Source organism: Pyrus communis, chromosome 5, assembly GCF_963583255.1.
Source record: "Pyrus communis chromosome 5, drPyrComm1.1, whole genome shotgun sequence".
Lineage (NCBI taxonomy): Eukaryota > Viridiplantae > Streptophyta > Magnoliopsida > Rosales > Rosaceae > Pyrus > Pyrus communis.
Genome location: NC_084807.1, coordinates 2,373,732 through 2,434,679, shown reverse-complemented (window position 1 = coordinate 2,434,679; position 60,948 = coordinate 2,373,732). Strand labels below are relative to the sequence as shown.

Genomic DNA, 60,948 nt, shown 5'->3' with positions numbered 1-60,948 from the left:
CACTAATTCACAATCATAATCTATAAACTTACCTGACACTTACCTATGCGTCTGCAGCACTAATCATAAATATATGCAACTATTAATGCATAATTAAAATAGGCAAAGACTACGCATGACATTTAAAACATATAAACATTCCATTTCATTTTCTGGGAAACTATATAGGTTTTACGGCGAGGGGTTAAAACTTTTGATAATGAAATGATTTTGAAAAGCTTTGTTTTTGCCTACTCTCACTTTCTGTTTTGCACCCTCTAGGTTCTAGTTAGAAGCAGCTTTGGTGGTTCACGAGGACTTGACGGTGGTCTGACAGAACATCACAAATGTAGGATCACCTTTGGGTGTTGTGTAATTAGTATTCGTTCTTCTGAACTGCACTTAGGTTTTATGTGCTTTGATTATGTTTATCCCACTTAGTATCACACTAGTGTGTTACTTTAACTAGTTTATTTAGTAGTTTGGTTTTTATTTATTCGTACTTTTATTATTATCTTTTGCTTCCGCACTGTGCACATGGCTACGTCACCCTCACGTGACGGCCAGCACGCCTTGATTCCGGTCGGGGTGTGTCAACAACCAACCGAAAGGGGAAGGGGGGTGGGGGTGATGAGAATAATCCTTGCTTTAGGGCGTGAGCAAAAATGCAATAAAAAATAATAAAGATGCCATCAATATCATAACTAGTGATTCGTTTAACACAAATTTTTCGTGAGATGAACTCTAGATGCTAATAAAGAGCATTAATGGTTATGATTATGGTATTTGTACGGTGATACGATAACTACATAGCCATCACATGCTTTTTGTATTTAAAAATTAAGGAGTTTCGAACAAAAAGAAAACATAGGATTTCAGATAGGTGCATTCCACCACATTATGCTTCATGTTGTTTTTTTCTTTATATCAATTTAATCCATAATAAAAAAAAATATAAAATATAAAAGAAAATGTAGCAATCAAAATTTTAAACCATATAAGATTCCTGTTAGATTTCCGCACATGACCTCCAAAATCTCAAGACCAGCCCTGGAATGGAGTAGCAGTATCTGTAATCCCGAGGTCCCCATCTACCCGAATAATGAAGATCGAAGGTGGTTTAGTGGGGGTAGGTCTGCAGTGTGTGATGGCAATCATGTTTTATTTCTGTGGAGATATGGAGATGAAAGATGGAAGGGGGCAATCATGTTTTATTTTTATTTTTTGTTTCTTTTGTAGAATATTTATAATAAAAATCTAACTTAGATACATAATTTTTTATTCCTTTCGGCACCCATTTAACATAACGTGGGTCTCATTGTGCTGCCACACAAGCACATTAACAGTGAACATAACGGAAGGATCACTGCTCTATAGTTTGACAAGTTGAAGGACTATATCTAATTAGTGCAGGGGCATGCCTATAATACTTTTCCAAATATGGGATACATGGATTCCAGAGGATGTTTTTGAAATGAAGCCACAGTGGTATCTTCTCTGGCCAAAGAATATAATGGTTCTTCTGTTTGTAGTTGGAAATAATACTCAGTATAAGTGAGTGATTCGTCGTCGTTTTGTAGTAGCATAGACGCCTTTGGGCAACACAATGGTATCTCCACAGGAATTGTAATCTTGCTTTTCTTGGTTTACAGTATACCTTAATTACATGCAATTATGCAAATGCAGTTTGGTTCAGAATATACTTAGATGTAGTTTCAAGAAAAATTCTTGGAATTAACTGATGATATGGTGCAACTTTGGCCTGCTAAATTTATTTCATTTGGTTCCTCATGCTATAAGTTAACAGAGACCTTAAAAAGCAAACAAATGGATGTATGTAATTGGTAGAAAAAATCAATGTTTGAGATTGAAATTGATACGAAAAAAACTTCGGATATTAAAAAACTGCAAATTGGAATACTTCATGCCAATGGAAAAAGTAAAATGAATCGGTTTGAAAATAAATGAATTGCTAGTTGTAGAATATTACTCTCATCAACCCATGCCACTTGTTGCGTTTATGTTGCATCAGATCCCTAAGCTTCCACAACCACAAGCTACAATCAATTCAAGAAAGCCAATGGCAATGCAAATGTGATGCAACATAAACTACTATAAAATTACAATTTTAACTCTCTAATTAAAATTAAATAAAAAATTACGGGCAATTCAATGATTACATGAATACGAATTTTACTGTTTTTTACGTGAACCTCAACAATAACAGCCCTATTTTATTTTTTTTTTTAAATCGAATTTAAATTAAAAAAATTGGCAACTGAAGTGATTGGGCTGGGGATTTGGTGGGTATTTGGGGGCGATGAGAAGTGGGGATGAACGAATGGGGAGGGGAGCGTAGGGTGGAGGGGGTGTATAGGGGAGGGGAGGGAAAGGTTGGGGAGGTGGCTTGGGCTTCCATGTTGTTTTTCTTTGAAGTTTACAGTTAAAATTATTTTTAAATTCAGACATCCGTTGGAACCATGGCGCCACCGGTGGCGGTTCGGTGGCTCGCGAGTGTTTGGTACAATGTGAACGTGGAAAGATGCAGAAGAGAGAGAAGCAAGGGTCATTGTGCCCCTGCTCTCCTTTTCTTTTCTCTTTTTTCATTTTTTTTTTGTTTTTTTATTGTCATCCCTACTCATGAGTTAAAATTTTCTCCGACACATTTTTTAAGAATCGACGTATCTTGTCTGTAAGTTCAATAAAAAACAACAGATATTGGGATTAATATTCGACGTATTGATTGATATTTCTACAAATTTTATATCGATTTCACTAGTATCAATATTTTAAATCTTAATAATACTTCATGGTTTTATAACCATTAGATGCAAATTTTTGTTTTTCAAACAAATATTTAACGGTAAAATTACAACTATGAAGAATAATCCAAATTATAAAAAAATTACGAGAGCACACATAATCTTCATACCCAAAAACAAAACCAAAGAATAAAAAAATACTCATAAGAGTCCAAATTTCCAATTTATCTGCCCAGCAGCGACAGTGCAGTGCTTCCGCCGCTCCACGGATCCAGGCGCCGCGTTTCCACCCTCCTCTCCTCTTCTCTCCTGTGCTCTCTAACTGTAAGTCCTCCTCCTCCTCCTCCTTCTTCTACTTCTTCAGATTTCAATACTCCACCGAACCGCTGACCTCACCACCCCCTACTTCTCTTCTTCTCGCCATCTAATTTCAATTTTATTTTTTTGAATCTTAATTTTGGGATTTAAGAATTAGGGATTCAGTTAAATTTCTAAATTAATCGGATTAATGGATTCAATTATTGTCTTATTTCTGTGCTGTGGCTTTGTGATTATCATCAAGTGGACCTTTTGTTTTCAATTGATCTTTGTATGATTTATTATTTTGAATGGACATTGTGTTGTTGTACTTGATTGTATAGCTGAAGATGTAGAAATACACAGAGAGGTTTTGAATCTGGGTTGGGGCACTGTGAAATGCTTGGAAAATGCTGGATTTCTTCTGGATTTATGCGTTTCAGTTGACCTGGTTTCATTTTAACCTGCACAGCTCGGTTCAATCTAATGGATCCTATTAGCCCCTTATCTCTTCCCCTTATTAAAACCCGCTCGTCATAGAATTTTTGTTCTTTTTAGTGGCCAATGGGTTTTCTCACCAGTGGAAAATGTAGACCCAAATGGGAGAATGAAAGAACCCGGAAGAAAATTCTTTGGATTTTCAATTTAGAGCTTTTTGGGAGTTTTTAGGCCAAACTAGGATTTGTCTTCAACTTCAGATTCGGGAAAGTTTCGCTTTGGAATATGATCTGTCCTTCCAAATTCTTTTTTGTCAACGTCCTTCCGATCTTCTTCGGGTTCTTAAGATTCTGCATATCTGTTTTTTATTTTTTTGTTTTTGTTTTTTTGGGGTTTGAGGATTTTGATTTTGGAACCTAAAGTTGGTTTTCTTCACATTATTCTTGTTTTTTTTCATTGATTAAACACATTAAGTTTGTGTAGATATCTGACTCTGTATTTTTTCACTCTTAACAATTTTTTAGATATGTTTTAGAATCTGCAACTAAATTGTATTGGGTCCAGAATTGCTTCAACTGCGAGGCAGTTTAGCCTTCAGTTTCCACGTTTGATTACCCTATCTCTTATTTAAGGAAATTCACGTTTTTATAGTAGAACTTGCTTGTAGATAAGAAAACAAAGAGTCTTAACCAAATAAATAAAAAAACAAAGAGTCCAATCACTAATTAAACGTAGCATTACAATATGTTAGAGTTGGGAATTAACATAGAATAAATGGCGGCAATACATAAGTAAACCAAAGCACTAAAGTATATGTATTGCCCATTTTGCTGGGGTTTGTTTCCTTGGCTGTAAACAAATACATTTCTCAGTGCAAAGGCTGTTGATTCATTGATGTTTTCTTTATATACAAAAATCGGTCACTGAATAATAAAAGAATCCCTTGGGTGTGAATCCGTGCATATATTATGGAACTAGTAGAAGTGGCAGTTTCTATAAATTTGGAAAATGCCATAAAAAATGAAGTTGAAATTTCGACTAACAAGTAGTCGATCGCCTAGCTTCACTTTCTTGGAACATGGAAGCCCTTGTACAGTAAACGCTTTTGGTTTTTTATGTATGCTATGTTGTTTGTTTCTGAGCTGCTGCTTTCTTCTTATAACCCACTTTTTCCTCCTGCAGATTACATCAACATATCTAAGCATTGATTTGTGATACTATTGAAGTTGCTGCTTTCCTCTTCTGAACCACTTTTATAAGAAATGTGAGCTGTTAAAAGTCAGCTCACTTAAAGATAGCAGCAGACATAATAGCTACAGTTGATAACATTGACAAAGTTGACTCTTTTAATGAAAATATGAAAAGCTTCTGAAGGCAATTTTGGCAATGTAAAGTACTTGTTAATGTCACAAAAGGTGAGGTATGGGGACGATGAAATTTCCAAAGCGTTATTTAGTCGTCATATTGACCTTCATCTGCACATCTGTTTGCTATATAGAACGTGTTGGGTTTTCAATTGCATACACTTTTGCTGCTGATGCTGTTGGGGTGAATCAAGCAAGTAAAGGCACAATTCTTTCTACATTCTATTATGGATATGCTTGTTCACAAGTGCCTGGAGGCTGGGCAGCCCAGAAAATTGGAGGAAGGAAGGTCCTTCTCCTTTCCTTTGTATTATGGTCAGCGACTTGTGCATTGGTTCCTTTGGACCCCAATCGAGTCTTTGTCATGGTGGTTGCTCGGTTGCTTGTTGGTGTTGCACAAGGTTTTATATTCCCCTCAATTCACACAGTTTTAGCACAGTGGGTTCCACCGCATGAAAGATCCAGATCGGTTTCTCTTACAACTTCTGGTATGTACCTAGGTGCAGCTGCAGGAATGCTTTTTCTTCCAAGCCTTGTAAAGTATAGAGGTCCGCAGGCTGTCTTTCTTGTCGAGGCAGCACTAGGTGCCATGTGGTCTTTGCTTTGGTTCAAGTATGCCAGTGACCCACCTCGCTCAGAACATCCAAAAGCCACAGCTGCTGGTTTTGGGGAATCAGCGTTGCCAATCAACGGAAGTGAAAAGCTGAAACTAGAGAATGGAGGAAGTTCCATCAGAAGTGCGAAAATCCCATGGAAGAAAATTTTACTCAGTTTGCCAGTTTGGGCAATCGTGGTTAATAATTTCACATTCCACTACGCCTTATATGTGTTAATGAACTGGCTGCCGACATACTTTGAATTGGGGCTCCAGCTTAGCCTTCAGGAAATGGGTTCTTCTAAGATGTTGCCGTATCTCAACATGTTTGTTTTCTCAAATATAGGTGGGGTGGTTGCTGATCACTTGGTCACAAAGAGAATCTTGTCTGTGACCAGAACGCGGAAGCTCTTGAACACCATAGGGTTCATAGTTGCTTCTCTTGCACTGATGGCAATTCCCATTTTCAGAACATCTGGTGGAGCTGTCCTCTGCTCTTCTGTGGCTCTGGGTTTCTTGGCGCTTGGGAGAGCTGGTTTCGCAGTGAATCACATGGATATTGCCCCGAGATATGCAGGCATTGTGATGGGAGTTTCTAACACTGCTGGTACGTTAGCTGGCATTATTGGAGTTGATCTGACCGGCAAACTTCTTGAAGCCGCTAGAAGTGTTGATTCGAGTCTCTCAAGTCCAGAGAGCTGGAGATTGGTGTTCTTCATCCCGGGTTTGCTCTGCATTTTTAGTTCTTTAGTATTTTTGCTGTTCTCAACTGGGGAGAGAATTTTTGACTGACGAGGTAGGGTTTTTTCCATGCAAACCTCCTGCTAGTAGCTCATCGATTGATGTGCACGCGGATTCTTGATATATATAATTGTTCGTAGTTCGGTGATCATTCCTGACAAGGTACTGTAGCATATGATTGTTGCCTTGGGACGGCGTATGAACTTACGAAAAAAGATCGGTAGCAAAGCGATAGCTGGTCATACGTGGAGATAGATTACAATGAGTTCAACTGTTAAGCTCACTGATTGCTTCCACCATATAATTTATTTCGTGTGTATGAAGGTTAGGTGAAATTAATAAGCCCATATACAATATGAAATGGTCAGTCTACTCTAGGGTAGAGTACATGTCTTCAAAATATTACATTCTCTCTGTTTTTTCAAGGTATTTGCTGAATTTGATTTCATCTCCATACCACAACGACGTTTCATTCGGTTAATGGAAATGTTGCTTCTTTGTGGAATGTCCACGTTTCATTTTGGTGTTGTTATTGGCACTTCAAATATGTCATCATGCACATTTTTTATAAATTTGGAGTGCAGGATGACTTTTTGAAGTGCCGGGTGACGTTTTGATTCCAAAATCAATTAGCAATAAGGTGAGAGGCTCATCGTCATAAGTTCGAGTATTTTACATTCTCCAACTAAAGTGAGATGTTCTTTTGCATCTTATACCTAGACCCCCACCGTTAGGTACGTGAAATATAGTCTTTAGTTGCATCTTAATAAAATCTATGCAGCATTCAATGCTACGTGTGTTTTAGTTATTAGATTTGATTTTCACAACTGTTAGATCTTTCATATTAATCTCACATTCATTTTTGGTATTACTTAGTGCTACGTACCGTTGAAGATCAGTGGTATCAGAAATTGCTAAGGATGCTACTATGTATATTTATTGGTTTGAATAAATTTTGGGGATGATCGTATTCGCGGAATCAAAATTCAATGTACAACCACACCACAATACAAACCATATTTGACCCCAATAATAAACCGAAATTAAAGATATATAGTGCTCTAAAATTTATAAGGTTTGGCAAAATCTACCTATATATCTGTACCATCTCTCACAATTTCCCAACAACTCACTCTTTCCCAAGACAAAGAGACTTTTTTTTCAACCTCTTAAGAACGGAGCCAATAACTTAAATATTTTGGTGCTTCAAGAAGCAACCTCTCGACAGTCATCGTGGCCACCAGGGTGGGGGGAGGGGGAGGGGTAGGGGGAGGGGTTTGATTTGGAATAGACGTGTTTTGACTAATAGTGCTTTCATTAGAAGCACGTTGGAAAGTTTACGCAGCATGAAATTTTTATTAAAAATTCCAATGCTGCTTTCTAAAAAAGCATCTAACATGTGATTCTCCATAGAACATTTTTTAACTTTTGCTACTCAACGTAGTCAAAAAGTGTAGTTGTTAGAAAACACTTTTATAGCTCTTCTTAAATCACTCCCCACCAAGTCCAAAGCTCTAATAAAAGCAGTTTTAAAAATACGCTTATGAACGAAAAAAATGACTCCTGCAAAAGCAATCTCAAACGAACACAAAAAGACCAAACCCAGGGCACTTTGCAATAGTTGGAAAGTTAAACTGGGAGCATATATCAAGAGATGAAGATACATGAAAATTTCATAAGCTGTTAAGAAATAACTATGACAAAGCTCATCCCAACATATCAGGACCACTCTTCTCAATTCTTTCTGCTCGGAGGCAGCTGTGCCAGTTTCTCAAGACCGCCGCCCCTTCAGATTCGTAGAGAGCGAAATCTGAACTGGGAAACAGCTTTCCCATGTAGGAATGCATACAGAAACCTGGGCAGCAGACTCGTATAGTTGTATGTATACATATTTTCTCGCACATGTATACCCCTTCCTATGTATTTACGAAAAAGAAAAGGAATTTAATGTCTTCTGGGCTAAAAAAGTTTAATTCACCTCAGGACCGAGCTCCATGTTCTCTCGATTGCATTCAGGAGCTTGGGAAACCTGCCCCTTTTTGCCATTGCTATCAGGAGTCTGGGAAACCTGCGCATTTTCGCTATTGCTTTCCTAAGAAGTTTGGGAAAGCTGCAAGTTTTTGGAATGCCTACGCTCCCTCTTGGCCTGTTTTTCCCTGCAAGCCAAGCAAACAGTTGATGCATCAACAACCAGTTCATAAAAAATGGGATTGGCAGGGAGGGGAACTGTCCATATCAGAACATTATTATTAACAATGTAAAACATGTATGTCTGCGTACTTTAGAGCCGGAGAAGAGCGGTATTTGTCTATTGGCTCTTTAGCACTGCAGACGGACTGTTGTTCACCAGATGGAGTCCCATCCCAGGTTCCCAAATCTGTAAAATACTTGGAAAAAAAATATTACATCGAAATAACTCAAAAACTGGAAATCAACTCATTGTGTTTAGAACAGTTGAAACTAACCTTGAAGCAATATATCTTCACCAAAATCACCTTTCAGTTTCCAAAAGCAATGTCCATCAGCATCGACAAGATAAGGCTGTATTCTAACAGCCTCACATATTCCATCGCCTATAAAATAAGTCAAAACAATTTTGGCACAAGCATGTTTAACCATATTTTCATGAAGAACCAAAACATGGAAAGCATTTCAACCAAATGGAAAAACATCTCAAGTGTTAAGTATTAACAATAGTTTTAACATCAATTACAGAAAGCGAAAAGGGTAATTGAAGGGATAAAGATGTTAGAAATGGGACCTCACTTTCCGGTACATGGCCATAGCATCGACCACCTCCGTGTGAGCTTGAGCAGCCTTACGTCAGAGTAATGAAACAATGGAGTCCGAGTCTGAAATTCGGACAGCACTGCCATTATCTGCAGTGGTTCTCTTAGCCATCTCCTCCAGCGACTTTGCTTGGAGATCTCTCTCCTGCACATAAATGATCGATTTAGTTAAAAACAGAACTCCATGTTGGCTCCGAAAGATGCTTGCCTCAAAGATTTCCTTCTTGTCATATGACCTTATTCTTTGCTAGAGCAAACCTTTTACGTTGGACAACTCTTTTATTTTGCTCCTCAATCCATCCCTTCAGCGTCCTGGACAAGGGACTGAAAAGAACTCATCACTCGTAACGGAGTAAGCAGACAACTACAAATTTATAATTTGCATACTATGTATCTTCTACTTACTTTGCATTAAGAGCCCCATCACAGAGGAAATTCAAAAGCCTAAGATTTTGGGAGAAACTTAAGGCAGCATATCCATCCCCGCCTCCACTAAAACACTCAGAAGGCAACTCCTTCATAACGGGGTCAACCATAGAGACCCTGGATGCAGAGATCAGGTTCTCCAAATCTTGGAACCATGAGCAGTTGGTGCTTGTTTGCTATAGAGATCTAAGAGAAAATAAAGTTGGCGTAAACCATATGAATTATTTTCACCATTACAGCTTACTAAAGTACTTTATGCATAACCATTATACACTAGGCAGAGTTCTTACTCCTGTATGAAGAAGAGCATATAGCTATGAAATCGAACAATGGAGTACTGTCCAGGCCATCCACTTCGTCCACTTCCTCGACGAGATAGTTCTCGAAGAACGGATTCAGCTTGGGACTTTTCAATTTAAAAACACTAGAGTTAAAGGAAACAAGAAAAAAAAAAAAAAAGAGATTTCAAGTGACTTGGAAGTTCAGGAATGTTTTTAGCACAGAAAAGCGGTGCATAAAATCAATTAAAACAAGATTAGAGAAACATTTAATCAAATATATAATAGAACAAAAGTAAGAATTACCTCGCTAAATGTTTCACAGAACTTCAAAAACTGGAGAGCATTTTCCACATCCTCAGCAGCTAATGGTGCCCTGAGGTAGGGGAAGCTCAAGATCTATCTCTCTGTTCTCAACGCGGCATTCCTTGACCCTGCGACACCCTCTTACAGCCTTGCCCTTGCCCTTGCCCTTGCCCTTGCCCTTGGCATCATTCTCATTCACAGCAGCACCACCATCTCTGCTGCATTACAAGTTTCCATCAACTTGTCCTGCTTTGCTACATCCGAGTACTTCACATCTTCTGATCAAGGACGGTCTCCTTCTCTCGTTTGCTACGTGAACCAACACACATTGCCTGCAAAAACTCAAGACCAGAAGCCCTCTTAAACAGAACTAAAACCAACCAACAACAATATCAATATGAATTCACAAAGAAAAATCTATAATCAACAGCACCACCATCTCTGCTGCCAAAATCAACCTCTTGAGTCTCAATCCTCCACTTTAAGATGCTTTCTGACTTCCTTGGCATCGACATTTTTATTTCTCATAGCAGCAGCACCATCTCTGCTGCCATTACAAATTTCCATCAACTCTTCCTGCTTTGTTTTCTTAGTTTCCTGCTCATCAGATTTTGGAGATGCATCCAAGTTCATATCATTGCTTCCATCAAGTGATTTCTTATTCCCTCGTTTTCTTGGTGAACCAACACTGGTTCACACTGGTTTCCTAAAAAAAAATGGAGGGCATCTTAAATGTCACTAAAACCTTGTTTGAAGCCATACGTTTTTGTGGCGAACCATCCTTGCTTTCAACATCCATCTCCCTTGTTTCTTCGGCTCATAACATCCCCAATGGCAGAGAAAAATGCTGTAATCTCTCAGTTCCTTTGGATCACTTCCAGAGAATAAGATGCTCATAGGCTGTGACAATAGGCACAATTTCAGATAAAAATAAAAGTGCAGGATCTTTTTTCTTTAAGGAGAGTATGAGGACATTGCAACAAAAATCCATGGAAGGTTTGTGGACAATTAATGTAGTGAAAGAAGACAGAGCTTTACCTTCAGATCAATGTGTTCTCCCACTTCATTTCCACATTAAGTTGTGAAAATCCTGTTTCTTCTCATATCCGTTTTGATAGGATGCCAACACAAGTGCTTTCCTTTTTCATACCCCAGCTCAACATATCTGAATGCTCCTAAATTCAATTATGGTGAAATTATAAACGATTGATTGATCTTTAGTAACCAAGCAAATGGATCTTAAAATGAAACCTAATTCGTTCAGCTTCTTAAATAATTCCAACCAATAAATAGATTGAGTTAGCATCAACATATACATGAGCTATTCACTTTATTACGCACACGGTTAACAAGTGGACTTTTTCTTTATATTAATGAATATAATCAACGTCTCTCTGCCTATCTCCGTCTCTCTTTATCACACTTAGAAAGGGAAAAAAGTATGTTTATGAACTTTTCAGAAACAATTCTGAAGAAACAAAAGTGAAATGGATCTCAATTTTTGTTATCTGCAGTGTTCAACATATGAAATATCGTTCCTGTGAAATGTGTAGTGTAGCAACTACCCACCTGCTCTAGTAACGTAATGTACTGACTTCCAACAAGCGCAAGCATGCAGGCAGTGCTCCAAAGAAACCTGGCCTTCATTTTTGTTTTGTGGTCATCGTCACCCATTCTCACTGCAACAGCTGTGTATGTACAAAAGAACATATCTGCACCCACTCGAAGATGGCAGCAACATGAAGAGAAGATGAGAAGGCATGCTGGTTGTATTGAAAATAAAGCAGTAATGAGTAAAACGACATTCCAAGGGTTACCTATCCAATTGAAGGAGAATCATATTCATGCCACACTGCAGGAGAACCATTCATGGACAATTAATTGATGGACGTTAAAATCATTGGCCTTAGATAATCCAATCTTTACAATTCCAGGTTTGCTATCTGGATTAGCAAAGCCGACAAACACGTCAGTGACATAATTCTGCCCTGAAAGCATAGTTGAATTTCACGGTTAACATTTGACTAATACATAAACCTAAAGATAGATGTAACATATTTACAAAAGCCTTTGGAATAATGCCTTCACATTTTACTTGAGATGAAACTACTACAGAATCTGAATCTTGGCTATGGAATGAAAATGGTGCCATGTACGTACCTCACTTTGACCTGAGATCTCAAATGATGACACTGTTGTTCCGTCCTGGCCAGTCGCCTATCTCGATGCAAGGAATGTGAGCTATCTTGCTCCACTCTTCTCCCGTCTTCTGCTGACACCTCTTCCTCAGAGAAGGGCAATTCTGGATGCTCAGGAAAGAGAGCGATGCCGGAAGACCCTCTTTTGGCAGGAATTCGAGACTATCACACGAGCTCAAGTGGAGCTCTTGAAGACAAGTGAGGTGTTGAAGTCCCTCCAAAGATTTCAGACTTTTCATCCGACCGATATGGAGGAGTTCGGGAAGAGTGGTAGGGAGCAGCTGTTCCTTGAGCAACGTCTCCAACACATCCTCGCTTCTCCAGATCTGAAATTTTCGCAGGGAGACAAGTTGTTGCAAACCCCAGTACTCCACTGAAGGCTTCAGTTTCTCACAATCAGAGATTTGAAATGATTGTAGGTTGGGAGGCAAACCCCCTTCTGCAAATGACTCAACATTTGGAAGTTCGGCTATATCCAAATATCGAAGGGCTGTGAGGGTGTGTAATCGGTCGGGCAATAAATTCAAATTCTCGCATCCATGGACTGTAAAATAAGCCAGTTTGGGAGTGGGCAATACCCCGTGGGGAAAAGAGACCAGATTTGGACAACTATAGATACCGAGATAGTTGAGATGAGTGAGATTTTCATCTTCAGCTCCTTCACCAATGGAAAGGGATTCTAGATTTTTAATTCTGCTGATACTAAGAATTGAAAGTTTGGGGAAAACGCCCAGCGGGAAGGACCTCAGTGAATCACAGCTGTCCCACAAATCCAATTGTTGAAGGGATGTCAATTTGGCCATCATCTCATGAGATAGGAATTCTAATCTCCTGCATTTCCTTATAGTAAGTGATGTCAACGAAGTGGGTAGACCATTTCTAGGGAACGACAAGAGCGATGCGCAGTCGTTCAGAGTCAAATCTTGAAGACAATTGCTCAAGTGCGGCCGCAAGCACTCTCTGCGACTAAAAAATTGAATCTCAAGTTGGGCAAGCGAGGAAAGCGACTCCGTCTCCAGTAACGACGAGAGACCAGGGCATCCAACTATCTTCACTTCTTCAAGAGATTGTCGCAAGGACTCCGTGTTAACGATGAGAGACCACGGTATCCATCTCGTTCTGGTAGCCCTTTCATGTAGAACCCCGCAGTCGTCCACATAAAGTTTTCTCAAGCAAGGAAGATGATCGGGCAAGTTTCCCCTCAGCTTCGGACAATTCTGTAAAGTCAGCTCCTCGAGACGAGGAAAGTCTAGAGATTGACCTCTGCCTGGACAAGGTAGCCATTCCTCCCAGTCCCGCATCCCTATGAACTCTAGCTTCTTGAGAGATTGAAATGGCTGAATTAAAGAAGCTCCATTACCCCTGTAGAACTCAACACCAATACTCTTGACAGATTTCATCCCTCCTATATAGAGCTCTTTGAGAGCGGGTAACCGCCCAACTGGTGGCAACCACGAACAAGTACTACAATAAGTGAGACGCATGACTTGTATGTTGGAGAAGGAAGGGTCTCCCAACCAATCCGGAAACCTGGTTCCACCATAAAAGCTGATGGTCAGCTTCGCCAGATTTACGGAAGGTTGTAGGCTTCCAAGTACATGTCTCTCTTTATCATATTCATCCTTACGACCCCATGCCAACTCTACTTCGCTGAGATGTTTCTTATCCTTCAAATTGGCCCCCAAGGCATCCATAGAATTGACTACATTTTGCAAATTCAAGATAGATAATTTTCCTCGAAGGTGCGACAATTGCCCCAATTCTCCAATGCCACTTGACCCAGTAGATTTCCCCAACACAAAAACAGTCAATGTTCTCAAACTTTTTAAACTACCCATTTGTACCGGCATCTCTTTTACACGAGTTCCACCAATATCAAGGTGACGCAAATTTATCAATTTTCTCATGTCTGCAGGCAATTCAACAAGTGAGGAACAACCGAACAACAATAGAGTTTGCAAATTGTAGAGAGTACACACCGTATCTGGTAACCTTTCAATTGCAGTGTAAGAGAAATCAATGTAGCGCAAGTGCAAGTGTTTACCAATGCTATCAGGTATTTGAGTGATATTTTTATATCTTGACAGTGACAACACCCTTAAACATTTTAGTACTGGTAACAAGTCCTCTAGAACCTTAACACTTACATAGTTCTGATCCCACCACTTATTGTATGGTCTTAAAGACATGGGAAATAAGGTGCGCAAACACTTAATTTCGTCCAATGGCTTAAACTTTGCAGCAGTATCAAATCTTCCTCTCATATATGACAAATGCCGAACTCGTTTAGGATCATGTGGCTCTCCCTCATCCAACCTAAAACAAAATTCTCCAGAGACGGACATTGCCAAGTCGTTAATGAGATCATGCATTGTGAAACTTGATTTCCCAGGTAATGATCTTTGAAGTAGTGATCGTGACAATAATTCATCAAAGTATCTCTTGCCAACCTCTTCCAATCCTTCACCACTCTTAGCTTCTGGAATTAAACCCAGTGCCATCCAAAGTTGAATTATATTTTTCTTTTCAAATTCATAGTCCTTTGGGAAAATTGAGAAATAAGCAAAGCATTGTTTCAAATAAGTAGGGAGATAATGATAACTCAATCTTAATGATGGAAGAACACCTTCAGCATGCAATATCTCCCAAAGATTGTTGTTCAATATGTGACTCCATTCCTCGTAATCCACATTACAACCTAAGAGACCCCCAAGTGCTTTTGCAGCTAAAGGAAGACCATTGCACTTGCGTGCAATTTGCTTACCAATTTCTTCCAAGTCTGGATGCGCACCAGGATTTTCATTTCTAAATGCATGTTTTGCGAGTAACAACCAACAATTGTCATCCGACAAATGTTTCAAGTAGTGAATAGGCCCGGTGTGCACCAGGGATGCAACACTTTTGTTTCTCGTTGTTACAATGACCTTACTTCCCCTCGCCCCATAAGTAAAAGGAGCCCATACAAGATCCCAATCACTATAGTTGTCATTCCAAAGGTCGTCCAACACAAATAGGAACTTTTTCCCCCTCACTTGTTCCCTTAGATCAGCTTGAAGCAAGCTATCTGGAAGACTGCAAGGTTTTGAGCTAATTGATTCAATAAGGGTTTTAGTTACCCTCATAGCATCAAAATCTTCGGAAACACATGCCCAAGCAGTAACTTCAAAATGCTCTTTTATTTTTTCATCGTTGTAAAGGACCTGAGCAAGGGTTGTCTTACCAACCCCGCCCATTCCCACTATGGGGATTACTGATACGTGGCTGCTACTCGCATAATCAGATAGCAACATTGTTTTCAACTTGTCTTTATCTCCATCCCTACCACAAGGACTAAATTCATGCTGAACAAAGAATGTTGTGGGAGTTCTTTGAGAAATTTTCCCCTTAACACCCTCTATAAGACCAAGGAGCTTAATTTGTTTTTCGAGGTGTTCTAACCTTTTGAATAACTCTTGTATCCTACCATTCATGCCTTTTGAATAACCTTTTGAATAAAACGGATTACGAGAGGTAGATAGGAATTTCAACACCTTGGTTTTCTTAGTTTGATATTTAGCTTCCACCTTGGAGCGCAAAGCTTCAGCATCGATCTCATCGAGTAGATCCTCCGCATCAAAGACAGCATGTTTGAGCTCGTCGAGCCACCTTCCCACAGCAGGGTTGACAATCTGCTTCTCCTCTGCATCATTGAGCACTGCATGAAGGGTCGACAACGTCAGCTTCAGGTTCTCCACGAGCGAAAGATCAAGCTTTTTCCCCCGAAACAGATCCAAGAACTCGCCGGAACCAATCTTATCGCACATCGTCTGGATGGAAGCAGAGAGAAAAGCCTCTCCAATCAAAGCTCCTGCCATTTTCTTCTTTCTTTCTGGAAACTAGTAATCTGAGAGAAGAGTTTTGTGACGGAAACTGAAGCTTGAACTCTTATGAACTTCACTTTTGTGAGCGGGACGACTAGATATTGTCTTGGTCAATAACTCAGTGGACCAAACACGTCAATAATTGTTTTGTGAGTGGAAAAGTAGAGGGTAAAAAATTGGGTCGGTGGGATGAGGAATCGTTTTCTCTTTCTACTTTGGATAAAGTAATTGTACCGCCGGTGCAACAGACGATTGTCCTGTTTTCAAGCAATACAATATACTTCTAATTGATATTTGTTACGTGGTATCATCAATTTATAAGTTATAAGAGAATTTCTCTCGTTATGAAGTGGTTGCATGATATCGTTTAACTAAAAATTGAAATCCAAATAGTTATTAAACGACCTTAAATTTCTCTCCTTACCAACTAGTTAGGATCTAACATAAAATCTATTATTACTGAACCACAAATAAAAACATTTTGTTACTCACTCAAAATAGGAATAGCATGTTCTATACATGAATTTACATTTACAAAAGAGTACATGTTAAAGTATTACAAGCAGATAATAGATGCCTTACAAACTTCGTTGTCGTACATTTTGTCAGTTTGTCATATTTTAGTCCCAAGGTTAAGAAAATAGGTTTTTTTTTTTTTTTTTTATCTATTTCTCTTTATTCTATTCTACTGTTGTCACCAATAACGTACATGAAGCACTACCATGGCTCAGAGTTGTTACCAAGAATATTTCTAACATATAACGTACTACTCCAACCATCCTCCATCGAAATTAGGTTAAGGCGTATCATCAATTTTTCCACAACATCTTCCAACAACAAAAATAACTCTCCACTCAATATGCAACCTCTATTTAGCCTCTTTAACGAAAATATTCTCAAGTTAATATCTTATCGACGCAATATTGATTGTCGCACATCACCTGGACGGAAGCAGAGAGAAAAGCCTCTCCAATCAAAGCTCCTGCCATTTTTTTCCTTCTTTCTGGAAACTAGTAATCTTAGAGAAGAATTTTGTGATGGAAACTGAAGCTTAAACTCTTATGAACTTCACTTTTGTGATCTGGACGACTAGATATTGTCTTGGTCAATAATTCAGTGGACCACACACGCTCAATAATTATGAGAAAATTCATGGTCGTGCTTTGTTTTGTGAGTGGAAAAGTAGAGGCTAAATTATTGTGTCGGTGGGATGAGGAAACGTTTTTTCTTTCTACTTTGGATAAAAGTGAATCATACCGCCGGTGCAATAGACAATTGTCCTGTTTTCAAAGAATACAGTATACGTTTAATTGATATTTGTCATGTGGTGTTACCGATTTATAAGTTATAAGAGAATATTTCTCATTTGGGAGTGAATGCATGATACCGTTTAACTAAAAACTGAAATCCAAATAGTTACTAAGCGACCTTAAGTTTCTCTCCTAACCGACTGGTGAGGATACATAAAATCTATTATTACAAAACCACAAATAAAGTAACATTTTGTTACTCAATCAAAATAGAAATAGCATGCTATATACATGAATTTACATCTACAAAAGAGTACATGTTAACGTATTACAAGTAGATAATAGATGCCTTACGAACTCCGTTGTCGTACATTTTGCGGATTTGTCATATTTTAGTCCCAAAATTAAGAAAATAGGTTATTTTTATCTATTTCTTTTTATTTTATTCTACTGTTGTCACCAATAATGTACATGAAGCATTACCATGGCTCATAGCTGTTGCCAAGAATATTTCTAACATATGACGGATTGCTCCGACCATCCTCCATCAAAATTAGGTTAAGGCGTATCATCAGTTTTTCCACAACATTTTCCAACAACAAAAATAACTCTCCACTCAATATGCAACCTCTACTTGGCCTCTTCGACGAAAATATTCTCAAGTTAATATCTTATCGACACAGTATTAATTAAAGTATTGACACAATATTAAAGGCATTTTCGTTAAAGATGACTAATAGAAATTGCATTTTGAGAGCAGAGATAATTGGTGTATTTGTGAAAAGTCTAGTAAGCCCAATTTTCCTTTAATGAATTCGGGATGGCAAAAGAATCACCTTTTTTCCGCAATAGAGATGTGGTAGATGTGGGTTAGGCCAATTGGCCAAGTAATGTGTCTGCCTTTTTACAATCCAGTTCGCATTCCTCTCACCATAGACTACAGTAGTTTAAAATATCACATGTCGAAAATGGGAGTGGAGAGTGTTGAACTTGGAATCTTTCAATATATTAGAAAGATAAATGTCACTAAATTAATGACTACTTGGTAAACGAATGCATATCTTTAATCGCACCATACTTTATACAAAGTATACAAACACCTGTTGTCCTTCACAAACTATATCTTCTGCACACTTACGACCTAAAATGTTGGCGCTTTTAAGGATAGGCCTGTACGCCACCAACATATGTTGCTTCAACAGATGCAGATTCTTCAGCTACGACATCATCCCACGAATCCGTGGACAGTATGACAAAGTCTGCCAGTTTTCCGGGCGATAGAGATCCCAAATCACTGTCAAGAAAGCATGCACGAGCTGCTGAAAGAGTGTACCTGTCATGATTGTTAATGTATCAGGTGGAACTATAATACAGCGGCAAGTATGAGAGATGGTACAAAACAACGTTGATCGGTTGGATGACACATTCTTAGTGACTCTGGTCTGGGACACCGATCAAGAAGAAACACGAATAACCTAAATAGCAGTCTTAAGGAAATTGTGTCAACAAATAATGAAATCTAAAGGATCAAATGATTCAGTGTCGCATACCCCTTCAACGCCTCATTCAGAGAAAGTCTTTCAGTGGGAATCCATGCAGTATCCCAACCAGGGGGAATCCTTTTCATTGCTGTCTTAATACCACCTAAAGGATTAATATCCGAGACCTGCAAGAACAGCAACAATCTAAAACTACACAAAGTTTCACACACTAAACATAAAGTGCATCAGAGAGCCTTGTGTATAATTACGTACATGTGAAAAATATATCTGCAAGAGTCATTACACTTACCGGAAAATCAGAACCAAGTGCCAATTGTCCATTGCCAGCCAAGAGTGACTTGAATAAGTAGGATCCCTTGTGAGCCCTGTCTATCCCAAGTTTCTTTGTCGCAGATTCAGCGTCATCTAATAGGTGCTCTGGCTGTGGAGAATTGAAGTTTGAGTTTTAGAATGAAACTTATTCACAGCAACAACGGAGTAACGATAATCACTCGAAGGTTTGAAAACTATTAAGACCAAAGGGGCAAAAAATAGCGATAAAATGAAAGAAGAAAATGGAACTCATCCACTCAAGACCTTTTTTCAAAAAACTATTTTATTAAGTAGATTACTCTTTAAACCAGAAAGTGATTCAAATGTCAATGTGAAATTACAGTAACATGTGATCCCACAGCATACAAAGGATAATAGTGTGATCAAACCTGTACTGAAGCAACAATCCCGAGTTCACCAAATCGGGCCGGTGTCTCAGGTGCTAGATGTTGGGCATGCTCAATCTGAAAGCAATTTTTTCTCCAGTCATGCAAGACATAATAAAATTTTGAAAAGGAAAAAGTTTGCGAAGCATATGCTACATTTGAACAATCAACGTTCAGAGAAAATATTTTTACCCTGAATCTTCGATTCCTTACTCCATTTGTTGAAAACACTGACTCATACATGTTAAGGATCAAATCATTTGCTTTATCACCTATAGCATGAATAGCAACCTGAACACAACGTAAAACAAATTTTAGAAGTACGATTTCATTTACATCTTGTAGAGAGTTGAGACATTTCGAAAGAGATGAGACCACACCTGAAGGCCAACTTTATCTGAAGCCAAGGTCAGGTTGAAGAGACTTTCATTATCCGTCACTTGCAAGCCATAATTATGAGGCTCATCAGCATATGGCTACAGAATTTAAAACAAAACTATCAAGAAGATAATATATTGAATGTGGAAATAAAAAAAGTTGCTTGATATGATGATGCAAGGGTATGAGGTGAATTAGATAAGCTCACTACAACGAATTCCTATCTTCCTAACAACATTTCCCCTGCCTTAACAGCAATAGCATGAGAAAGAAGAATAAATATGAGACAAAGAAAATATATAAAAAATAAATGGAGTGGCCAAAGTCAACGGATTTCAAATTTATATGCTAAATTTACTAAAAGAAGTGCAGATGCAAAAGTACCGAGGTCTTCACCTCATAAAACAGTGCACTATTTGAACCCAGTGAGCCATCAGCAAAAGCTTTAACACCGCCCAAGTAAATCCATTGGCTCAGAGTACGTCCAACTTTGTTAACAAGGTGCTGAAAAGGAAAACAAAACTCTAAGACAGACAATAAACGACACAAAAATTAAAACATTCAGTGAAGTTAATAACTAGGTTGGTTGGATATAAAAAACAAATATTCTAGAAAGTAAGTTGTCCAATGCAAAATTCCCCATAGTGACATCTCCTAGTGGTCAAACAAATGTCAAGAGACTTCATTTCAAGAAAAAGAATAAAAAGAGTAGACATTATTAACTCATATACATTTCGGATAAGAAACAATATGCAGAAACATAAATCTAACCAACAGTGCAATTGCAAAAAATGTTCAAAATAATTACCCTCTATAAATTTGAAGAGGAGCATCGTTCTATAAGGAAAAGGCAGAATATTCATATGACAACATAAAGGAAAAACAGGTGAACAATCATTCTTTAACCCCTGTCAGGTTGAGAATAAATTATTACGTAAGATTAGACCCCAAAGAAGTAACCGATAAGAAGTCATACATGTAACCGTGACCAAGTCTCCAAGGGAAAAAATAAGCAGACCCTGATCACCATCCTCCCTGAAGAATCAGCCCATTGGTAAACATCTGCAAAAAGTAACCAAATGAGAAAACAAGTAAACAAGCATCTGAAGCAGCATGACTAATTAAAATCTTAATATATATGGCCAAAAAAAAAATAGCATGTTGATGTTCCATGGATGTAATAGAGTTGTAAACAGTCGTCTGACTGAACACTAATCATTTTTACAATATCACCTTAAGAACTGCATTAAACTTTTGTTGTCAGTATGTTAATGTTGATAGTGATTCCTTTACATGACCAAAAAGTCATGTGAACTGACTTACTAGAATAATAATGTTTCGACTCAAAGGACGTGCAAATAAACCCTTAAGAAACTTAACAGAAACCTGAAAAATCTTCCCAGGATTGCCTTACTGATGCCCCAGGAAAGTATCTACCAAAATCAACAACTGTTGTTACACCCCTCATCAAGGCATGATTGCTGGCTCTAAGCATAGCTTCCCTCCGCTCCTCTACTGATACCTCTGGAATGGACGGAAGGAGAAGCTTCATTGCTGAATCAATCAACAGTCCAGTAGGTTCTGCAGAACAATGAGCTGGAACATAAGTAACTTATCACTCTAGATGTTACTTATCTAAAGATCTAAGGATACTGAAAATAGATGAAAATGATTTGATTGTGTTAAAAAATTTGAACTTTTGTCGAATAAGTCAAGGATACTATTGGTACAGCAGTATCACAAGTGTCATGTCAACAAATACCCAACGCCCTAAATATTGAAAGAATTGTATGCCGTTTCCCTTGCCTATTGGTATATCCAAGGAATTGCAAAGATTCAGGATGGCCCAACTGAAAGCATCTAAGACATAAAAAAAAGGAAGTTAAATAATACCTCCGCTGGTTGTTTTCATAATAGTTCCACCAATTGGATCTTCTGATGAATTTGTAATGCCAGCTAACTTAAGTGCCACTGAATTAGCCAAGCCCATATGGCCATCCATCCTTGATAGCCAAACCTGTCAACGAGGTATACAAATGACATTAAAACACCTACTATGATAACTATCAAAGCACCAAACTTTTATTTATAAGACTTACAGGATTGTAAGGTGTAATATTGTCAATCCAAGAAGCCGCTGGAAATTCCCCTCCCCAAAAATCATTGTTCCATCCACCACCCAAAATCCAAGAACCTTGTTTTGTGTCTGATTTTTTCATTTTTTATTCTATCAACGATGAGGTTTCGCAAGATTCTAGGCAATTTGAAAAACATTATACTATTTTAAAAAGACAAAAAACAACACAGCATAAAAGGCAGGGAACTGACTTCTCACTGCTTCTTTGACCCTCTTCAGAAATTCCTCTTTTTGACTTATGCCTCGTAGTTCCACGCGCCCCATCTGTTGTCCATTGGCAACATTTCAAATGCACATACAGAAACTTGAATAAGAAGGAAAATAGACAAATAAGAAATCATTTGGTTATTGAACAAAGTTTATATTACAAAAATTATGGGAAAAGCATAGTTGGAAAACACAGTTTGAAGACTCGTGAAGGATAGAAGTTGTTGAAAGAAAGTTCCAGACAATATAGTTTATAGATATGTTTAAACTTTCACATAAATGAACGCACACGCACGCTAACACAGTGGAATATCCAATAAATCAATTCACAAACCTGAGAGAAGTAAAAAGTTCCAATAACAAACAATACAACATGTTTTGAATGGAAGATGCATAATGAAAGGAATTCTAGCCTCCTGAACGCTCAAGTTTTCAAGGCTTATGCTTCCAATTGAGTTTAAATAGTGGTTTTGCATATTTAGATTGCGTAAGCAGAAACTAAAAACACAAACAATATATGCATTGGACCCAAGCACACAAAACTTTACATTTCCCATTAGAAAGGGAAAATACAAGCGTAAGACAAGTAGAGTCACAAAATCACTTGTTTCTTAAGCTAGATGTGCTTTTTTTAATTAATGTCCTTTTCTCTACTATTTATGGCGGATTACTTGTCCACTTTACTGTATAGTTTCTTATTTTAAGTTGTATGTGGATGTCACACCACATCTTTGTACATAACTTTTGGTTGTAATAAAGCATGTTTCTTCTCAAAAACAAAAAACACAAAGGTTTCCTTACAGAGAGTATTTCTCAAGGAAAAAAGGAGCACATAACACTCAGACCAAACTCAATTTTAAATTTGACACTTCTGCCGTACCTGGAGTCCACCGAAAATGAGATGGACGTGAGAATCAATAAATCCAGGGACGACAATTTTTCCCATAAGATCGAGCTCCTTAGTCCGATATCCAACCATATCCTGCATCTGAGAAGGTTATATTCAAAACTCACTGAACTTGGTACTTTTCTTTACCAACTAAGCTCATACAATGTAAAGAAAAGGTTATGGCATTTGCAATATAAGTAGATAATAAAAGGCCAGAAAAAATACAATACCTAAATGCTACTTAGACATACAAAACCGACCACATTGCCGTACAGTAGTGGTCCCCTCCTGTACTAAATTTAGACCGGTGCTCAACAATGTGGTCGGTTTTATGTCTAAGTAGCATTGTTGTTACGAAATTGAACAAAAGGAATGAAGCCGTAAAAAATAACAACAATAATATCAATCAAGCTGTTCGCCCTATTGCACCAAAGTTCGAATCCTCTCACCATAAATTAGACTATTTTATATTATTTGTTTTGCAAAATTTGTAAAAAATTGTGAAACATGGTGAACCTGGACGGAGGAGTAGTTGCCAACACGAAGAACCCTTCCATTGCGAACAGCCATGGAATCGGCGAAAGGGAGAGACTCGTCGCTCGTGTATATCTTGGCATTTCTCACCACCAGGTCCGCCACCGGAGACCTCCACAAACTCCACCGCCACTCTGCAATAAAATTCAAGTATTAAAACTGAAAATTAAAGGAAAAAAATGGTGAAAATTGAAAGAGTGGGAGCAGGAGTGTTACGGTGGTCGGGATTAAGAACGAGAACGGCGACGACGAGAGCGACGGAAGCAGAGACGAGTACGAGGAATTTCATTTTCTGTTCTGAACTTGGCAGAGCTGGAGGAAGAGACAAAACTGAGTCTCTTCAGTCTTCACTTCAGAGTCTAGTCCAGTTCGGCTTAAGGAGGCAAAGTTGCCAACAAACGGCGGAAAAAACAAAAACAAAAACGACATAGCCACAGCCACACGTGACGCCGAATTGGGGAAATGAGGAAACTAAGCAATTTTTACTTAGAGAGCTGTTTTGTTATCATAAAGAGTAACTAGCATTTACCTACATATTTTGTGTGTATAAATATATTTTTTTAGAAAATGAGAAGAGAGGGAGAGAGAGAAAGTGGGCGAGAGTGGGAGGTTTTTGTTTTTGGTTTATTTTTGTTTAATATTGAAGATATTTTAACATCATATGTAGATAAGGCTTCAATAAAAAACAATAAAATTTGAACCTGTGAAATTTCATTATTGCCCATCAATTTTTTTTTATGATAAAAGACTAAATTACCTTTTCACCCTCTTTTGATTGACAAAGAAGATTTTATTAATTAATAGAGATTATTTATGTGCAACTTTATGAGTTTTGCATTGTTATGTCAATTATTATTCGTAAATATATATTTTTATTTGTTTTATTTTATTTTATTCTTCATGCCGTATTATTGCTTTAAATTTCTGTAAAAAATTTCAATCACTCACGTTGCGCCACCAATGGTAGAGCCGGAATTTTATGTGTGTGAGGCCTCTCACATACATAGGCAATTTGAACTCAAAATATAAGAGATTGGAGTAATTTGCATAAAAATTGAAGGACCATAAATTCAATAGAGAAAACTAAAAACATTGTACAAATCCAGAAACTTGAATAGGTAAAAGGTAAGTATGATTTTATTTTATTTTATTTTAATTTTTTTTTTTTTGAAATATAAGATGTGAAAACTGCACTGCAAAAAGATGGATGGATAAAAAAATGAGGCTTGGCCTGCAAAGTAAAAGAGTTTAAATTAAGAACACACTTGAATTTTAAGGATACTAGATTGATATGCAACAACATCTGTAATAGTAACACGAAAGAAAAAGGCAAGATGGGACACGTATTGGTCCCTTAGTGGCTTCGCCATTGTGTGCCACGTATAACTAGAATCCGTGCAGGTTTACAAAAAGTTTTTCACCCCTTCATATTGCGTCATGTGTCCTTATTTGATTTTTTTTTTTTTTTTTTTTTTTTTTTTTTTTTTTTTATTCCTCCTCATCTGATCTTTTAATTTCCATCTCTCCCTATAAAAATAAGAAATCAAAATAAGTTATCAAGCAAAAAAGTGCAGCACACAAAAATACTACACATTACATTAAAATATTCCCAGTGCCCAGGTACGTCCAGCATCTGACAGATACTTTTGGAAATCATCGACGACTCAATGAATACTAATAACAAAAAAAGTGCATATAACTTAAAATGGTTGCTTTTACCTTAAGAACAAGACAGGAAGAAACAAAAAGAAATAACAAATCAAGAGCCCTTACTTGCTCAGCAGACCAAGGCCTCGGCTTCTATCGTGTAGTTGGAAAGAATACTATCTTTAGATGTTTCCCTGGAGTTATCTATTTTCACATCAACCTGGTAAAAAAATGAAAAGACAAAATTAAATTAAATTAAATGAAAAGATAAACGGGTATATTCCAAAAGCCTGACAGATAGATCAATTACAGTGTAAACTTAACGGACATTGTGATAATCAAAGGAAGAGTGAGCATAAAAAAACAATCAGATAATATGAATAAGAAATGTTAATGGGTCACAAACTATTGTCCAGCAATGTGCAAGAAGTCCATCCAGACAAAACTACAAAACGTTGTTTGTTTTTATTAACCATTTAAAACAAAGACATCCTTCCTCGATTAATAGATACTTGCCTGTATGTCTGCATAAGAAAAGTCCTTGGCCAGAGTTGATTTGAAAAAATAGTCTGCAAGGAATACCTGCACATCAGTTAAACTTAGGATTTAATGGCATGCAATGCCCAAGTAAAGTTAGGAGCAAATAGCAGTTTATGTTATTCAAAATAATGAGGAAATAGTTAAGATCATTTTATATGTCTAACCAACGTAAAATATGTATTAGCGAATTAATGAACTAGATCATGACTTCAATTTTTTACAAAAACACATCCGCACGCTGACATGCTGACTTGCGAAGAGATGGAAAGATCTTATTGTAGATTTAAATCATCAATGCATACATGATACATGTCCCCAGTCTCCCGCTATATAATAGCTCCAAGAAAAGACCATCGCAGAGTCTAATGGTATTTAAAAGAAAAAACAAATGCAAGAAGATAATAAAACCTTCAAGGTAACCACCAATGATCTTGATCTTCAAGGTAAGAGCCATCACTCCATCTGAAAACTTGAACAGCTAATACATTTTTCCTGTCCGTACTGGATGGGTAAATGTAGTCGGTGATTTCAAATTCAGCAGGAAGTCTGCTGTCCTGACTAACCTAGCACGAAATGAAGCTTGTTAATGTATCTGACAGAAATTCCTATCAAACCATGCATCCTTTACAAACGCAAAATGATCTTCACTTTCACATTGCTGTATGAACTGAGTGCTACAATCTACAAGATCAACAAGTGCGGTTATTGCTAACTAATTAAAAAGCCATTAAATAATTACCCATATCCTATCGGAATGCCATTCACCCACGCGCAGAAAGCAGAATCAACAGCTTCGAAGTGCAAAAAAATCCTGCGACCTGTCAAATGCTAGTCACATGTCATATAAAACAGAAAGCACAAGGGATGTCGTGCAGGTGAATCCTCAGTGTGTGTCATGATGCATGCATACATTCCGGAATATAATTACATTTCAAAATGGTTACTTTAAAGTTGAAAATAAGATTATTTCGAAGCATACAAATTATAAGGAGGTACAGGTTTAGAGATCAGGAAACAAAAAACAGAAGGAAAAAAGGACAAAAATAAAAGAATTCAAAAGCGTCACTAAATAGGAAGCAGCAATGCATTCAAATTGATCATACCATTCCATTCTTTAGGAATGTCAAAGTATGTCCTATAACAGCCGGTAGGATTGTCCACAGGGACAAAAGGTGGATCCAGTGGAAATGGATAAACAACATTTGTATAAATAGGCCGATCAAATCCATGCATCTGCCAATTTGAAGGAACTGTTCCATTAGAGAAAAATAATAATGAGTTGGATGAAAATTGCATGTCCTAGATATGGAAAAATCATGATCGATGAATAACATAAACAGTTCACAAACTTGTAACATAAAGGTATTGTTCATGCTCAAATCACTACAAGGAATAAGGACATAAACAACTAAGAATATAAAAATATTATTAAATTTCCTAATTTTTTGAAAATAAAGATGAAAAGATAAATATGGCATGAAGTCACAATACAAGCAAAGAATTTTCAAAATTCCAAAAGCTTCAGTTAGCAACTATAGTTCACAGCACAAATTCGTACCTGGAAGGAACTGACTCATTTGTAAGCAGCACATATTGAGCAGTTTCACTATCTGACATGCCTATGTCTCTTGAAAGAAAAAGGGTGGTGAAATACAGGGCCGATTCATGAAAGCAAAAATCTTCTACCAGAATAACAATTAGTCAACGTGCATGTGAACATAAGTTAACTGAACAATTAAAAATGCGTACACCTAAACGTGCCTTCAAACGTCTCTCACTTATCCATAACATTGAATGCAAACTACACCGTTGCAAAAAAGGAATATACAAAGAAGCAGCGTGGAGAAAACTCATGTTGAAAGTAAAATGATCCAGTAGATTGCTGGCATGCATGATAATTAGGTGGTATACTATAGGTTATATGCATAACAGAACTCCTTCTAACAACCTATGCATTCGGTTGAGAAAGACATTTTTAAGAAACAGTAGCAGTGAAGGAGTCCTGAATTGAAACTTGACCTATCTATCCACAAAAGAAATGTAACTGGAAGAACTTCACAAAGAAACTCCCCCAGACCTGCCTTCCAATTTAGCAGAAAAGTTGAATGTGGTGGATCCTTGGATCTACTGAGACTGACTCCCAAAGAGATAGGTCCTTAAAGGTAGTTGCAGATATAAATATATCCTGATAAATTTTATTGGTTTCCCATCAGTTCCTAGAACTTGATTGGATGCGAGCCAACTATCAATTCTACACTCCTACTCAACACACAATATAAATATAAGGAAGGAAAAGTGAAATATAAGGAAGAAAAGGTGAAAGATACAGATATGCTTACCAGGCAAAGTTTCCCACTGAGTATCAGGAAACACAGAGTCATAAAAATTTACGGGAACATTTTTAGGACAGGAAGCCAAGAAGAATTTCCCCAATAGCCTGACAAGGACTTGACAAAAGGCAAGCCCTTGACCCAAAGAGCCGCGCTGTCAAGAGCTCCAAGAACAGCATCATCATTCCAAACAGCAGAGTCGGATACCAGAAAATTCACTTTGTTGCGTTCATACCAATATTTCAGAGACCCTGCACAACATAAGGCACGTCAGATATCTTCTAAAAGTCAGGCATTCAATCAGAACTTAGATGATGGTGCTCCTGAATCGTGCACCCAAACATCTGAGTCTGACGCGGAACCATTTGGTTCAACGGTTTTAAGGCTTGGGAAGGGTACAAAATTCCTCACCCATGTTCCTAATCCTACCCATTTATGTGTACTATCATGTGTAACTGGCTAATGCCCCCAACCTTGAACAAGACGCCCATACTATTGGCAATATGCAACACCATGCTCACATACCAAACCATGGCACAGTTCATGAGCAATGTGCGATAATACAAATCGGCATCACAACCACGCCACACCTTTCCCTATTCACTCTAGATATTTAAAAAAAAACATTTCTACCAAAAACCTAATATATCACAACTCCAACAACAACTTTAGACCAAAAACCTCATACTCAAACGCAGTCGAGTATAATCTGCAAAGTCAAAACTTTACATGAAATTACTAAACCATCATCATTCACAATATGTATCGCATGTAGAACCTCAAATTCATAGTAAACAACTCAGCCAAACGCATTCGAACATTAAATTTACATCCAAAATACAATGTGAATCTGAATCAAAGAGTTCTACTTCAACAATTCATCAATAAACCCCAGCAAATCATCAGTTTCAAAGGAGGAGTTTGGTGATTCTTCACAAGACGAAAAAGAAACCTTCGAGGTTTTTGATCGCTGTAACGATGTGTTTCACAATCTCTTCACTGATACAACAATGGAAACAAGGACGACGTTGGATGAGGTACCTTCTCAGTCGCATCATATAGCAAATTTAGACACTGAGGAACAAGTTGAATACAAAGATACTGGAAAAAACAAGAAACTGTTAAAGTATAGCAGAAGGAAAAGGTCGGCTAGGGCATCAGTCAAACGTGAAGCACAAACTCGAACTACCAAATTCATGTCAAATATGAAAGTTTCTTTGGTGCCACTGAAAAGGTCTCTATTTCTTGAGAGGAATACTGGGAAAGTCGTTGCTAGCAAGCTTGTGGGTGGAAACAAGGCAGAAAAGAAAATTCAAGGGGGCATTGTCAGATTTAATGAAGATAATTAGCTGGAATGTGAGAGGATTGGGAAGTAGGAAGAAGAGGTTGATTTTGAAACAACAATTCAGGCGACTAAAGCCCGATATTATTATCTTACAAGAAACAAAGAAAGAATCAATTGACAGATCGCTTGTGGCTAGTGTTTGGGGAAGCAGATTTAAAGAGTGGATTTACGCCCCGGCTCAAGGAAGATCTGGGGGTATAGCTGTGATTTGGAACACCAAACACATCTCGGTTATTGAATCTTTGGTTGGAGGTTTCTCTGTCTCCATAAAAATTAAAGCCCTCAATGGGTTGGACTGGTGGTTATCTGGTGTCTATGGTCCCTGCAAAAATAGAGAGCGAAAGGAGTTCTGGGAAGAAATGGCTGGCCTTTACGGTATTTGTGGACCAAGATGGTGTGTAGGAGGAGATTTTAACGTGGTGAGATTTGTAAATGAGAAATCAAATGGGGGAAGAATGACTACAAGCATGAGGAATTTTAATGATTTCATCCAAGATACAGAACTTAAGGATTTGGAGTTGCTCAATGCTCAATTTACTTGGTCAAACTTCAGAGAAGAACCTGTGTGTCGGAGGTTAGACAGATTTTTGATCTCGGTAGGCTGTGAAGAGATTTTTCCAGAGGTAAGACAAATGGCTTTGGCAAGGGTCACTTCTGACCATTGTCCAATCCAACTAGATACTAACAAGGTGAAATGGGGGCCAAGTCCTTTCAGATTTGAAAACATGTGGCTACAGCACCCAGATTTCAGGAACAAGTTCAAACAATGGTGGCAATCTGAGCAGGTGGAGGGTTGGGAAGGTTATAAATTTTTGTACAAGTTAAAAGCTATCAAAAGAAAGTTGCAAAGATGGAGTAAGGAAAGTTTTGGTGATGTTGAGAAACAAATTAAGGATGCTGAGGCTAGCATAGAGGATTTAGATAGGAGAGAAGGGTTGGAAGGGCTAGATGTTGCTGCTAAAAGAAAGAAGGAAGAGTTACTTTTCCTTGTGGAAGATCTAGCTTATAAGGAAGAAGTGAAGTGGAGACAGAGAGGTAAAGTGGAATGGGCTAAAGAAGGGGACGGAAATACTAAATTTTTCCATAGAATAGCAAGTGGAAGAAGGAAGAGAAACTATATAGAAAGGTTGGAAGTGGATAATAGGGGAGTGGTAGAGGATGCAGAAGAGATAGAAAAACATATTGTTAACTTCTTCAAGTCCCTGTTTAGTAGTAACGAAGAGGTATGTTGGGGATTGGAAGGCATCAATTGGGCCTCAATAAGTGAATCTGAGGCAGCTTGGCTTGAGAGGCCTTTTGAGGAATCGGAAGTACAAAGAGCAGTCTTTGATTGTGGAAGGGACAAATCGCCAGGACCAGATGGTTATTCCTTGCAAATGTTTCAACACTGTTGGGAATTCTTGAAAGTGGATATTTTGAAGGTCATGGAGGAGTTCTTTGAGACCGGAATAATAAATGCGGTGACAAACGAAACATTTATTTGTCTAATTCCGAAAAAGTCAGATTCTTTGAAAGTGACGGACTATAGGCCTATAAGCCTAGTTACTGGTTTATACAAAATTGTGGCGAAAACCCTAGCTTCAAGATTAAGGGAGGTTATGGGCAGCACAATCTCTCCACATCAAGGAGCTTTTGTTAAAGGCCGACAAATTTTGGATGCCGTCCTTATTGCAAATGAGGTGGTAGAAGAGGTGAGGCAGAAGAAAGAGGAGGGATTGGTGTTTAAAATCGATTTTGAAAAGGCTTATGATCATGTAGAGTGGAGATTTTTAGACGAAGTTTTACAAAGAAAAGGCTTTGGCATTAGATGGAGAAAATGGGTGCAGGGATGTCTAAATTCTGCAAATTTCTCCGTTTTGATAAATGGGAGGCCTAGGGGAAAATTTCATGCTTCAAGAGGTTTGAGACAAGGCGACCCACTGTCACCTTTTCTTTTTACCTTAGTAGTGGATGTCTTGAGTAGATTAATGGAGAAGGCTCAAGAGAATCAGCTGATCAAAGGTTTAGGCATTGGGCAAGAAAGGGTGGAGATCTCTCATCTTCAATTTGCTGATGATACTATTTTCTTCTTGGCGGACGATGAGGAAGTTTGGAACAGCTTATTAGAGGTGCTCAATTTATTTTGTACTGTTTCAGGGTTGAAAATCAACAAAGAAAAGTGTTCTTTGGCTGGAATAAACTCAGATTGTGAGAAATTAAAAAGGTTGGCAGATTCTTGGGGTTGTGAGGTGGGTAGTTGGCCAATAAAGTATTTGGGTCTCCCTCTTGGGGGCAGGCCAAGAGCACTTACGTTTTGGGATCCAGTGGTAGAAAAAATGGAAAAAAGACTTCAAAATTGGAAGAAGGCCTTCTTATCCAGAGGAGGCAGATTAACTTTGATTCAATCTGTTTTGGGAAGCTTGCCAATCTACTACATGTCCTTGTTCAAAATTCCTTGCGGGGTGATTGGACGCCTAGAAAAACTAATGAAAGGATTTCTTTGGGAGGGGGTGGAGGAAGGAAAGAAAAACCACCTGGTGAAATGGGAGATAGTTATTAAAAGTAAGGAGGAAGGGGGTTTAGGAGTAGGGAATTTGAGGAATCAGAATGAAGCGTTATTGGCTAAGTGGTTGTGGAGATTCCCAAAGGAACCAAATTCTCTCTGGCACAAGGTGATAAGAAGCAAGTATGGGCTGCAGGATAATGGGTGGAATGCAAATCCTCCAGTGCGGGGTTCAAGTCGAAGCCCCTGGAAAGATATTTCGTGCGGTCTCCAAGCATTTCTACAATGTTGCAAGTTTAAGGTGGGCAATGGGGAGAGGGTGAGGTGTTGGGAGGATGGTTGGTTGGAAGGGGGACCATTGAAAGAACAATTTCCTAGATTATTCTTGCTATCGAGAAGGCACAACCAGAACATCGCAAGTTTTGTGGATATTTCTATCAATTCTTTGAGCTGGAATTTTGATTTCAGGAGAAATTTGAACGAAGTGGAGATAGAAGAGGCGGCTAGATTATTACAGAAAGTGGAAAATGTTCGATTGTCTCAATCAAGAGCGGATGATAAAAGGTGGAAACTGGATCTATCAGGATTGTTTACCTGCAAATCCTATCGCTCTTTCTTGAGCAACAATGGGATTGTGCAACATTTTCCACCCTCTTCACAGATTTGGAAATCAAAAGTTCCTCCGAAGGTCAAAGTTCTTGTGTGGCTAGTGGCTATTGGGAGGCTCAACACTTGTGATCAAATTCAAAGGAGAAGTCCTTTTATTTGCATCTCTCCCCATTGGTGCGGTTTGTGTAAAGCAAAGGAGGAAAGTGTTAACCACATTTTTCTTCATTGTTCTTACACGATTCAACTGTGGTGGAAATTGTTTCAGGAGGTTAGAGTAAGTTGGGTCATCCCAAAGGGTTGTTTCGAGCTTCTAAGCACTAATTTTGAGGCTCTAGGAATTGGGAGGAAAGCTAAAGCTTTGTGGGGTTGTCTGGTGTCGGCAGTTTTTTGGAATATTTGGTTGGAGCGTAACAAAAGAATTTTTGACAATTATACTGGCGTGGGGGTAGCAGATCTGTGGGGAAGAGTAAGATATTGGGCAGCCTTATGGGCTTCAGTTTCAAATGAATTTAAGAATTACTCTCTTTCTCACATACTGTGGGATATGTTAGCAGTCGTAAAATGATTTTGGTTGAGGTTGTCCTACTTGTAATCTGATCCTTTGGAGAGATTTTCTTGTTCTGTTCTTGGTGGATTTCTTATCCACTTCTGTGTATTACACTTTTCTTTTTTAATAAACTGTTATAGTTTCTTCTCAAAAAAAAAAAAAACAATTCAACTACTCAACCTAAAGCTTAAAAATACAAAAACCAAATTCAAGAAATCAAATTTTAGAAAATCAAAAATCAAAGCAACAAGAAACTGAAATTGAAAATGGAATGCCATGAGTATCTGACCTTCAACTGATTCATGGCAGCGTAAAGGGACATGGGCGTCTCTCTTCCGCCATTTGATGATCGACTGGTCCTCCCACACGTGATGCTGCCCGTTCTCTAAGAGGGAAACGAGTTGACCCGGCAAAGAAGCAGCCATGGCCGAAACTATTTATATTTAATTTTAAATAAAATATTTACAATAATTTATGATTGCATAATATACTGGATATGAAGATTCTTATAAAAAGAATCCGACAAGGATCCGCCTGGTTATGCCAGGTAGGGGTGGTGGCCCAATTAGCCGGCTTTGTTTGATTTGGTTCGATTATATCACCTCAGATATACATACATACATATATATATATATATAAAAGGAATTTCATAATCTAAATTTAAAATAGTAATAGACTGAGAATCTGTTTGGTACTAAGGTTTCACTAAAATTGTGATAACATATAGGGGAAAATGCCGAAGTGTCAAAACATGTAGGTGATTTTCGTTTGGTTTGGTTTAAGCGATTTTCAAATAAGGCAAAACGAATCAAATACAATGTACTCCGAGTTTGATTTGGCTTGGTTCAATTTACACGTTATTGGTGAAAAACCAAACCAAATAGCTCAAACAGGTTTGCTCGAAACAGCTCGAGCTTGTATCGGATTGGGCTCGTGTTTGGCGCGTCGAAGCTTGAACAAAGTGATTTGGTTTGTTTACATCCATAACCAGAAGCACTAAACCAGAAAAATGAAAAAAAAGAGGAGCATTAAATAAAAAAATACCAAATCAGATGCATAATAAACAGAGCAATAGAAGCCACTGAAGGCCATTGACAAGACTTCTGCATTTCATATATAATAACTTGATTTTTTTCAACTGCAACATAAGTAAGCAGCTTACTTTTCTCCCAATTCAGGGTTCAGGTTAACTGCATCCAGTAGCTACAAACTAGTTAAACTAATCAACGCTCTCGAATTAAACATAAAGCAACGAACGAAATGCTGAATTTGTCGGGAGCTGCTAACGACTGCCTAATATATACAAATCAAAAGGCAGAGTTGCAGAATGTTCAGAACCTAATTACATCAGAATCTCAAAATGACCGATGCCCAGGAATAGCCATGCCCTACTGCGTCTCGTTCCCAGTTTGCTCCGAAATGGGGGTTTGACTTACAGTTTCCTCTGCAATGGGAGTTTGGCTTGGAGTCTGTTGTGGAATGGGGTATTGACTTGGAGTGGGGTTTCGCTCCCGATTCCCTCCTCTCCTGGTAAAATACTTGCCTATGAATGTTTCGGCAACATCAGCATACTTTTCCTTAATGTAATTCTCCAGGCATTTTCTATACGAAAAATCTTCCTTGTGACCATCTGTTGTCACAACAAAAAAGCATCTGCTGTCCTGGAAACTGCCGTGCCTATCAACCTGTCATCAATGGCCGGTGTAAATTAGGACAATATGAGACCAAATAAATCCATTAATACATAAGCCAAATTCATTCCAAAAAAAGAAACACAGCTTCGAAAATTTGTGTTTCTTTTGGTTTTCGATAAGAACACAACATAAGCAATGGGGGGGGGGGGGGGGGAGGTATGTCATTACAAGGCAAATAATTCCTGAGAAAAGGTAAATAAGACGAGGTATTCTGGCCTGGCTATGTCTTCCAAGTACTATGAAAGAAACATCTTCCCCGTCACGGACCGGAATCATAATTCGTATTTAAAGACAAGTATATACTCCTCTAATGTCTTATTATCTGAAAGATTAGATCTCCTCAACCTTGGCAGGCTGGAGCCACGAGTGAATAGCTAGACCAAATGAGAAGAAAAATGGTTTTCCGACTAAACCCTGTCTAGATCATCTTCCTATCTGTAGCAACCCTTTGCTAAAAATTAAATATTGACTAAAAAAGGGTTTGAATTCCATTGAGAAGCAGAACAAATTTAGGCATGCGACAAAAGTCACAAAACATATGGAAGTTTACCTTAACGGACAATGTACAAAATTCAGTATAAACGTTATACTTCAGTAAAAAGTAGAATGAACATTAGACTAACCAATATAACAATGAAATCATCAGTCATAGATTCCAAGCATAATGTATCAAATATGCACAGAAACATAATTCTAAATAAATAGTTAAGCAAGAACAGGGCAGATAAACATACTGTGAGATGGCCAATTCCAGAACCCATTTTAACAGCTTTATCCGGGTGGTAATTGAGAACATTATCAATTATAAATGACTGGTCATCAGCTGACAGTGGATCCCCATCATTGTACCTGGATAAAATAATTTAAAAGCCGATATTAGGTTAGTACATTGTCAAGCACCAAGCAATGATGTTGCCACAACTAAAACATTCAAAAAAGGAAAGAAAGAAAAAAAAATCAAACAGTTGCAGAATAACGCACCAATAATTATAATGCCCCAAAATGAAATCAATTATTTAATATCAAGATGAGTGAAGATATGATGTCCCTAAGACATCTCAAAAGGAAAGTCAAATGCAACATGTAAAATTCATTAAGCTATTAGATGCCTTTCCTTTATGGTTGTTATGCTTAATATTTGTGTAAAGATAGGCTTCATATGAATGGGAAGTACAATCAAAGTGGACAAGCAGTCCACAAATATGCTGTTGACAACCTGCAAACCAAGATATTAAATGTATGACAGAGTGCACCATCCAACAACGTAGAAAACAGAACAAAAACCACCCATACTACAATCAGGACAACTACAATATCGCAGTTTTCTAATAGAAATTGACAAGAATGGGCAAGGGCAACCATGGTATACAAACGTGACCGAAGCCCAGAGAGATACAGAAACCTAAGCCGTCTCTCATAAATAGTCCACAACCTCCCCAACTTTGTCTTTAAACTTGGAGTCCCAAGAGTTGTAAAGCCAACTACCTTCTATCATGACATTTTGGGAGGGACTTCGGTCTTAGACTCAGGCTCAACTAGAGTTTTGGCATATGAATATGAAACAACATCATTGCACTACATGTGATTTATGATAATTCAAATGTTAAAAAGCAGTCGACTGTGAGGGAGGATTTTGTCAGCAAATTCCCCAGATTTAAATGCATTCTTACTTCAGACAAGACATCTAAGTGTCAAAAACTCAGTTCTCCTTCAGAAAATTGAATAGCATCATACACTTTGATAATTTGATTAGTCTCGTCCTAATTGATAAGAAAGAATATAAATAGAAAACTAACCCAGATTGATGCATTATTCTTCGGATAGAGCGCATAATAGGTTCAATATTAGAAAGAACATCTTGCTCCTCGCTAGGGAACATATCCAATCTTTGTCTTGTTGCAGTATATAGTCCAACCACACTGGAATTATCATTCATCATACCAGGTGGTTTAGCAGGACGGTTCTTATTCTTCCACTCCCCGGGACTAGAAACCCAACTCTTTGAACCTTCAAAACGACTTTTCTTGTTTTGTCCCCATTGGTGATGTCTTTCACCAGTATTACCATCTCCACTAGGTGAATCCCACCCAGACAAGCTTGCAGGTTGAGTTTCTGTCTCGGGAGGATTTTTCTGCCCCCAAGAACCAGTTGAAATTTCGGAAGACTTATTCTGTTCCCAAGCATTTTCATTCCCTGTTTCTGTTTCCCCAGAAGAAACAGCACCCCATCCATTGTCCTTTTCATCTACGTCTTTTGTTGTCAGCGGGAGGTCTATTGGTGCGACTTTCTCTGCCCCTCTACCACTCCAATCATTTTCACTTGCCTTATCTGTCCCCCAGGTAGAAGTGGTATGTTCTCTAGTTTTCCCCCAGGTAGATGTGGCATCTTCTCTGGCAGTATTTGTCCCCGATGTAGGAGTGGTATCTTCTGCTGCCTTCTCTGTCCCCCAAGTAGAGTTGGTAGGTTTTCTAGCTGGAGTTTTCCCCCAAGATGATCTATCATTTTCACTTTCCTTATCTGTTCCCCAGGCAGAAGCAGTATTTTCTCTAGATTTCCCCCAAGCTGATGTGGCATCTTCTCTGGCAGTACTTGTTCCCCATGCAGAAGTGGTATCTTCTGCTGCCTTATCTATCCCCCAAGTAGAGGTGGTAGATTTTCTAGCTGGATTTTTCCCCCAAGATGATGTATCATTATCACTTTCCTTATCTGTTCCCCAGGCAGAAGCAGTCTTTTCTCTAGATTTCCCCCAGGCAGGTGTGGCATCTTCTCTGGCAGTACTTGTCCCCCATACAGGAGTGGTATCTTCTGCTGCCTTATCTATCCCCCAAGTGGATGTCGAAGTTTCTTTAGCTGGAGTTTTCCCCCAAGATGGTGTATCACTTTCACTTACCTTACTTGCCCCCCAGGCAGAAGTGGGAGGTTCTCCGGCTTTCGCGGCATCTTCTCTGGCAGTATTTGTCCCCCATGCTGGAGTGGTATCTTCTGCTGCCTTGGCTATCCCCCAAGAAGATGCGGCAGGTTCTTTAGCTAGAGTTTTACCCCACGATGATGTATCATTTTCATTTGTCTTATCTGCGCCCCCTGCAGAAGTGATATGCTCTCTAGTTTTCCCCCAGGCAGATGTCGCATCTTCCCTGGCAGTATTTGTCCCCCATGCAGGAGTGGTATCTTCTGCTGCCTTATCTATCCCCCATGTAGATGTGGTAGCTTCTCTAGCTGGAGTTTTCCCCCAAGATGATGTGGCATCTTCTCTTGTACTATTTGTCCCCCATACAGAGGAATCATTTTCCCAACTTGACTTTCCAGGAGGAGTTTCTGATTTGTCCTCAAATTCAATAATATCTTCAAAGATGGGCCTATCTAGACCAGAGTCAAGTTCTGGCGACAAGCACGAATCTGCTAATTCATCTACCACCATAAGATCATCAACTTCTGCCCCCAGTGCTCCCGTAGTTGCTTCTTCTCCATTTGCTGTGCTCACCATATGCAGAAAGTTGAAAACATCTAACCCACCCTCTTGATTCAATCCTCCCTTGAAAAAAAAAATTAATATTTAAATTAAATGGCATGGAACATTCCAACAGTAGATTAAACTACTCCATACAACCGAGAAACACTACAAGTATGTTAAAAACATATTTACCTCTCGTGTGTCCCACAGGATATCAAACCTGGATCCAGTACCAACAGCAACATGTTTACCCCATGAACATGATGCAACTATGCTTGACAACGAATCCATGTGGCACTTTTCAGCTGCTCTCTCAAAGCACTTTCTTGGTGTCTACAATCACATGTAATGAAACTACAATTAGTTGTGATTGTAGTTCATCTAACCACGAGCTATAGGTACATGCCATTCACAAAATTAGGTAAAAGAGTTCAATTACTCACAAAAAGTGTTGCTTCTGTAAATGGTACTTGAATATTCAATGCGCGAGATAGTGCTTTATATCCACTAGAATTAAAGCCAACAAAATTTCCAGCACATGTCATGCTATTTGCCAGGAGGATAAGATGCTCTTTCAGGACACCTTTCGCCACCATTGTAACAGCTGTTGCGAGGCGCTGTGTAATCAATCCAAAAATGTGTTCTTAATAGAAAAGTAGGAGACATATCTCTCATATCACCCAGAGTGGGTCTAAATATGATCCAATTTTCCTTGACAATTAAAAAAGTTAAATTTCCTACGATGTACATGATACAGGCCTAAAAAGAAGGTGCCATGCCGAAGGGAACCACAAATACAGCACATAATTACAAAAAAGATCTAAAATTCATAAGAAGGTCCGTACTTAATGAAGATCAGTCACACAAAAGGCTGATCCATAACTAGGGGTTAAATAATATAGAAAATATATCACTGTATAATAAAGTATACATACAAATATATACACAACTGATGTGGTAAAGCATGCCCGCTAGAAAATAAATACACAAGGAAGCAAAGAATTAATTGCTGTGAAGAACAACATAAGTCTAGCAAGTCAAAAATTCCAACGGGAGAAAAGCTTACTACACACATAGAAGCTACTGGACACAAAAGCTGATAATTTCCAAAGCAATACAGCAGCTAAATATGATCCACCAAACACAATATTATCGCAATTACTTAATGCGTGTCTGAAATTTACCTACTTGTTAACGAACAATAAAAAGGTTCAGTTAGTATCAAACAGTAGATTTTGACACAAGAAACAATTTAATTGGTATTGTCTGAGGAAAATTTCAGATTTTTTCCTGTGCACTTGATTGGTATTGGATGAAACTTTCCACAATGAGGAGTTTTTCCCTAGATTTTCTTACACATGGATTGAGTGCAACTTTCACTTGACAGAAGATGTATTGACTATTCAGTAATGAACTTGGCTTGGAGACAACTAAGTCCATGTCAGAAAATTTCAGTTTCAAGCTATCAAAACATAAAATGACTAAGAAAAAGTTAGTGTCAACACAAATACATACTGCTTGAAACAAATTATTTAGGTTATCTTGCCTACTACTAAATGAAACCAACAAAACATACATGCAGCCCAATCACAACCCATAATATAGACAACTACCCACAAAAGCTGGCATGGCTTCTGATACAGGGTCATAAAGTTCAAGATTTGCACTAGAAAGATGGAAAACTGTGAACCTCTGATTTTACCTGAACTGCTTGATCAAAAGCACAAGACACTCCCAACAGCTCTTGAATCTGTTTGATGGCATATGGGATGGAACGCCTGGTGTCAATTAGGTGAAGCACGGGGAGGCAAGAATCGAGAACGATTCTCCATGCATCACCACTTTGCTTGACAACAGATTTCTCCAGAACAACATCCAAGGCCCATTCACCCTTTTGAGATTTATTTGGGCTTCTAATCCAAGTTGTTGTATCTGGATCAATCCATATTATATTTGCTGACGAAATTCGAGGGTCACCTGTCCATTTTAGAGACACGAAGACTTTAGTAATAGAAGAATTAGAAAAATAGTTTCCAGCAGTAAACATGCCCACCATTTAGTAAAATCTACAATAAGTGAGAAAATAAAACTGCTCCTATCACCAGCATCAAAACTCCAAAGATCGGCTGACTGCACCCAATCTGATCAAGTATCATGAAAGGACTATCTCTCAACTCAGGCATTACTAATGCTTAAAGCTAAAATGTCCAACGCTTCACTCTATATGTCAAGGCCACTGCACCTCTCCAAACTTTTCCTCCAACTTTCAAGCAATAGTATCCAACCAAATCACCCAAAATGAAAACCATATCATACCGGCACAGTTCCACAAAGCTTTATTTGCCTCCTCAAAGTATAATGTTTTCAACTAATAAATTAATTACTATAAAAGAGGACAAAAACACACAACTCAACCTAGAAATAAATGATGAACATTTGGACTGCATTCTTGCACATTTAACACCAAACAATTGATACGCACGGATTTGGCCTCTTACTTTGGACATGATCACAAGTAATGGTCATCTCATACGCAACTAACAAAACAAAAATTTCTACCTTGGGATGGGATGAAAAGAGTAAAGATGGGGGTTCATGAGACAGAAGAGAAGAAGGATATTTCTCAAACAACAAATAAAAGCAGAACTGCAATCAGACAGAGAAGCAGAACACATAAATTGCATAAAATCACTGACATTTCTGTTTCAGATGTGAATTGGCAAAACATACCAAAAGACCAATACTCACTGGAAAACAAGGAAACTCAAATAATAAATTTATTTTTCACTCTTTAGAATGTCATTCTAAAAGCTACCTTTTATTATTGTTTCTAAAAGCACAGGGCAAATCAAGTCAGCATAGTATTGCGAAGTGGTCTCCAACTCTTCAGTAGCTTGAAGGAAGAACATCAAGCATGGGGAGTCAGATCTTTTGTCTGCACAGGAATGATGAAAAGAACAATGCTCACTGCAAACAATGAAGCATTTATCATTAAGTAGTTTTAATGTGGTGACACAAGTAAACTTAGGAACACAATAGGGAATAGGGGAAGGGAAAGGGGATGTCACACAAATATAAACATTATATATGGTTTGAAAGTAAGCAACTGCCACATGGAAATGATTTTGAAATATGAATCTTATTTTGACATGAAATTTCAGTATCTATAGGGCTCTTAAATCCAGTAAGTAGGTAGGGTTCGAACCACAAAAAGATATATTATATATGTATATATTCATGTTTTGTTGTATCAACAAGAATGATCAGCCCAAATTACTACGGTGGACTTTGTACTGGTGATGTTTCTCTTATCAAGCTATTGAGTTTTCACCTCCCCTTTCCTTTCAGAATTTTTTCCTTCCTTTATCTTAGGGAAGCATAACTAGAAGGACCATATAAATCCAAACCAAAAACATATAAAAAATAAATAAAAATAAAAGCATAGCTCATAATGTTCCACCACTTTCCTCAGTAAAATTATTAATATCATATTGACCAAAATCAATTGAAGCTGTGACTTCGCCTCATTTTCCTCTCACGTATCTTCCATCACACAAATAGGAAATAAAAATGATCAAGTCAATATGGTACTTGGTAAACATAAATATGATCGAATCAGAGAGGGGAAAAAAGACCTGGCAAACAAAACTGTATTTTTGAAAAGATAGCCAATGTTGAACTTTTTCTTCCCAACTCTCTTCCTCCGAAATGAATTAACAGTTTCTTGGCATTTTTGTTGAATCTCGTCTACACCAACATTTAACTCCCTTAACAGCTCCTGTTCAATAAAGCTTTTGTTATCGAAACTGAGAACTAAAAGAAACTTTGTAAATGAAAGTATAAAGAAAACATTCCAACACTTTGAACAATGCAAACCTCGTTCAGATGAATATGACCAACTAGGCCTGCTTCATTTACCATACTTCCCAAACTAGAAAGCTGATTGCTATATCTGCATGTAAGACACAATTTTTTAAAGTCCACTGTCACACATTAATTATACCACTGCAAATACGTAAAATGTGTAGTACATGCAAAACTAAATATCTTGTCAACTACATGGTGACAAAAAAAATATGTTGTTAGTAATAGAGCAACATATTCTCATAAAAGTGGTATAGAAGATTCCACTCTCTGCTTTTAATGACTTTGCTATAGCAACTTATCTGATGAAATACCAAATGTTATCTATCAGGTACACAACTATTACTAAACTGATCAGCTCTCAGGTATCTAACTATTATTAAGCTGGAACTTCGCATGGTTAACCCAAATTATGCAAAAAGGAGCTGCAGACTCTTAAATATATATTTCAGCAGAGGCAAAACCCTTTCTAGTTAGCAAATCACGGAAGGCATATATAGAAATAAAATGAATTCCATTCACTTATTCGTGTAACAAATAATTCTTCCAGAATTATAAAAGCATATTCTCCTCAGAAACATGCAAGGTTTTCTAGAAAACAGAACCACGTATTAGATCTGCAGGGCTATCTAACAAATTTAAGTAGATACCGAGAAAGCTGACAAATAAAATTAAAATATAGTTGTGCTACAGTGTGGGAAGAGACAGAAAAAGCATATCAGCATAGAAAATAAGTTAAAGCAGAGAAGAGGTAGTAACAGGTACTCATTTCCAGTTCAACTGTGGGTGGTGTTAGCTTGAAGAAAGGTGTTGATGCAGATAAAGCAGGGAATATGACTATTGACAATATCAACATGAACTAAGGGATTGAGAAATACATTTCTTGAAACATACTTAAACAAAACTATATGTGAAAAAGTTGCCAAAAAAAGTATGAAGAGGCAGAGCGTACTCAATCATGAATTCAACTGCAGTATCTTTAAGACTGACTTTCTTCAACTGATTCTTAACCAAACATGCTGCACGTTCTCGGCAGAATGTTCTACCACAACCACAGTTACTCAAGTACAAAATTACACGGCGATCAATGAGCTCGTTCTTAAAATTGACTTTGCAAAGCAAAATTTCCTGTAGAAAAGACACAGTGCAAATTCAAGTTATGATCAACATTTATGAATGTACCTTCCCCAGCTCAAAAACATTGTGTGAAAGAAGATATAAAATATAAAAACAAGTATTGAAAGGAAAAACACCATCATAATCAATACCCAAACTAACTACCTTCATCAGCTCCCATGAAGAATTGCTGCTTGGGGTAGAATCAAGAACTGCCTTGTACGCAGGATTTGACATTGCAGTGGCAGCTAATACGCCAACAGGTTCACCAGCAGGGAACAGATTCGGGGGCCTAGATCCAGAGTTGACTCCATACTCAAATTGGATTACTGAATTGCTACATACATTTCTGACCGTGCCATCATAGCAAATAACCACATCCCGAAGAATGGCCATTAAATTTTTAAATAAGGTCCCAGGTTCGGTCAATCCTCTTGAGGACCGAACAATCACCTCTCGTGTAGCAATGGAGTGAACTATCTCCTCGTATGGATCTAACCCATGGAAGAAACAGCTTTGAACTAGTCCATATTCTGCAGAGGGATACTCCATGTTAAAAGAATACTTGTTGTGATAGAGAGAGGCCACATCCTCAACCAACGTCTTTGAGTAGAATCTTCCCTTATCAGAGAGTTGTAGGCCTAGGAACCCAATTTGTTGTACAACCTTGTTGATTGCTGAATCACTCTTGGAGTCGATTAAATCACCAAATGCAGATGACTCCAAGATAAAACATGAAACTGGTACTTTCAAGTTTTTGATTCGACTCTCTAACTGAAACTCTACAAATTCATTGTAGGTTGACCTCAGATGATACAACAAATCTGAAGTATCCTGAATATTCTTCTGAATATCTTGTATTGATGTCTTTGACATGTAAAAATCTTCCAAGCCAACGCTGAACCCTTCTGAAAATATGTTCTCCATCAGCAAGGGCTGTAGAGAATCGAAGAATTTGAGGACATCTTCGCCACCTTTCTCGAAGAAAACTGAGGTAGCAACATCATTCATCACTGCCGAAACTTCACTTGTACTGAAATCAATTTTCAGTATCTCACTTTTATTGACTAAGTACTTTTCCCCACAGTAATCAAAGTGAGCAGGCAATGCAGTCTGTAATATCTGCAAAGCAGTCCAAAATGAGCGAGCAGCATTTGCTTTCAATAATGCAGGTCGTGGCAACGAAGATGAAGCAAACATGGCCAGTTGCTGAGCTGCTGATTTATCCAAAAAATAGTTTTTAAACATCATCTTCAATGACAACAGTGAATCAGTGGCCATTTGCAAATTTGGCTTTCCACTATGAGAGCTAAGCAGCTGCTTCTCCACTGAAAAAAGCTCCAAAACTTCTGCCTTTGCAGCAAGCGATTGCGGATAGAACAAATGGATGCAATCACCATCAAAGTCAGCACTTAGTGGCCCACATATCAGAGGATTTATTTTCACCACATGGTCATCATGCACATACACTTGTAGTGCTTGTAGCGAATGTTTGTGTGTAGTTGGGGGCCTGTTTACGAATACAAGGTCCCCATCCAGAATCCTCCGATGCACCACTTGACCAGGCCTCAAAAATGTGTGCCCTTTGGAACCTTCCCTTAATGAGTAAGTTGATGAACCATCCCTATAGGTTAGGCATAACTTCTTATCTACTAGCTGTTGTAGGTACCTAATGTTATGGTCATTAACCTTCTCCTCAAAGGTGATTCTTTGAGCAATTTCATAAGGGATGCCAACTTCATTCACCCTTTTATATGCATCCCCCGTAATCACTGAGCGGGAAGAGAAGCCTGAACCCTTTCTGATGAACAGTGTCCTCATTTTTTCAAGCCAAGCTTTCGTTGAAGAGGCATTAAGCTCCCTATTAACCCCTAATCTCGCATCAATGTCCCGTGATGCCTTCCCAGTACCCCTAACTTGAAGATACTGATCTACAATTGCTTGAAGTTCATTGGCTTCTACAATTTGGGATTCAAAATTAGGTATGCCCGACCTTGAACTTCTGATGACTTCAATTTGCTTTAGAACTTTTCTAAGCATTGAAATCGAAGGATCCTGGAAATGACAGAAAAACAAGTTATAAACAGTCAAACTAAAAATGTTTACAGTCCATTAGCATACTAAGAAACTAAAGAAACTTACCGCGGACATAACGCTAACACCATCTGAAATCTCAGGTACCGATAAACAGTTGGGAGGGACAGGTATATGACGCAAGATGTATCCATCTTGAGGAAAATAGCCTTTTGAAGCAAGTTTCTTCCTGGTGTCTTGAGGGATTCGCTTTAGCATCTCCAGCACCTGGTATTCATTACCAAAATAATATGTATCAGGAAAATATATCATATGTGTGATAAAAAGCATTAAAATAACAGTTACAAACAGCAGAAACAGGAAACACCAACAGAATTCTATAAGACCAGTATGATTTTCATTATGAGTGATTTGTATTAAAGTCATTTTGTTAGAATCAACTTACACACATCTGGCGAACTAAGTTAACCATCAAACTATTTAGTGAATGAAATAAACTGTGCCAGTTGAAACCACATGGAGCTGTACATCTTGCTAACTAAGTTCACCATCTATTTAGTGAATTAAATAAGCTGTGCCAGTTGAAACCACAGGGAGCTGATGAAAGCAACAGCACCCTCTGATCAATCCATTCAATGAAGAATCAGTTTGCCAGATTACTGTGATAGAGGGGATGATTGCATGTGTGTAAGTGCCTCATACTAGATTTAAGACGTAGTGATCGCAGTAAACCAGAAAACATTTCCCACAAATGAATTATGTGCAAACAAGGACTTCAACTAATTTTGCCATCAAAACAATTAGTGGAGCTAAAATCAATCATGTGGATTGACACCAAAGGAAGTTGGCAGAAGCAACAGCAACCCCTGATCAATGCATAAAGTAAGTCAAAGAGGAATCCAAAGTAAGGTGCTCACTTTGTCTATTTCTGTGACAAGTGCGGATTTCTTTGCATTAGTGTCAAATTAATAACTTAGAAATAAGTTCATAATGGAAAACATCAAACTTTTCCACTAACAAAAACAGCATGGAAGTGAAAGTGAACTATGATCAAACAAATACTTCAATCCACATAACTGGGCAACAAAATTCAAATCAAGATCCAAGAATGTGAGATGAGCAAAGAGGAATTCAGTCAGGAAGTAAGATCCATACCTCACAAGGGAGCAAAGTCCGTATATGATCATCACCATAACGAAAACCATATCGTTCTAGGAAATTCCAAAAACCAGGTGGTGTTCTTGACTTAGAAGGTCGCTTCAATTGCAAGGAACAAGAGCTATCTGTTGGTTTAGTCTCTCCAATAGACACTTGTGCAGCATCCTACATAAGAAATGAGAGGGCATAAAACTAGTAGATGGAAAATGAAGAGAAAATTTTGCAGAGTCTTCCAAGTTATATCCAAAAAGTATCCAAACGTGAAGAGAGCCACAATTTTAGCAAAAGAAGCAACTTAGATAAGAAAATTTCTAACTTAGTCACAGGAAAACCCACAAACTAAACAGTTGCTATAAAACAAAAACATTAATACTGCATTATCTCCAAAGTTATCCATGGAGAGGACGGTGTAAAGTTTATGACAATAATAAGCTGACAGAAGATTACGTGCTCAGTTTATAGAGAGAGATACCATCTTGAAACATATGCAACTCATTAGATAATTGCAACTGAAAAATACAACAACCAAGTTGTCTTATAGCAGCTTTCCAATTGAGCAAAAGAGAAGAACATGTTAAACCCCAAAACTTTGACGACACCGAACTGAAGCGCAAACAGATGACAAAAACATCACCCATTGTGAAAGATTTTCTAACCCCACCCCCTTTAGAATTGTCATAAAGTATCCTGTTCCTCTCCATCCATAACACCCACATAACAACCAGCAGCCCCTCAACAGTCTAGCCTTCTTACCTCTACCAAAAGCAAAAAGACTTTCACTAAGTAGTGACTGGAACCCTTCTGAAATTACCCAACTCACTCCAGCCTCTCCGGATAATGAGAATCACAAATTTAAAGCTCCTGGACAGTGGACAACAAATGATATGCATCATCTCCTTTCCCTTTACACATGATACCCCAAATAGGAGAAAGACGACAACTAGGTCTCCTTTTCTAAAGCAAATCAGAAACGTTCAACCTCCACATGTCAACTCAAATTAACAATGCTAAATTCTCCGTGCATGGACTACCCTAAAAAACAGACATTTTGCTTGTAAAATCAAATGTAATGACTAAAAAAGCACACAACTGACGGTCAACAAACAACTTTATCTAATTATATTACGTTTGATCTTTAAACATAGTACACCAACTGAAAGAATCAAAACTCTAAACCCCTAGTGAGTGCAGGGGCATCCCAACAAAGAAAGACATATGAGATAACACACTTAATGTTCTAGAACACATATCCTAATATCAATTGACCCTTTTTTACAAGAACTTAAGGGAAAAACAATCTTAACCAGGAATACTGACTCCATTAGGATTTCAAGTATTGATCTTTTCTGCAAGCTCATGGAATGTAGTGCCATTCCAAATAAAACTTTTAGGAAACTTGAATTACTAGAACAGAATTTCAATATACAAAAGACACACCGGAAATTGAAACATAGCATAGTGAAACATTTCTAACTAGAAACTAGAACCATGTAATGATAGCTGTCCAACTACTGTTCAAAAAACATGTATTTCATTAAATTAGAATTAGTGGGTGGGTGAGTGGGTGTAAACGTGCGTGTACGCCCGTGAGAAACTCAGAGAGCAATAGATCCACAAAATTACTAGATACAGTAAGTACACTTGACATCATAAAAACAGAAAATGATCAATTTATACGTACCTCACAACATGAAGCTAACATTCTTTCTGCTAAGCCAGCGTTCTTGGTTGGAAACTGAATAGTAAGAAAAATGGATACAGAATATAAGCACAGAGATTTTTATGATAACAAAAAGCATCCAGTCAACTGTATTCTTTTTAAATATAAAAATAAAAAAACTGCTACTCAAATACAAAGCGCGCACAACCAGTTTACATAATTACAGATGCTGAAGATCAACCCACATCACTGAAAATTTGTCCTCCAATTACATAACAACAACAAAAATATTGTGAGACTTGTGGTTGACAAAGAACTATTCACATAATACAATCGTGGATTCTCTAGTATTAAGTTCAAGCTTCAGACTTTCGTTGAGAAAATTGGGAAATTAAAGCAACTTATGAAATTTAAATGAAAAGAAACAAGAGTAATCCACAGATTACAAATACGGTGCAATGAAGGGCACTTGTACAAAATGATAAAATAAAAAACCAAAAGCAATCCCAGTGATGGTTGGAATGGATGACACAGCAAAAATAGCTTCAAAATTCAACTGCTTCTTCATGTAAATCATTTTGTTCCTCAGCTGAAAAATATAACAAACAAACCAGAATCTGCATCTCTTCCCTTAACAGACAACCAAAGTCCAAATAACAAGCTAACCAAGGGGACATATTGTATCTGCTCTGCAAGTAATGATCATAGCAACAATTTTAAACAATGAAGAACTCAATCAGGTGGTACCTTGTTCTTTTTCATTTTCAAGCATTTCAAGCACAATAAGCTCAGCATCCGCTTCAATTCGCTAACATGATTAGGATGAAATATTGGTACTGGTAACTCAATATACCCAAAATGACCTGAAAAGGGATAAAGGATACACTTACATTTCCAACCATATTCTTTCAAATATCAATTTATAAAATGTTTCTTACATCTGACTGGTTTCACAACATGTATAATATAACTCACTGTACCAAAGGTTGAGAAATGAAATTTATGCACCTTCACACTTCCCAGGTTCAGAAGTGCCACAAGATTCACACTTTCCGAACTCAAGGGGCAGGCCAAGGAAGGGGTTGGAAAGTTGACTTGCATGGCTGATAGAGCAATCACTAATAGATGCTGTACACTGCCAAAAACGTAAACATAAAAATATAAAACAAATTATTCCAATGGTTGAGTTTCGTAGTAATAAAACAAATTGTAAAAAACACTTGGAGGTGATTTTCTAATTTACTCTCCCATAGAAACTAGTCACACATTAGCTGTGAAGGCATCTTTTACTTTATTTTGTTTATTAAGAACAATACGGGGAACAAATTGCTGAAGGCATATTACATTTGACCAATAGAAAGCCATAATTATCTTTTGGTATAATCCCTAAATGAAGCCTTATATGAGCACAGAATATAAATATTCAAAATAGAGTCTAATCCCTCCAAGAAACGAAACAGAATTCTCCCTTGAACTCCTATCAAAGGAATGCAATTTTATTTTCTCTGAAACAAACTAATGCAGTTAAGCCCTCTCTCAGCTGCAAATGGCATAAACTCAATAACTTCCCAAGTAAATGTCAAATTTCAACTTACAATTTCTTGATGAGTTGCTAAACCAAATTTGATTCCAACGATTTCCCCATCTAAAATATTTGAGGTCGAGGCCTCCTCCATTTCCTTTGCAAAACCTTAAGAAACTGCAATGAAAGAGAGAGGGAAATATATATAAATGTAGGAGGACTGTAGCTATTACAGCAAAATCAACATGCAAGTATACCACACACAGCATTACTAAGCTAAAATTTAAGAACAAATAGTTTGAGGGAGGAAGCAACCTCTAAAACAATTAAAATAATAATCAAATAAGTTAAAGGCAAACTAAATAACGAAATACAACAAATCTGACCCAATGTAGTATGTTTAGTTTCTGAGAAAGTGGGAAGAGTTAAAAACCCAGCACAACTAGGCAAAAAGCAGAAACAAGGTCTAAATTTCATCCAATTTCTAAGCTACCAAACACAAAAGAAATATGCAGAAATAGGAAAGCGCAAAATTACCGGAGTCTTAGCGCTTGTTCGTACTCACAGCTACTTCGCAGGCAAGAAAACCCTAACTGGAACCCAGAAAACAAAACGCAAACAAATGCATTTAGCATCACCGTTAGAGAGATAGAGAATGGTCCATTTGGTCACTGAGTAGCAGAGAGAAAATTAACCAAATGTCCAACATCTCCCCCCCCCCCACAGTTAAATTTCCCAAGCAAAACAAAAAAGACCCATGTAAAAAAGTCTCTCATTTTCTCAGCCACCAAACACCAAATAGCAAAATGCAAACAATTTAGAGCAAAAATTACCACAATTTTTCGCTTCCTCCGCACTCTGACATTGGGTTGTTGACTCCAAAACCCTAGATTAAGCCCTGAAAAAACCTAAAAACCAAAAACGGTTTTTCAACGGAGTGAGAGCTCTACCCGTCAAAGTTTTTGAAACCAAAAATAATTTCAGTATATTTTTTTCACAAACGGACACAAAAATTGGTCGGCAGAGGGAGCTTACTCTCTCAAACGGCGCCGTTTCCCTCTTCAGCTGTCGCTTTCACTCCATCTTTTCTGAGACTGTGATGACCACAGAGAGAGAGATGGTGGGAGGGTGAAATGGTTTTTGCATGAAAGAAAGGGAATTTTGTTGGGGACCTGGGAATTTTGGACTTTTTGGTCATTTCACAGATCACCACCTGGTTTTTCTTTTTTTAAATAAGGACCCGCTAGTAATTTCGTCAAGTCAATCCATCATTTTACGAATCGAAAAATTCACAGACATTTCAACCTCTCATTACCATCATCACATGACTAAGGCCAAAAATCGGAACATGTTTGGAATTCTTCCCAACAACCGCGTTTTTCTAGAGGAAAATAAAATAAAAATATGATGGATTTTTTTGAAATTTTGGAGCCGTACTGGTTTACGGGGGTGTGTGCTTTGTGGGGGCTTAGGGGTGTGAAATGACTGGAACGGACTCGTTGACCGTTTTGGTTTGCGAAGAATTTTGTTTGGTTTGGTCAAATGAAGGAGGGCAAAATGGAGAGTGCACCACTTTGTAAAGGGTGGTTTGCGATTCGTGAAGAGGGAGAGGAAAGTGAAAATTGAAAAACGTCATGCGAACATTTCGCTCCATTCTCCAAAGCCGCTTCTGCTTTTAACCTAATCGAAAGTATAAAATTATTTTTTTACGTGTTAATTTTTTTTGGGTTAAGCTTAATAAAACTTTTAAGTCATCTCTGATGGATAAGGATTGTTTGCCCTCCACTTTCGATGCCTTTCACGTGCTCTCCTATTTTGTATGGTCAAGGTTAAGCTAAAATAAATAATAATAATATAAAATATTGACGTGACTTAACCGTGACCACACAAACAAGAAGGCACGAGAAGGACATCGAAAGTGGAGAGTAGACAATCCTTGTCCATCTCTAATAAGGTGTCAAATAACCAATATTCTTTTTTTTTTTTCACCTAAAATTATCTCCAACGAAACGAAAAAAATCATTAGGAAAATATTTGGCCAAAAGGGCTTGCTATTTGAAGCCCATTTGGTAGTCCAGGTCATCACTGTTCACAAAGCCCATCACATGCAAAAAACGATTAAATTGTGCTTGGATATCATTTCATGTAGCGTGATACACTATTTATGCACTCGTACATAATAAAAAGCCTAGATTTGAAATTCTTTAGATCAAACAGTTGGAGGCATTATGATTAGTTTTATAAATTATTGAAAAATTATTCTTCTTTTTTCCCAAAAAAACTATAAAAAGTTACAATTTTAACAGAAAAATATTAAGTTCAACCGCATTGATTCGACATGGCATTCCCAGCATCTAAACCTTATAAAGTACCAACCTAAGCTGTTCATCAATATATAAACTTTCAAAATTAAAAACATCCGAAGTTTAAATCTTTCCTCCTCGACTGAAACTCCAAAGGCTAATTTTTGTACAACAAATTGTTAATTTAGTATTTGATGTCAAAGCTATGTTGCATAACATTGTTACGTTATAGTGTTGTTTAAGTGTTTCTCAATGATAAATTAAAAATTATTATCGCCCCAAATTCAAAACCCCATTTTCGTTGAAAAAATTCATATTCAAAGTCGAGTACGATATTCGTCAAGTTGGGCGTTGGAGTTTCCCCTAGGGTTTAAGGCCCAACGCCATTTTGAAATAGCTAAACTTCAGCTTGAAATTTTGAATTGTGTAATAGCCTATCATTAATGGAATGAGATCCACTCCGGACTCTGTGTTCAGAGCTCGCGAACCAAGAGATCCATGCCACTCAATTTCAATCTTACAACCCCCATTAGTCCATCTCACTAATCCATTTCACTAAAATTCAAAAACTTAAACTGCTTGGATCTCTTTCTTGAACGGTTCAGATCTCTCGATCTGCGGATTCCGAACACAAAGATTCGAAGTGGATCTTATTCCATCATTAATGCACATAATTTTTGCTAGAGAATGTATTATAGTTGCACACTCAGCTAGTAGATTTAGTACAAGTATCACTACTATAATTTTCTCTTTTCACTAAAGTAGTTCAAACCAAGCCTTTCATGCCTCTCCAACCCTAGTGCTTGCCTCTGTCTCCCCGGCTGAGTCTTTCCCTTGAACAATTTTGTACACAAAACTCATTGCAAACAAGACGTAAACACACAAACTCAAAGCACTCAATCCTGCAAGTACCCAGTAGAAGTAATCGAGGTGTGCGCGGTTGAGATTGTCACCTAACCATTCTTCCCCGGCCTTGGAGCTAATAGCCTGTACCACAGATATAACAGCACTGCTTATGAAGCTTCCAACTCCTATTATACTTAAATATGCAGCTGCTCCAAAACTTCTCATCGCCTCTGGCATTTGGTCGTAGAACAATTCCTGGAGTCCTACAATTGTGAATGTGTCTGATAAACCACAGATGAAGTATTGTGGGAGCAGCCACCACATTCTCATTGGCACTACTGCTTTAGGGTTGTCAATGATCCCATGTTGTTTAGCAACACTAACCCTTTTGGCTTCCACTAGGGCTGACACAACCATGTTGAGTATGGACAGGAATAGGCCAAAGCCGATTCTTTGCAGCACGGTCATGCCTGAGTGATGTCCCGTGAACTTTCTGGCTATTGGGACGAAAATCCGGTCATACATTGGCACGGTGATTAAGATTATGAGGCCAACGAGGGCTCCGAGGGATGCTGGAGGAAGCTGAAAATGGGGTCCGATTGAGCGAATAATCGTTGAACCTTGCTTGGTATAGTAGGTGTGGAGCTGGGATTGAACTGCATTGAACATTAAGCAACTCAACCATATGGGAATAAGACGCAGGACCAGCTTCACATCTTCCACTTGTTTTAGAGAGCATAGTCTCCATGGGTTCCTAACGTTACTTGATGCATCAAGGTTGTCAATGATCATTGCCTTGTCCAAAAACCTGCGTTTTGGAATATACTTTTAACTTTTTAAGCATGTTTGGTTTAGAAAATAAAAACCGAGTATATTAATGTTCATGATCAAATGGAAATAATTATATATATATATATATATATATATGAATGTATGTATGTATGTAAAACAAAACATGTAAATCCCTTTCTAATTTGAATAATAACATTGGCACTCTTAATTTACACCCCATTCCCGATAAAATGATCTGGTCAGTATCGGTTAAATAACATTTCTCTCATGTTTGGCTATAGCAATAACTTTTGAATCTAAAGCCACTTGGTCCGTAAACATGAAAAATACTAGGCTAAAAATAATAAGCTAACCATAAGTCGATATGCTTATATCATAAATAAAAACCAAACTCCATATTGAATACTAAATTTTTTAAACAACAATATTTTTTACACTACTGAAATGATAGAATACTTAATAATTCTCATAAACTCATGATGATATATAGTGCAAGAAACTAAAGTGGGAATTCCAAAATTGCAAGCCTACAATAAACTCAATTATTTATTCCCTCACTTATATATGTGGTAAGTGCTTATAGTATACATGTAGCGATATGTGAAACTTTATAGCCACCAAATTATAATGCAATTCAAATTTGTTAACTCAACTCTGACATTATCTTCTTAGTTATTCTCCAAAACTATTTAGCGACATAATTTCAATAAAAACTCACACATAGTGACATATGAGCTAGACAATGCACCTATACAAATAGATACATCTAAATCAAAGATGTGATCTACAACATGATCCAGTGCGGTTTTGAACTCGACTCTCACATCATCTACTTTTATTTTATTTATTTTTCAATGTTACATCACCTTTTTAGTTTTTAGGTTCTTTCTCCACAACCATAAACGTTTCCAACACTTATCCCACGCACGTTGACCTTGTGATTTACTCATAAAGTCCAACAATTAGGAAAACTTGGCAAAGCCTCCCACACTTGGGCATGCCTGCCAAGTGGACTGACTACTCGTACCTGACCCAATTAAACGTTTTTTGGTACGACTCAATTAATTAGAATTTGGCAAAGTGTAATCTTAGGAGATTTTTTCAAAAAATGAGACTCTTCAAATATTCTTTATCACTTTTGTTTTTTTTACACAATGTATCATAATATTAATACAAGAGTTAACGTTAAGTTGTGAGATGACAGACAGTTTATGAAAAGTCTCATTTTGAAGGAGTCTCTTTCGTATTTCTCATTCAGAAAATCAATCCAAATATTGTTGAAAAGTGACGTATACCTGAATTGTTTTGTCCGAGCCAAAGTCCTATGCTTGAGTTTACGAACCTCCATATTACTCCCACCACTCCTCTCATCATCCCCACAATACACATCCCAATCAGGCGTCTCCTTCACGCGCCACTTCCGTGCCGCCGCCACAAACACTTGTGCCACCGCGGTAAAGGGGCTTCCGAGAGGAGCTTGCCTCCGGTACCTCTTGATTCCAAGTAAAAATAATAACAGGCCTGCTGCCACAACCACGGTTAAAATGCCAAAGCCTACAACCCAGCTCACGTTGTCCTGCAGTATGATAGAAAAATTTAACAGATCTGAAGATTCCGATCCCTATCTTACAAAATGCATTAATTTTGAGGCTTGTTTTTGTCACGTAGCAGTAAACTAAGAAATGACGAAACGAAATTCAATTAAAAGATGACATGCATTCAAAAATTTAACTAAACAATTCAGCTAAAATATAATATCTATAAAGTTTGACGATTAAAACATAATTAATAATGCAAAACATTTCAAGATTATGTGGGAACTGGGAAAATAGTTTGACAACTATCTGTCACCTGAATGTAGATCACCACAAGCGTGGCAACGGTGGCAGCAACGACTATCGCTAAATACCACCAGTTGAAGAATGAGCTCTTAGCCTTTTTCTCCTCGTCCGAGTCCTCATCGAACTGATCTGCGGCGAAGGTTTGGACACAAGGCTTGTGCCCGCCTTCGCCAACTGCTAAAATGTACAGAGCAACGAAGAACACTGCTTCGCGATAGTGCCAAGGAATAACGGAGACAGATAAGCATAGTAGAAGCATTCCCTTTACATGTGACAAAACAGCATTAGCTAGCTAGAGCACATTAATTAGTTTATATATAGAAGATATTAGATTCTCATCCTTATTTTTTTTTACTCCATTGATTAAAATTTTATTCATTTTCAAATTTTGATCAAAGTTCTTTGGTTTTAATAAACACCATTAATTATTCAAAAAAAAAAAAAAAAATTACATGTCAAGCTAATTAAGTTTTATTTTTTAATATATTTATTTAGTGTTAGAAACGTTACATTTGATATATTATATTTATGGCTAAACTTTTTATCATATATTTCTATTTCTAGTTTGTACTCATTTTTAATTTGCAACCATTTTTTAAATTGTACCTATTTTCTTTTACATTTTAATTTGTACCCATATATTAATTCTTTTTGTCCCTTATTTTTTAAACTTTTATTTGTCCTCATAATTTTTTTAACCTTTTATTTGTACCCATAATTTATTTATAATGTACCCATTTTTTTTACAAATGTATCACTTTGTTACATGTAAAATGTATCCCTATTTTTTTGTAAGTACCATTTTTTTTGTAAAATGTACTCATTTTTAATGTAAAATCTATTTATTTTTTAATCTAAAATATACCATTGTTTTTTTTAACATAAAATGTACCCATTGTTTTCTATATAAAATGTACCCACGTTTTTTTATGTAAATGTACCAATTTTTTATATATAAAATGTAGCCAAATTTTATTATATAAATGTACTCATTTTTAAAAAATAAAATACAAATAATAAAATCCTATTTTTTTATAATCTAGAATGCACCCATAAGCAATTATTAATTTTTTTTTTTTATTAAAACCCATAAGCAATTTTGAATAATTAAATAGGTAATGTAAATGAAAGCAAAAAAATAAAAATAAAAATTAAAAACACGGTTAAGTCTTTATTGGTATTATTGTATCTCTTTTATTATTATATAATTTATGTAGTAGAAATGAGACTTCAATCAAAAATCTAAAATGCATAAAGTTTGAGTCTATAACAGTTAGGGATCATAACTAAACCATCCCTTATACATATGATAAGGCTAACCCTGGAAAAAAATTACCATCAAATAAATGGAGGAGGAGAAAATGATGGTCACGAAGCGGCCGAGGTAGGAGTCGGCCACCACAGCGCCAACTAAAGGGAAGAGTGACGACACGCCGATCCACATGTTTACGTTCTTTGCCGCCGTGGCTGTGGCCTGGTGGAGATCCTTTGTAAGATACATGATAAGGTTGCCAGACACGCCATAGAAGGCAAATCTCTCTGCTATCTCTACAACTGCACATTAATTAGATATAAATATTTCAGAAAATCACATAACCGAAACAAAAAATAATATCAATTAAATCTGTAATTTAATTAGTTTGAACTTTTTTCAGGGAAAAAGAAAATTATAACAAATTAAAGGGTTACAGATGACGAAAATGGCGGCGTTCCAGCCACCCCTGGAGGATTTGTGGCGGCGAGTGGCGGAGGGGTTGTTGCTGGATAACTGCATCTGGTGGCCATTTTCTGTCATGGCGTCTTTGGGGAAAGTGATGGTGTAGGGAGCTGGACTGATGGAGGTTGGTATAAAACGTTTGGGAAGTGTCTCGATGAAATGCTTCCGAGTGTTTTATGGGTCCTTTATATAGACAAGAAAAGTCCCAAAAGCAATGACAACTTGGGAACTTTGGCACTCATGTCACTGTATAGTCATGAGCAGTCTTTCATACATCATACATCTACCATCTTTTAAACGATAGCAATAGCATACAAATAGCTAGAAAATCCATTACGATTTAGTTGTATTTTTTTTTCACTTGTAAATAAGAGATCTTAAGTTTGAATCTCAAAAATGATTCGCAACCAATTTATTCCTCACAACCCTTAGTATAAATGTATCAGTGTGTGTATATATATATACACACTACAACGCTTCGTCGTAAATACTTTAAAGGGAGCGGATCTGTGATACCACTTTTTTTACATAACTTTTTATACACATTTTTATGGGGCACACTCTGTAATGTATTTTAATGATCTGAACATCTATCTTTTTTAACGTCATTCATAGATTATCTTTGCAAAAAATTAGACAAATCCAAAATCATTAAAACATTCATTTGTAGTGAAGAAACTCTAAACTCTTAATCCAACGGTCATATGACTTCAAATTTTGGTGATTTTAGTAGACATAATCTTTTAGAGAATACCTAAAAGATAGACTGTTTAAATCATTGAAAAACATTACGAAATGGGTCTTACAAAAACTTATGTGGAAATTTTTGTAGAAAAGTAGTGTTAAAAATCCATCCCCTATTTTAAATATTTAGATATTAATCCATCCCCTACTTTTAATATATTAATTTGAAGTGCAAAACGATAAATCAGGAATGTGATAACAAATGCCTCTATATATAGTTGTTTATACTCTTGATATTGCCTGTGTAAGGAAAAAAATCTCTCTTATTGGGTTGGTGATATTTAATTTCCTTATTATATTAACATTCCACATATTGTTGAATAAATCCTACATATTTAATACATTTTACATTTACTTTTTTAATTAAAAATTATCTTAATACACCACACATATTTCCCCATAATTCCCTCACACCCCACATTCCTAATATATATCTTACATTTTCTATATACACTCCATATTTTATATACACCCCACATTTTTCAAATCTTATAAAGCTTTTAATTTGGACAAAAAATACCGACTAAAATTTTGACAAAAATGCCGCCTGGGATTTAAAGCATATGTGGGTTGTTTTCAATTCCACTATTAAAACCCATGTCGTCTGTTTTTAATATTTGGTGGTAAGTTTATGTATTTAATTCTTCATGTAATCCCTGTGATCCCTAAAAGATGAATACGAACATAGAAGCTTGAATAACGCATCAAAAGCAAGATTAAATAATTATCTATATTGTTAAAATCACTAAAACAATAAATAATATGAAGTCTTACCTCATGTGAAGCTTCTGAAACATAGATTTCGTGTTTCATTCGTCAAAAATAATTTTTCTCAATCAACATGTTTGTATTTCATTGTTTAGAGCTTTGTTCAACAATGGAGGGTCATAAGGGTTTTGATAGTTGAATACGTTAAAAATGATTTGGGTGTATATAGAATTTTTTATTTTTTTTTAACCTAATAAAGTTTAAATTGTCATTGCATAGTAGAATAAATAAGTTATTTAATATTAAATTTTAATGTGGAGTGTATTCAACATTTTGTGGGGTGCTAATATAAAAAGTTTATTTAATTAAATGTCTAATTTAGGTTAACAATTTCTAACATTGATTAAAATTCTCTTATTCTTGCTGGTTTTTTTGTTTGGTATGTAAATTTGTGTTAGTCGACACCATGCATAAATTTCATTGAAGGTGGAAGACAAAAATAAAATAATATAGTATTGGTAAATTTGGATGACCTCAAATGAACTAATTAAGTTATGTATTGTGAGGAATTGTCAAAGACAATAATTAGTCACAGTGTTAGGGTTACCATTTTCTTCCAACTTTATAAAACTCCACCGTGGAGTTTGGTAGTCGGTGTTCCCTGCAATTTCACAATGATCGAGTGCGTATCCACCAGTCTATAAAATATACAAATAATAATAATAATTAATGATGGGATTATGCATGAGAACCTCACTAATTAAGGTGATAATATGAGAAGGAGTTTGAATTGACGGGACCGCACACACAAGTGGTGTGTGGTGCTTATGTCTCACAATATGATTCCATGATTCGAATCTTTCAATATCTTAATTTTCCCTTCATTAGTCATTGATTTTATAAAGAAGATTAGGGGGTGTATTATATATGACTTTGATGAACTTTTATACCCTCAAATATAGATGTATTCAATATAAACGTCCAAAGAGGCAATAAAAGTCACCATGCATTAAATATAGACTTTTTTTTTTTAGTACATCAATATTTTTAAACTATGGGAGAAGGAGTTTGATTAAGTCACATAATAGGTAGCCTAATTTAGTATCAAATTCGTCATTCACGAGATTTGAACCTAAGACCTCTCGTTTCTAAGCAAACAGGAATATCACCAGACCGTAGTACTAGATACCAAATACAGACTTTTTATGTTTTCTAAAAAGTCTATGAAATTATTGTGGTATTCAACTTTGTTTTTTGTGAGTCTACAAATATCCATATGTATTCAAAATTTCATTGATTTTAAAGGATTTTGAAACATCATGAATTTTGATGGATTTTGATTCTTTTATAGTAAGTTTTTTTGCCATAGAAAATCCAACCTCTTATGATGATATACTCCACCACCCACTATAATCCAATGACCATCACAACCACCACTCACCACCATCTTACCATGACCATCCCCACCCCTACGCCCACCTTTTTGTCGTCGTCACCACCACCATGATCGCTACCTCTATTACCAAAACCTTATATACCTTACCCATCCTCGCCATAACTGCCATTGCCACCTCCACCACTTCCACAACCTTTTACGGCCGCCACCCCCTACCATGACCACCACTAACACCATTTTCACCATGACTGCCAACTCTACCATCACCATCACCATTGTCCCTACCCCTAACTACACCACCCCAACACCATGGAGCCACCACAATCACCATCCCTACTATTACTACCGTCACCAAAGACAACACCTCTACTACCATCATTTAGCCAACAATCACCATGTGGTATCTCCGCCACCATCTCATATATATGATCAAGTTCATGATCATAATCACCGTTTCAAATAATGAAAATTTGAAAACATAATTAGTATATTGATCACTAAAATGTTAATGACAAATCGCATAATTCTATTAAAATTCATGATAAAAGTCTCTCAACAATCCATTAACCGAATAAAAAAAAAAATAAAAAAAAAAATAAAAAAAAAAAAAAAAAACCCCTCCGACAATCCATGTAGAATTCAATAAATCCACTGAATTCTATGGAAGCCAAGTAAACTCTCTCAAAACCTTGCGTTTAACTCTATGAAACTCCATCAAACTCTATATATAATACACCTCCCATAGTAAGCATGGGAAAGTGAGTAGGGTACCAATATATTGAACTCATATAGAAATCACACTACTACAATGGGCCAGAAAAGTTAAGTGTGATACTAATCTACTGAGCTCATGAGTTCAATATATCAATCTATTTTTGTGAAAAATAGTATGACTCACATGTACTTACTGACTCACACTAGTGTAGCTTAGTGTTATAGGTTTCAAACTCAGTCTACCAAATTCATAGATATAG

General features: G+C 37.2%; 5 protein-coding genes across 23 annotated transcripts; 1 reads left to right on the top strand and 4 right to left on the bottom strand.

The window, feature by feature from the left end:
* The first annotated feature begins 2,931 nt into the window (after positions 1-2,931).
* LOC137735612 (probable anion transporter 5) lies at positions 2,932-6,601 on the top strand. The gene is made up of 2 exons (XM_068475058.1): positions 2,932-3,065; positions 4,659-6,601. The coding sequence occupies exon 2, from the start codon at positions 4,899-4,901 to the stop codon at positions 6,225-6,227; it is 1,329 nt and encodes a 442-aa protein (XP_068331159.1). The 5' UTR covers positions 2,932-3,065; positions 4,659-4,898; the 3' UTR covers positions 6,228-6,601.
* A 1,173-nt stretch (positions 6,602-7,774) lies between these two features.
* Positions 7,775-16,149, bottom strand: LOC137735610 (putative disease resistance RPP13-like protein 1). 13 transcript variants are annotated; one of them, XM_068475051.1, is made up of 13 exons: positions 12,136-16,149; positions 11,793-11,963; positions 11,545-11,687; positions 11,014-11,150; positions 10,409-10,875; positions 9,976-10,307; positions 9,682-9,797; positions 9,371-9,577; positions 9,202-9,289; positions 8,938-9,110; positions 8,642-8,749; positions 8,457-8,553; positions 7,775-8,332 (listed from the first exon to the last, which is right to left on the bottom strand). In XM_068475051.1, the coding sequence occupies exon 1, from the start codon at positions 16,025-16,027 to the stop codon at positions 12,155-12,157; it is 3,873 nt and encodes a 1,290-aa protein (XP_068331152.1). In that variant the 5' UTR covers positions 16,028-16,149; the 3' UTR covers positions 7,775-8,332; positions 8,457-8,553; positions 8,642-8,749; positions 8,938-9,110; positions 9,202-9,289; positions 9,371-9,577; positions 9,682-9,797; positions 9,976-10,307; positions 10,409-10,875; positions 11,014-11,150; positions 11,545-11,687; positions 11,793-11,963; positions 12,136-12,154. The 13 variants fall into 13 exon arrangements, with proteins under 13 accessions (XP_068331152.1, XP_068331154.1, XP_068331158.1 ...); XM_068475053.1 differs by having other exon boundaries at positions 9,224-9,289; XM_068475057.1 differs by having other exon boundaries at positions 9,202-9,277.
* Positions 16,150-18,265: 2,116 nt separating this feature from the next.
* On the bottom strand, positions 18,266-24,003 carry LOC137734067 (protein LONG AFTER FAR-RED 3). 2 transcript variants are annotated; one of them, XM_068473331.1, is made up of 15 exons: positions 23,845-24,003; positions 23,611-23,762; positions 23,086-23,193; positions 22,190-22,262; positions 21,961-22,067; positions 21,755-21,878; positions 21,248-21,442; positions 20,838-20,923; positions 20,258-20,365; positions 19,864-19,959; positions 19,676-19,774; positions 19,487-19,561; positions 19,075-19,206; positions 18,834-18,949; positions 18,266-18,616 (listed from the first exon to the last, which is right to left on the bottom strand). In XM_068473331.1, the coding sequence occupies exons 1-15, from the start codon at positions 23,915-23,917 to the stop codon at positions 18,442-18,444; spliced, it is 1,719 nt and encodes a 572-aa protein (XP_068329432.1). In that variant the 5' UTR covers positions 23,918-24,003; the 3' UTR covers positions 18,266-18,441. The 2 variants fall into 2 exon arrangements, with proteins under 2 accessions (XP_068329432.1, XP_068329433.1); XM_068473332.1 differs by having other exon boundaries at positions 23,086-23,187.
* Positions 24,004-25,790: 1,787 nt separating this feature from the next.
* Positions 25,791-50,751, bottom strand: LOC137733326 (DNA-directed RNA polymerase V subunit 1-like). Of its 6 annotated transcripts, none has more exons than XR_011068452.1 (25): positions 50,663-50,751; positions 50,461-50,535; positions 50,165-50,220; positions 49,701-49,804; positions 49,114-49,240; positions 48,853-48,968; positions 48,127-48,180; positions 46,443-46,610; positions 45,396-45,554; positions 43,419-45,308; positions 43,090-43,265; positions 42,150-42,225; positions 41,909-42,051; positions 41,089-41,240; positions 39,976-40,250; positions 38,717-38,890; positions 38,466-38,606; positions 36,619-38,354; positions 35,557-35,671; positions 28,155-28,396; positions 27,835-28,074; positions 26,919-27,065; positions 26,555-26,633; positions 26,224-26,378; positions 25,791-25,857 (listed from the first exon to the last, which is right to left on the bottom strand). XR_011068452.1 is itself a non-coding variant. In XM_068472481.1 (20 exons), the coding sequence occupies exons 4-20, from the start codon at positions 49,779-49,781 to the stop codon at positions 34,517-34,519; spliced, it is 5,880 nt and encodes a 1,959-aa protein (XP_068328582.1). In that variant the 5' UTR covers positions 49,782-49,804; positions 50,165-50,220; positions 50,461-50,535; positions 50,663-50,751; the 3' UTR covers positions 34,189-34,516. The 6 variants fall into 6 exon arrangements, 1 of the variants encoding a protein (XP_068328582.1); XR_011068450.1 differs by having other exon boundaries at positions 26,224-26,373; XR_011068451.1 differs by having other exon boundaries at positions 26,224-26,373; positions 27,893-28,074.
* Positions 50,752-52,514: 1,763 nt separating this feature from the next.
* LOC137735668 (protein NRT1/ PTR FAMILY 5.4-like) lies at positions 52,515-57,260 on the bottom strand. The gene is made up of 5 exons (XM_068475115.1): positions 57,099-57,260; positions 56,746-56,963; positions 55,420-55,671; positions 54,864-55,144; positions 52,515-53,584 (listed from the first exon to the last, which is right to left on the bottom strand). Exons 1-5 carry the CDS (start codon positions 57,202-57,204, stop codon positions 52,711-52,713), a joined length of 1,731 nt encoding a protein of 576 aa, XP_068331216.1. The 5' UTR covers positions 57,205-57,260; the 3' UTR covers positions 52,515-52,710.
* Positions 57,261-60,948: the final 3,688 nt, after the last annotated feature.

Coding starts and splice junctions, on each gene's coding strand:
- LOC137735612 (XM_068475058.1), top strand. CDS start 4,899: ATGGGGACGATGAAATTTCCAAAGCGTTATTTAGTCGTCATATTGACC.
- LOC137735610 (XM_068475048.1), bottom strand. CDS start 16,027: ATGGCAGGAGCTTTGATTGGAGAGGCTTTTCTCTCTGCTTCCATCCAG.
- LOC137734067 (XM_068473331.1), bottom strand. CDS start 23,917: ATGAAATTCCTCGTACTCGTCTCTGCTTCCGTCGCTCTCGTCGTCGCC. Junction 22,068..22,189: donor GGTCAAAGAAGCAGTGAGAA/GTCAGTTCCCTG, acceptor TGAAAAAATCAG/ACACAAAACAAGGTTCTTGG. Junction 18,617..18,833: donor CTGAATGAGGCGTTGAAGGG/GTATGCGACACT, acceptor CAATCATGACAG/GTACACTCTTTCAGCAGCTC.
- LOC137733326 (XM_068472481.1), bottom strand. CDS start 49,781: ATGGAGGAGGCCTCGACCTCAAATATTTTAGATGGGGAAATCGTTGGA. Junction 49,241..49,700: donor TAGCAACTCATCAAGAAATT/GTAAGTTGAAAT, acceptor CGTTTTTGGCAG/TGTACAGCATCTATTAGTGA. Junction 40,251..41,088: donor TTTAGAAACAATAATAAAAG/GTAGCTTTTAGA, acceptor TAAAATGGACAG/GTGACCCTCGAATTTCGTCA.
- LOC137735668 (XM_068475115.1), bottom strand. CDS start 57,204: ATGACAGAAAATGGCCACCAGATGCAGTTATCCAGCAACAACCCCTCC. Junction 56,964..57,098: donor CGCCGCCATTTTCGTCATCT/GTAACCCTTTAA, acceptor ATTAATGTGCAG/TTGTAGAGATAGCAGAGAGA. Junction 55,672..56,745: donor CCTCCTCCATTTATTTGATG/GTAATTTTTTTC, acceptor TCACATGTAAAG/GGAATGCTTCTACTATGCTT.